At 32.5% G+C, this 72,089-nt stretch overlaps 1 long non-coding RNA gene across 1 annotated transcript; it reads right to left on the minus strand.

Annotated features, from left to right (window-relative positions):
* Positions 1-35,062: 35,062 nt before the first annotated feature.
* On the minus strand, positions 35,063-51,103 carry LOC127540380 (uncharacterized). The gene is made up of 2 exons (XR_007948125.1): positions 50,919-51,103; positions 35,063-35,297 (listed from the first exon to the last, which is right to left on the minus strand). It is a non-coding gene; the product is annotated as an uncharacterized LOC127540380 (long non-coding RNA).
* Between the last annotated feature and the right edge of the window lie 20,986 nt (positions 51,104-72,089).

Raw genomic sequence — 72,089 nt, forward strand, 5'->3', positions numbered from 1 at the left:
CTATTATACATTGTTCTTTATACTCCTGATTTCTTTCATTATATATTGGCCCCAAGTCAATATAGATAGATGAATGGACAGATGAGAGACAGAGACAGAGAAAGAGAGCATATTTATAAATTATTGTCATCTTTTGCTAATTGGAAGGAGATTTTTGAAGGAATATCCCAGAAATTTGTTCAGGATTATGCTATTCAACATTTCTTCTTTTTCTTTAGTGGGACTTACAACATATTTTTATTGGCTTTTCCTATATTATAGTAACATGTTGCATAAAAATATTTATGTATACCACTATAAACTTTATTTTAAAGAAATATTTTACAAATCTCTTGGCTCACAAATCTTTAATAATTCTAGATCCCCTTCAATACTCATAGATGTAAAAGCTATAAGATGACTTTGAATACTACACATAAATATTCAGAGGGGATAAAAGGTAATTTATGACAGCAGTTGAGGATCATCAGATCTTTAAAGTGGTTTCTTTATGAAAAGTACAATGAAAAGGGCCCTGTTTAACATTTTTTATCAATTAACTGGATCAAGAATTCAGAAGATTCAAAGCTGGGAGGGATAGTTAATATTGTATGAAAGAATCAGGCTCCCAAATGGTCTACAATATTTTCTGTAAGCTATGATGTAAGTTTATGCCTTATAAGATGAAATTTAAAAGGAATAAGTGTAAATTCTTACATTTAGATTCAAAAAATACATTACTATATGTTCAATGACATAGAGGGTTACCTGAAAAAATTGTGAATTTTTATTGAGCTACAAGTGGCATATGAGTTGACAATAATATATGGCAACCAAAAAAAATGCTAATGAAATCTTAGAGTGTGTAGAAAGTCCTTGTTTCTAGAACTAGAGAAGTGATAAAAAAGGAGACTTGACCTTTGCCCTGATCTTACCACATCTGAATTACTTTAATCATTTCTGAATGTCAAATTTCAAATTGTGCATTAATAGACAATGTTAGTCAAAGAAGTGCAGTCATCATAATGAAAGGTTTCTAAATCATGACATAGGAACAGTAATTGAAGAAATCAAGGATATTTTGCTTGTAGGAAAAAAAGACTTAGAAAAGGAGGAGAATATGATAATTCAAAGTCATTGATAATATAAGAGGGATTAATGTTGTTCTTTTTGCATAAAGTTGTTAAATATAGGATTTCTTTGTAAAAGTTACAGAGATACAAACTTTCATTTTCCTGAAGGAAAATAACAATCTAAGCTATGTAAGAGTGAATGATAGTTTGATTCATCCCTGATTGAAGATTTTCAAGATAATGTTTGGCAACTTCTTGTCATCTAAAGTCCAAAAGAATCAATATGTCCTCGGGAGTAAATACAAGTTATCTACTAATTAAATATTAAGTAATTTACAGGGAGTCTGCAAAGATCCTTCTCACTGGGAATATGACAAAAGACTTCATGTAGGAAATGGAGTGAGATTCAGAGGAAGATGGAGATTCTCAGAAGTAAAAAATCACATGGTATTTGTAGATGAAACTGGAAAAAGGAAAATGAGGAAGTGAAATATCTTTGGTCATCTTTCTGATGATCTTTTTTTTTTTTTTTTTAAATCAACAGTGATTGGAGAGCTGCCAAACATGTAGAATTTATCACGATTCCTGATATATTTCTTATATGAAAAAAAAAAATGCTAATGGCACCTGGATGATAATATTGAGGGAAATAACTACTTCTTTTTAATATGCACAGAAGAAATGTGCTTAGGAAGAAAAATAATTTTAAAAGAACAAAGAGAATAGTTGTGAATTTCAAAGAAGTCATTTTTAACATAATTGAGAATAATAAATTTTTTTGTTCTTTACTCCCTTCCAAAAAAAACCCACTAGAGCCTATCAATATACATACACACACACACACACACACACACACACACACACACACACACACATATGTGTGTGTGTGTGTGTGTGTGTGTTGTAGCAATAACTTAAAGAATGAAGCAAATTATTTTCATGAAAACCACAATAAGAAATAAGATATCCAATTTTCATTGTATTTTTATAAGCTCAAATAAATATTTTAATTTATTATTTATATTTAAATATATATATACATGTGTATGGTTATCTATATCTATATGGATATATATGTGTGTGTACATATACATATTATATGTGTGTATGTATATGTGTGTTTTTCTGCATTTATAACCATCACTTCCTCCAATCAACCTGTTGGTCAGTAAAGAAATATGGCATGTTGAGTGCCAGAAACTATCTTCATGTTCATAGAGTTAAAAGTCATATGATTCTTACTACAATTAGAGCTAATGGAAAAGGAATTGGCTGCTTTGTGAGGTAATGAGTTTCTTTTTAAAAGAGCTTTTCAAGCACAATCTAGATATTCATTTGGGAATTTTATAGACTAGACCTCTGTATTTGGTAGAAAAATGAACTAAATGATATTGTAGACCTATAATAAGTTTAAGAATCAGAGGAAATGACAAAAGAGTGAGAAATGCTTGACTAAGTTCATGCAGATATAAAGCAACAAAGCTGACATATGAACCCAAGTCTTTTGACTCTGAATCCCAAGTATTTTACTCTGAAGAAACCTTCTCCATTTTTATCAGACTCTGAAATTGTATGAGTCAGTGATTCTATTATATATTTTTTTAAAAAGGAGAAAAGTTGAATTTGAGTTGGCAACCTGTAGATTCAATCATCATTGTATCCTCTCAAAGAACAAATTGGGCTCCATGGAATTGTGCAATAAAAGAAATGGGAGTAAAAATCATAGACAGTTAGCAATATTCTTGACAATAATAGTTAAGGGGGGATGCATTATGATCTTTGTGCATAGGAAGCTGATATTCTAACTGTAAAAGAAAAGTTAAAATAATTAGAAAAGGAGGCAGAATATAACAGATTGTGAAAAGGTAGGGTACAAATAAAAATGGAAAAGACATTGGAAGAGACAAGATATATGTAATCTAAAGCTATCACATAAGGCATCACAGAGAAAAAATATGATCTGTACTTGGGTTTGAATGATGGAAGGAGCAGACAGAAAATGGGAAGTAGACTTCCCACCAAGCAGCACAGCAAGAACAAAAATAGAGAGATAAGAAAATAATATACATATTCAGATATACTATGCTTATTAATTATCGGATGTTGGCAAAAATCGGAGGATGCAATTTGAGAAACAAATGGAATCCTCTTTCTAAACTTCAACATCCTAATCTGAGAAAAATCCTCCCAGCAAACCTTCTCTGTTTGTTCAGAAAATAATTTAAAAGAGTATTATCTGCCATGTAAGATTCTTGTAAATTAACAAATAAAAGTGGGTGAGGGGTAGGAGTGGATCATAGTTTTTTGGGTAATGGAATAAGATGATGAAATCAAGATAATGAAGAATCTACTCATATTTTGCATTAAATCCACTTATACATCCCAGCTGTTTTGACCAAGGTGGAAAATAGTATGGACATTTTACATCCTGATCTGTAAACACACACACACACACACACACACACACACACACACACACACACACACACACACTCAAAGAGAGAGAGGGAGGAAAGGAGGGAGAGAGAGAGACAGACAGAAAGAGAGAGACAGAGAGAGAGATTTGAATAAGTTAAAATATGTATTTGATCTTATAAAATACAATGAAAATTGGATATCTGTCATTTCATGCTGTGGTTTTCATGAAAATAATTTGCTTCCTTCTTTAAGTTATTGTTACAACACAATGTGCATTTAGTATTGGTACAACTGGTAAATGTCTCTTCTCTCTCTTTATTTCTGTCTCTGTGTCTCTGTCAATCTGTCTCTATGTCTCTGTCTTTCTGTCCTTCTTACTAGTGTTTTTTTTTTTTACCTACCCCATTCACTGCCTTATCTCTTATCACTCCTCTCACCTTTCCTTATCTTCTCTCTCTGTTTCCATCTCTGTCTGTGTCTGTCTCTGTCTGTCTGTCTCTCTGTGTGTGTGTGTGTGTGTGTGTCTGTGTCTCTCTGTCTCTCTCTCTCTCATCTGAGTATGGACAAAGCAACAGAACCCTGCCTCAGTACTAGCAAAAAGACCCTTTTTGACAAGTTATTTGACCCTATTCTTATCTGTGAGTTGGTTTGGAAGCTATTGCTGCTGACCCTAATTCAGTCACTCTGAAGGCTCCTCCTGTTCGCTAGGGCCTTCCTTGCATCCTTTCTCAATTTATTTTTTTCTGGGGTTTTCTGGTTAACTTTTACGTAAACACTGATTAAACAAATTGACTATTCATTTCGAAATCATGTTGAATGTAATGTAAAGAAACAGAGATGCCTTTTGTGAAACTGCATTTAATTCATTTCAAATGACTTTAATATTTTGCCTACATTTGGGAACCTTGTGAAATGCAATGTTTATTCTTCTGTATCTCATAATCTGGTCTATAGCATTTGAGCACCAAAATAAGCTAGTAGTTGTGTTATACTTACAATAGAATAATTATGAATATTACCACTCTCCCCGATACCAAGGATGAAATAATACAGGAGGAAATAGATAACATTTGACTCAAATTCCAGTTTGGGACTTTAGATAAAATACAGGAAAAAATCTTACAGTTTTAATTTAATTTGGGGGTTCACTTTTTGATGAATATTTTACCTTATCCTAGAAGGAGATAATATGGCAGTCCTTTAAATGAACCCTTAGAAGAACTCATTGGACTTCAGTATAATGGGAGCCATTCCTTGGGTCACAGGATAGCCAAATCATTTTTGACAAGCAGAGCCATAACTGGAGTGGAACAATATGGTTTTGCCCAAGGTGCTCATATATAGAGTTCAGAAAATCTTTAATAACTGTTTTAAAAGCTTGTGTAGTTAACAGATTTGTCAGATTTATGCTTTTTAAGTCAATTTACCCCTTCATTGTTTCATAAATTAGTTAGCAAGAAGAATTAATTAACCTAATTAAACTGCTTCTACCCATAGCCTCATACCATGCAAGTTTTTAAGCCAATCTAATCCAGTTACTTTCTAGATAGGAATCCTCCCATTAATGGCACCTCATTTTTTTTTTCCTTAGGGAATATTATCCGGAAGTCTGTTTCCTCCTCCATAACAAGGATCTCAAGTGCACAGTGATATAGAAATTCAACAGGACTAGTGTTATGATCACTGATATTACACTTGATTTTTGCATTCTTGGGGTATGTGATCATCAAGTACCACAGCACTAACACAGCATTATTAGTAGAATGACCAAAAAAAACAATAAAAACTAATCAATAAAGCTCTACTTGAAAGTGTATGGGACCATGCTAATATAAAACAATACATTATAATGAAAAGCAACAGTTGTAGAGATGAGAAATTCCTACTAATGTCTGAGTTATATTGAAAGAGAGACCAAGAAATGCTTGAGTGTTGTGTGAAGATTGGAGGAAAATGGAATATATTTTTCTAAATATCAGTTCATGTAATCCTAGGATAATAAAAAATTTTAGGTTTATTCTACATCAAACTTACTCTTCAGAGTGACTAGGTATGTGGACATAAACTATTTAAAAAATTCAATTTTAATCTGCATTGCTCACAACCAGAAAGGACCAAGGGATGGCCCTTGTATTCTTTAATTATACATTAGGTACCACTGAGGGAAAGTCACATTGTAATAAAGTCACTGGAGGGAGTGGTCTATATATCAATTTTCTCCCCTTGTTTAGTAGTATTGCCTCAGCAGGAAACAATTTTCTCAAGAATTCATAAAGCCTATCTATCTAGAAATAAATGAATTTGGGAAATAATGTTCAACATTAAATCTCTAAAATCATCTTTCTATCTGGTCTTTTTTATATACATATTATATCTGTCCTTTTTTACAGAAGTTTCCTTTTTTTCCTCAGTAGAATTCTGTAATATGCTGCCCTACATAGAAAGCAGTGATAAAAAAATTGTTTGTATTACATATATAATTCTACCATTCATCAAGGTTATATAATTATCTTTGCTGTCAAAATTGCTATCATTATCATCATCAATAACTTTTTTCATTGAATAAATTTTATTTTTATGAATATAGATCATTTAACAATAAAATGTGACCAAGATTAAACAGGGTTTTCTTATGAGTTTATTCATATAATTAATATTAATTTAAATATATTATAATTCTGTGATTTTTATCATTTTAATTTTTAAAAAGTCCAATTGTATGAGTATGCAAATTTTGAGAAGCTTGGGCTTTATATTCACAGCACCTAAGTTGTTCCCAGGTATATAATAGATACTTAATAAATACTTGGAAAGTGAAAGAAGATGAAGGGTTGCCTACTATTCTACCTTCAGATCACATCTATGGGGAACACTGGGACAAATATCCCATCTTTACAGAGAAAGAATATTTGTCATTTGAGTGTCTTGTCAAAGATCATACAGCTAGTATATTAGAGGCACCATTTGAACCCAGTTGTTTTGACTGCAAATAAAGAGCTATTTTTTTCTTACCTTGAAGCTCCAGGGAAATAAAACAGTATTTCTTTCCCTTAAAAGTTAAAAAAAGAAGTGAAGTAGCTCCAGTGTAAAATGAGATTTGCAGTCCCTGCTATATAAGTTATTCCTTAAGAATAAATTTAATGCTTTGAGAAACTTTGTTGTGCTAAATAGTTACCTTGTAGTAGAGAATCAGGGTCCGTACATAAGTAAGAAAAAGTATGTTGTCAGAAAAGCTGACAAGATATTCATATGACCCTTTCATGGTTTATGAAGAGAAAAGTCCAGAATTGTGCAAAGCACAATTGCTCTATTAGGCTCCGAGCCCCAGGAATGGTTGGGGTGCTCAGAAAGCATCTGTCCAGCTGCCAATGTCACTGAAATGTACTGATGAGCACTTTTTTTTTTTTTTACTTCAGGCACTCTTACATTCATTGCTTTGCTTTCTTAAAAATACACCTGGAGCACATCCCAGGGTATTGATTAGCTTTCAGATTTAAAATGAAGAATCAGGTTGAGTAAGAAGGCAATAAACAAAGTTAGTGGGCTGTCCTCTCTATCACTTTTTGGATGACTAATACTAAACTTCTTTCAGAGAAAAAGGGATGTGGGGAATATATTTTCAGAAAAGAAACAAGAAGCTGCCTTTTATCTATCTCACAGAGAGGAAACGAGCCATTGGTTTAAAGGTCACTCAAGACATCCGGAGCATACTTCAGTGGTGAGGGAGTAGAAGAGTCAATCACCATGATCCACAAAACCAGCCCCATTTGTACATTGCCAAGAATACCAGCAATACTTAAGGTGGGTTTGATTATTCGAGGCACACTGACAACCTTGTTATATCTAGTAGGGGGAGCCAAGAAGGAGTCTGTATACCTACCTTAGAGTTCTCCCAAGTATTTCTTCATGTTTCTCTTTTCCCCCTTTTTACTACTTTCTATTTTACCCCTCTTCCTTCTGATTCTTCCCTTCTCTCTCTCTTTCATTTCTTTTCTATCTAAGAACTGTATACTGAACTAAGCATCAGAGGTCCTGGATTCCATTTTTACATCTAGAACTTACTGTAAAGTGAAGAAGTTCTACTCAATTAACTTTACGGTTACAGTTTTAAATTCCAAAATTCAGAATTTAGATTCCAAACCATTGAACCTCAGTCTTGTTATCCATAAGATGGAGGTACCTATTTTTGAGGACTCTGGGAAATAATGTATATGAAGGAAATCAAGTCATTATGCACATAGCACAGGATTGGAATCAGATACCTTGAAGCTCTTCTATTTATGACCTATATTCCTATTCCCTCTGGAATATAAAATAAATTCCTTGATTTGAGATCTAAACCCTTTTGTGCATTTATCTATATTGTGTTTGTTAATGGACACATGTGCCTATGGTTTTCTGGAATAGAATTTGAGGAGAGGGTGAGACAATTTCATTCTCCTCTTCCTTGTATCCTGACACTCTACCTGGCGTAATGAGGACTGATTGTAAAATGAATGAACAAATGAAGTGTTAGATAGATGAGTGATTATGTGATCCATGACACTTAATCACTTAAATCCTCCAGTTTTTTTTTTCAAATATAAAATTAAGGTGTTGGAACAAATGACCTCAAGATCCCTTTCATTTCTAAATTTGTCATCCTTTGAACTGTTCAGAACTATGCAGTTGAAGTGTCATCATTTTGTATTACATTATGAGAAATAATATATAGATGTATTATATAAAATGTATGTAATAGATTTTAAAATATGGCTTAGGATCTGTTATTTTTAAAGAGTAAAAGATTTATATTATCACAATAAATATGTTTGTGTGTTTATGTAGATAGTGCAGTGGATAAAGGGCCAGACCTGGAATCAGCAAAATTAATCTTCCTAAATTCAAATCTGGCCTCTAACTCTAACTAGCTATGTGACCCTAGGCAAGTCACTTAATGCTGTTTGCCTCCGTTTCCTTATCTGCAAACTGAGATGGAAAGGAGAATGCCAAGCCATTCCACTAAGTGGCTTACCAAGGAAATCCCAAATGAGCCTATAAAACATCAAATGTGACTAAAATGACTTAATAAAACAATATTAATTATAATAACAATAATCATGGCACTTTCCAGTGTTTAGTTCCTAAACAATCCTGATCATGACTGTGTGGGTCCGCTTTTGTTCCATTTGGCAGTGCTCATTAGATCGGCACTAATATATAAGATTTCTATTGCTAAAGAGACTATAAACCCTAGCCCTGTCCCTTTCACTACCACTACCATCAGCACTGCTCCTCCTTTTCCTTCTCTTCCTCTTCCTCTTTCTGCAACTACTATGACTAATAGCATTTATATGAAACTTTAATGTTTACAGAGATTATGAAAAATGCTATCCCATTTCCATAGAGAGAACAGATAAAATCTAAATACAGATTGAATTATACTTTTGCTTTTTTTTTAATTTGTGTGTGCTTTCTTGCAACCTAACTAATATGGAAATGTGTTTTGCATGATTACACATGTATAATTGATATCATACTGCTTGCCTTCTCAAGGAATGAGAAAAGGGAGGGAGAACGATAATTTGAAACTCAAAGATTTTTAATTAACATTAAAAAATTACATCTAATTGGGAAATATTTAACAAAATAAAAATAAATGTAAAAACACTTTCTAATAATTAGATTAATGATATTTTGGATGTGTGGTTACTACAAATACAAGAAAATTCAAATAATTTTCTTAAACATGTATTTCACTTACCCAGCTTAATAATGTGGCAAAGTTATCACTCACAAAATTAATCAAACTTGCCTAGGACATATAGATACTTCAGAACCAAATGTTGTTCTAAGAGGATGATAACATTGCCATTAGCAGCAGAGATCAGAAGTTATAGGATTAGAGATTTAACTTTGGAAGAGATCTACTTTAAGAACCATCTATTCCAGTTCTATTATTTTGTGGATGAGGAAATAAGGCTCAGCCAAGTTAAGCCACTTGCCCAAGGTCACATGTGTGATAAGTAGCAGGGCTGTGATTAGAACCAAGATTCTCTACAAATCCTGTGCACTTCCCTTCTGCAGCACATTGCCTTCTGATGGTAGGTTAGCCAGTAATAAGCTTGACTGGACCTGAGAATCGAGGGGAAAAAGACCAAGTTCATTTACCCTTTCCTCCCTAACCCAAAATAAATGCTATAACATCATGCTTCTCAAAGTGTGTACCACACTCAATTGTGTGGTATAAATTTCACTATGTGTATAATACAATAAATTTGGTTACTTCAGCTAAAAGAAAATACAAATAAGAGTGCTGAATATCTTTTACTTATTCAGAATTCATAGTATGATATGTGTATCACATGCAAATAAGATGAATGTATTTACTTCAAAATCTTTCAGATTATGAATTAACAGAGAATTCAGATATTGAATTCTTATTGAAAGAAAACTTAAATTTGCTTTACTCTACAAGTAGGTTTCAGGATGTTCCATGAACGTGGACAGAAAAAAAAAATAACATTTCTAATTCATTGCTGTCTAATTGAAATTGAGAATGTCCTTCAGTTATTTAAAAATGTTATTCTGAAAAAAGGTCCCTCACAATCTTCTTTGTCAGAAGATTCCCACTGATGAGATCATATATCCATCATGTAAGGAGAAGTAAGAATAGAAGAAAAATGGACAGGAGACACTATTTGGGCTGCTTAATTCTGGCTTTTTTATTTATTATTTATTTATTTTTATTTTTAGCTACTTAGTATTTACATAAAAATATGTATGATTATCTTAAGAACCAACACCAATACTATCTTAAGCATATAAGGATGTATATGTATATGAATGCATTATTTAGCTGTTTATATGTATACATGTATAGATTTGCGTACATAAATATCAGTATAGTATACATCTACGTAGGTAGAACACATGTACATATCATATAAATAATATGTATATATAAAGCAAAATAAAAGAGACCTAGTAACTGGAAATGTATTATTTTAATTTAATAAATGAATACAATGAACTCCCACTTAACTGAAAAGCTCTTTAATTAAAGAGTTCAAATAACAAGAATGCTTGTGTGTGTTTGTGGTGGTGGTGGTGGGGTTGTTATGTGTAACATTTCCTTTTACTAAGGCATGTTATGAGTAAATGAAATATTAAAGATTTACTCATAATATTAACTTCCAATGTGAGGGACTCAGCGATGTGAGAGATGTTCATGAGTGGATACAGAGTGATTTAAACACACTTAAAAGGAAGCAATATACAGTATGACCAAAAGAGTGAAAAAGTAAACAAAACTACATGAATTCAGATAAACACATTGGCCAATCTGAACTCCTTCAAGTTCATAAAACAACCTTACTTTCTCTCATCGGTAGAGTGTTGTTCTTTTATTCAACCAGTTAGTAAATATTTATTAGCTGCCTACGATGTGCCAAGCTCTGTGCTAAGAGGATAGAATGAAGTTTATGTCGTTAAACAATATCAACTTGTCAATTTGTTTTTTTTCAATTCTATTTTTTTATGGCAAGTGAGGATTTTATTCATGGAAAAGAGGGATGAGGCAAAACCAATTCAACAAAGATAGACAGATGGATACATACATACATGTGTATGTATAGATATAAACATATTTCTGCATACCCTGTTATACTAAGCAATAAGAATACTACAAAAAATAAGAAAAAAGAATACCCCCATTGTCAAGGAGCTTACATTCTAATAATGGAAGACAGAGCATTCAAAAAGAAGTAGAAGCATGGAGGAATTCACTACATGCATAGGATACTGAGGTAGAGAAATCACAGAGTCAGGAATGTAACTTAGAGATATGAATGTGAGGTTGATCTGGGTATAGTCTTTAAATAAAAGCAGTGGAAGGAACTAGCTAATCAGAGAACAAGACCACACAGCAGAGGAAACTTCAAGTGTGCAGAGTCCAAGTAGGGAGTGAACTCACAGGAAGAAGAGATTTCTGTAGAATGCTAAATTTCAGAGTCAATAATGTGGCCAAGAGAGAAATAAAGTGATAAAAATATTGGGAATTTACATTTAATAGTGTATACCTATCTTCAAGATTGCATTCAACAATGGCAAAGTTGCCAAGAATAAACACCATTGAGCACTCGATAAAATGAAAATCACAATGAGGAAATAGCAGCAGCAGCAGATAGTAACTGTTAAAAAAAAAAAACATAATGTACAAAATTTTAGAGAATATCTAATGATGTTCATGTGACACAAGTGAAAAATATTTCATACTTCATGGTTAATCAAATTATGCATGGAGAGAGATAAAGACACACAGAAAGAGACAGAGATATACAGAGAGAAACAGAAAGAGAAAAAGAGAGGGAGAGAAGAAGGAAAGGAGAAAGAGAAAAGCAGCTCTTTCCAAACTTTCTAATGCTATATAGATATTGTTATTGCAAATTGTGGTGAGGTGATACCATCAAGGAAAATACTTTAAGAAATATTTCGTTAAGGTATCTCTTTTATTATGAATAATTTCATCCTGGAATGGAAAAATAATTACATGAAGATTGCATAAATAGAACTGTTTGTAAGAAACAGATGCCATCAAGACAGATTAATCCAAATCTTAAATTAATTTCCAAACCACAGTCCTATGGAACAAAATATTCATCATGACAATTCTAGGGAGCAAGATCTCCCTTATAATTGATGGTTAAATTCTGATCAATGTAATTTGTGATGTGTATTTTATTGGATTATTATTTAGCAATTAATAATTCCTATAGGATTTAAGTTATAATGTCACTTAATGGAATATCTAACTAACTATTGGATTTCATTCCTTGACAGTTTTGCATAAAATACAAATTGTTATATAGACTTTACTTTGACATTAGTGATTTCTGACCAGTTTTTATATTTATAATTTTAATATGTATATATATATATGTATTATCACATATTCAACAAAATCTAAAAACTAGAACAAGCAGCTATTAATTGTGTAATCATAAAAGTAACTATTGAGAAATATATAAGTAAAGAAAGACTCTATTATAATTTCATAACGTCTATCTTCATCACACTGAAATTACATATCCTCTGCAAGATTATCTTGGTCTGCCTTAATAGTACCATATATTACAACCCTTGACTTCATTGCTTTCAACCAGTTTAGAGGAGAGACTTTAAATAAATAATTTCAATTGCAAGTCATAAAATCGTAATTTGTGTTGGTCTCCATACTACTACTTAGCCTTTCTAGTGCAATTTTTTCATTAGTTCAAACAACTTTACAAATCTTAATTTATTAAGCTTTTTATGTGATCCAAGAGCAAGGATAGAGGCATAATGCAATTGATATTCAGTATCATCCTGCTACCCAGCACTCAGATTCTATAGCTTACTATGTTTTCAGAAAAAGAACCATGAATAGTAATATCTTGAGCTCTGATTTTCCCCATATTCATTTTACAAAAGTATCTCACTATAAAGCAACATGATAATGAAAAATCTGGATTTAAAAGAAAAACAAATTATGGGAAGAATCGGATTTGTATAGGGATTCACGATAGGATTCTTTTAAGTAGCAAGATTCTTTAATGCATTAAAGATATATTTTAGTTTGACTAGAAAAAAATAAAAAGGATTCATCCATGAAGGTGGCACAGTGTTTGAGAAACAAAACTGCTGCAGAAAATAAGGCATTCTTGTAATTAAATTGGCTTAGTTATGGTCAAGATATTTTTTTTTTCTGTTGTCAGTTCTTCAATCACTTGGATTATCATCATCTTTCCTTTCTTCTTCTGTCAAACATTTAGCTCTCCAATAAAGTAACCATGATTTCAACTTTTTTATTTACAATTTAATATAAAAATTGGTAAACAATAGATACTCTCTAAATGTGTTATTGATTGAATGACATGCTCCTCTTCAAAGCACGTATACATATATATAATATATATGTATACATATATACACTTACATATATATACATATATGTATGCATGTATAGAGACAGGCACAGGTAGAAATAGAAACAGAGATGGAGACAGAAACACAAAGAGAATAGACATATATATACACATATACACATAGAGAGATGTGTCCATTCTTATATGTGCATATGTATATATATTTGTATGTGTAATATACATATATACACATATATAAACAAGAATGTACTAGTTCATTCTTTATTTTTTTTATTATTTACTTAATGTAAATAAACCTAATAGAATTAATGCCACATAGTGAAGTTACTGTTAAGAAGTTGATCAAATTACTCATTATCATTGAATTACAATTTTCTCATCCATATGGAGGCAATGATATTTGTGGCATTTTGTGGTGAAGGTATTTTGGAAATTGTAAAATAGTATGTGTGTCAGTTGAAGTGACCCCCAATTCTTGAATATTCCATACCAATGCTTTAAATTCAAATCATCTCATTTTCTTGAAATTTCTGCCAATGGAATAATTTCTCAGCATGTTCTGCCAAGAAGAAACCAACCATAGTCAACTATTGCATGTTTTTGGGGGATATGAGACATTTCACATGATAGGGAACATGATCTTCAACTTGCTAGGGTCCCTTCATGTATGACACATTATTAGTTAACCTCTAATCAATCAGAGGGTCTTTGGTCAGGAACACAGAGGCATTTTAATATTGACTGACGAAAATCCTGATGGTCCAGGTTAGAGGTTAGAGTCTGGATCATTAAAATAAAACTTCTAAGGGAAAAAAGCTTTCCAGTGATGCATATTAGCATCTTTTATGCAATTTAAAGTCTCATAAAGGTTCCTAGATTCTAGAGTTCTATGAGACTAAATGTTTTCCCTAAATTTCTATAACTAGTTGATGCTAGATTTGTAACTTGAACACAGATCTTCCTAATTCCAAAATCAGTTTTCTACCCACTGCACTACCCTGCTCTCAAATCAAGATTTCTGTGCAACAAAATGATTGAAGGAAGGAAGGAAAAGGGCTGTCTTTACAAATTCCACGTATTATGTCAAGCATTAGTAATACAAAAATGAAAAGCAAAATTGTCTATGTCCTTAACGTGCTTACCTTCGTATAGGGGGAGATGTATAAGGATGTTGTGGCCAAAAGGGAGTGCTTGGGAATAGGAAGTGACATAGAAAGGAACTGGAGTCATAGGACAATTGACTGATATATCTTCTCAAAAGAGATAATATTAATTTGATTATAGTTCCCAGATTAAATCACATTGCATCCAGAACCCAAACAAAAAGAGATTATCTAGAAATTAGTTAGCTTGCATTTAGCACTCTCTATCCCATTTCCTTATTCTAGCATCACTTGTGTGAAAAAATAATGCACTGAAGTTAGAAGCCTAAAGGGTTGAATTTGAATTTTCTTCTTGGACTCAGTCTGAGAGTGATGATACTCCATGGCCTATAAAATACAAAAGAATTCATAATTCAATCATTTTTTTAAAAAAAGATTTTAAAAAATAGCCGAGGTTTCATATTTTATGTGCAGTTGTTGTTCATAGACAATTACTATTTTATCAAAATAAAAATAAATAAAATTTTCTTTAAATGTAATAGGTTTTTTTTAGTGTTCCTTTTTTTAAACTAACTATTTCTTGGCACTTTGATGTAACACATTGAAATTGATTTTTTAATAAATCACTACCTTTTTTAACAGGTAGAAAATCACCTTGGGTTATTTCTGAAGAATTCTGTGTGTACTGTCTTCTTCAATGAAAATTCTGCCATCTTCTTCATAAAGAAACAATATGTATGTTCAAAGCAAGAAATGGATACACTGGTAAGATGCTTAAATTCATTCATCTGCCCAAAATGTTGTCACGTATTGTACTGATGCCTGGGCAACTGTTGCAAAAGACAATAAAGTGTAATTCTAGAACAAGATAACATTAGCGTTAGTACCCCAGTTTATTGGCAGCATACTAGCAGAATTTCAAGGCTGGCAGGAAAGAAAATTCTCTAACTCTGAACTTCTCTGCCGGTCGTTTGGGAGCACGCACACAAAAAAAGCTCCTTTTTGAATAGCATATTTGGAAACCAAGAGGAGGCTAGAATGTAAATATTTTACATAAAAGCTATTTCCTTACAGGATACAATTAAGATGATTTCATCTTAAAGTGTATAGAACATTCATAGAAGCAAAGTACTTTAAATTGGAGGCACTACAGAAGGCAAATTCCACTTACTGCAGTGTCTTGTTGAATTTGTAATCTGGACATGAACCAAATATGCTTTAAGAATGTACTGTGCTACAAACTGAACTGATTTTCCCTTTAAAATAGATACAAGTTAATCAGATGTAAATGAGTAATAGTAGCTAATCAAATGCTCAGTTTGTCCCAAGGATAGACGGTGCTTTTTGCTTTATTGTCAAGGGAAAGATCACGTCGGAAAGATTTGGATGAAATTAATGGAGAAAAGATCAAAAATCACAGAACAGGATAATAATTATGAAAGAAAAAATTAAATGGGTTGAGAACTAAGATACACATGCTGAACATAAACAGTGTAAGACTTCTTTTTACAATAAGTTTTATTTCTAGTACCTAGAAGAGGGCCTTACTAGTAATAGGTGCATAATGATCATTTAATGAATTGTAGTTCTACAAGTGTGGGGTACACCCTAAAACTTTTGGGTACCATTTATGAGGACATATGTAGAGATTTCAGAAATATATTTCGTTCAACAAGAAAATAGGAGGAAAAGGGAAAAAGGAAGAAGAGGGAAAGCAAGAATTAGTTCTAAGTAAACAAACTCCAAAGATACACAAAAATATAGATTAGCATCTTTTTGAGGTGGCAAATAATGGGAATCTGGGATAATGTCTATACTTTAGAGAATGGGAGAACAAGTCTTGTGATAGAAACAATGAAGATATGGTTTTAGGTAATTTTGGAGGGTGTTGTATAAACTGATGCAGAATGAAATGGGTGAACAATCTATACCATGACAAAAAAAAGCAAAACTTTTGAAAGAATTAGGAACTCTGATCTGTCAAACATTTATTAAATGTTTACTATGTGCCAGACACTATGCTAAATACAGGAGACACAAATGCAAATAAAAATAAAGATAATTCTTATCCTCAAGGTGATCCTAATCTAATTTTATTGTTATGCTGTTGTTAAGGTCATATCCAACTCTTTGTGATGACATTTGGAATTTTCTTAAATAAAAGTTTTGCAGCACATGGCTTCACTTTCCTAGCAGAGAATAATCATTTGGGCAGGGGGTATTGATGGTATGAATGCAAATGTTGATTCTATTTGAAGGATGATGAGATCTCTAAATAATAAAGTTTCTGGATCACAAGGTAATTCAAGGTAGTCCCAAAGATTTGAAGCTTAAGAGGAATGTTCACCATATTGACCAGCCATAATTCCAGTGAAAAATCTCCTAGACTACTGATGCAGAGGTGAAGGACTCAGCATATATAGGGAAGTAGGTTGGGTTGTATGAAGAGAAAGCAGATTTTTGCTGATGGAAAAATATATATAATTAAAGTGAGTTTCTCTCAGTCTCAGGGAGTAAGCAAAACATTGGGATAATCTAGTTCATTATCTTACTCTATATTATTAAGCAAAGGCCTAATTTTGCATCTTAGAGATAGATAGTAACAATTTCTTGGCATAAGGCCAAAGAAAGATTAGAATCAATGAAGAATAAACAAAATAAGTGGTGGATATTTGAATTTAGTTATCCTTCTGACTCTAGCACTAAATTGTGCTTCTATTTTACTATATTTCTTAAAGATCAAGTTTGACACAGTATATTGTATGCCTTTGAATTCCCTGGTGCTATTATCTGAGTTAACAGCCCATTCTTATTTCCATGATGGATGATTTATAAGAGGTTTCAGGTCTTTTCATTTGTTTTCTGAGTTTCAGTATTCAGAAGGGTTAGTATAATAATCCTACTGTAGGGGAAAAAATAAAGGAAGGCTTGATAGTGTTCCAAAATTTCAATTCGGATACTCCAAGATCCTAAGATTCTCATACAAAAGATCTTATATAGTCAACTCAATTATTTACACTAATAAATAATATTAGGCTCTGAGGATATATTACTTGAAAGAAAACTTGGCAGAGAAGGACATTCTTGCTCATAATCATTAGTTATTTTCTTATACTCCTGGGTTTATTTAACAACATCAAAGCATTCCTTTGAAACTGACAATCTTTACAAACTCACACATGATCTGAAACTCAATCACTGCTTATTTTAGAGATAGACTTTTTTTCCACTTTTTTTTCTTTTATCTATTTTTCAGTTGAATGAATGTTTTGTTTTCCCATTCCAAAAATTTACAGACTATTCCCACTCTGCGAGGATTCTCTTAATGAAGTAAAACTGTTAAGTAAAATTAATAACATAGTTGCAGCTATAATTTCATGCAAAATTTCATATCTATAGAAATTCTGTCTCTCCATTTTAAAAAGATATAAGAAATCTGCATACATTTTCTTTTTTCCTATACTATTTTATTCTATTAGAAAAGAAAAAAAATATTGTAACAAATATGTTTAGTCAAGCAAAGCAAATTCCCTCAGTGACTATACTCAAAAGGCTACACACACATACACATGCACACACATATGTGTATGTGGGAGGAGGCTTACATGTATATGTGTGTGCATTCTTATTATGTGTATGTTGTGTATATATGTGGTATGTATACATACAATCACATATATATAATTTCACATTCTGGAGCCATTATATCTTTCTTTTAAATATTTTGATAGGTCTTCTAAAATCACCAATGTTAATTGCATTAATCATAGCATATATCTTTCAAAGTGTTTGTTGATTTTATGATACTTTTTTATCAATTGTTCTCCTGGTCTTGCTTATTAATTATTATTCCATTGATATGTCTTTTAATGTATTCGTTTTTATAATATTGAATTTATAATATGTTTTTATTGTTACCTTTCACTTTATATTCATCAGTTAATATAAGTTTTTCATGTCTTTTTGAAATCATCTATTTCCTCTTTCCTTGAAGTGCAATGCATTCTACCACATTCTTTTATCATAAATTATTCAGCCATTCCTCAATCCCCTTATTTGTATATTTACAAATAAGAGCTGCTATCAATATTTTTGCAGAGATAAATATTTTCCCCGAGTGGGACCTAGGAAGTAGAATTATTTTCATCAAATATTTAGATATCCTAGAGCATTATTACTCGAGATACTCAATCAAGCCATATAACAGCATCAGAATCCCCGAACTTCAATTGTACTGGAAGGTATTGAGTTTAGAAGCCCCATATACTGCCTAATTTTGTTTTTACCTTTTCTTATAAATTTTTATTTTTTTTTATTTCTTAGATTTTAATTTATGGAATAAAACAAGATATATATACGTGTACATATGCATGTATATATACATGTGGATATATATGTGTGCATATATATATACATACATACATGTATATATGCTATATACATATACACACGTGTGTGTGTATCATTTTTTTTTTCCTGGCTGCAAATACCATCTCTTCATAATCCCTTTGTAGTTCGTTTGGGTATTTATGATAATCAAAATGATGTATTCACTCAAAATTATTCTAAACAATATTGCTGTTATTATTTCCAGTGTTGTCTTAGTTCTGTTCATTTCATTCTTCATTATTTTATGCAACTTTATCTGTTATTTTTTAAGATCATTGAAATCATTATTTCTTATAGCACAGTAATATTCCATCACTTGTTTAGCAATTCCCCAATTGACAGAAGTCCTCTCAATTTCTAGTATTTTGCCAACACAAAGAAAGACACTATAAATATTTTAGAACATATTTTTCCCCCAATCATCTTTGGAAACAGACCAACTAGTGGTATTGATTGGTCAAAAAGTATAAGCAGTTTAATAACTTTTTATGCATAAATTCAGATTTCCCCCAAAATGGTGAGTCAGTTCAAAATTCCACCAAGAGTGAATCAATATCCCAATTTTTTCACATCTCATACAATATTTGGCACTTTCCCCTTCAATCATTTTAACTATATTTAATCCAATAAATAGGAAATAGGAAAAGCCTATTTATTATATAGGTTGTTTTACTTTGCATTTCTCCAATCAATAAAGATATAGAGCATTTTTCATGGAACTATAAATTATTTTGCTATTTTCATTGGAACATTGCTTGCTTATATCCATGATCATTTATCAATTGAAGAAAGACTCATATTCATATAGAGTTGACAAAGTTCTTTATGTATTTGAGATATGAGACCTATATGTGAAAAAAATATCTATAATCCACCTCCCCCAATTTTCCCTCTGATCTAGGCTACAATTGTTTTATATATATATATATATATATAAATTTAATGTAATCAAACTCATCCATTTTATATTTCATATTGCTATCTCTTCTTTATATACCACTTGTTCACATATTCATAAGTCTAAATAAGCAATAATGTTCCATGTTCTTCAAATTTTCTTGAAATCTCTTTATATCAAGGTCATGGATTGATTTTGACCTTATCTTAGTAAATGGTACAAGATATTTATCTATGCCAAATTTCTGACACACTGATTTTTACCTTCCCAAATATTTTTCACCAGATTATGAATTTTCATCCCTAAATCTTGTCTTTACAATTCTCAGATGCAAGGTGACTATATTTTTTGACTGCTTTAAATTGTATTGTTTTCTCTTCTCTAAAGAACAATCTTTCTGTTTCTTAGGTAATACCAAATAGTTTTGATATTTACTGCCTTATAGTGTCATTTAAGATCTAGTACCTCTAACCCTTCCTTTACATTTTTTTAAAGTTTCATATTTTTGACTTTTCTTTTAAATGAATTTTTCTTACTATTTTGTTTCTAGTTGGCATTGTATTGCAATTTAATTGGGATAGCATTAAGTATATAAAAAGAACAAATATATAATTTTATCATATTGGCCCTTCTTACCTATGAACAATTAATATTTCTCAAATTACTTAAATCTGACTTCATTTATATAAAATATTTTTATAATTTTCATATAGTTCCAGAGTTTATTTTTGCAGTATATTGCCAAATATTTATATATAAATATATTCTCTAGAGTTATTTTAAACAGGGTGTGAATTATCTCTTTTTCCAGGGTTTTTTGTGACATATATTGTTGATTTCTGCAGATTTACTTTATATTTTGCAACTTTGTTAAAATTATCATGTTTTAACTAACTTTTTCACTGAGTCTTTGTTATTTTTCAAGTATATTATATCATCTGCAAAACAGTAGTTTCATTAGCTTCCTGATTCACCTCTTTTTTAAAAATAAATTTTATTTTCCCCAAATTATACATTAAAATAATTTAAATTTTTGAGAAGTTTTTGAGTTTCAAATTCTATTCCTTATTGAGATGATGAGCACTACAATATGGATTATATATGAGCAATCATGTAAAATATTTCTATATTCATTTTATGCAAGAAGACTCAAACAAAAAAAAAAGTAAAATAGTATGCTTGTCTCTATTCAGACAATATCATTAATTTTTCCTCTGGGGGTGAATATCATGTATCCTCATGAGTCTTTTGCGATGATCTTGCAACATTATATTGTTGAGAATAGCTAAGTCATTTACAATTTTTCATTTTACAATATTACTGTTGCTAGGAATGTTTTCACTTCAATTTGCCTGAATTCATGTAAGTCTTTCCAGGTTTTTCTGAAATCATCCTGCTTCACAATAATATTCCATTACAATCAATGTTTGGCCATTCCACAGTTGATATGCAACTCCATCAGTTTCTTAAATCCAAACAATCAACAAAACAATAAACCAATCCCTAATGAATAGCATCATCAACTTCTGAGATGTAAATGTTCACTCTGAAAATTTAGTGATACTGCCTCAATTCTTTTTTTTCTCTCTTCTTCCCCACTGATTTTATTTATTTATTCATTTATTACTATTTTTTAATTTCCCCAGTTACATTCAAAACAAAAAAATAAATTTTTACATTTGTTTATAAAATGATTGTTTTAGGTTCTCACCCAATCCCCACCAACAATTAAGAAATGAATGTGAAAATATACAAAAGATTTTCATAAAAATCAAGTTGTGAAAGAAAATGTAGATCTCCCACCCCAATGAAAAAAAAACCTTCAAAAAATAAGTTAAAAAAAAAGATAAAGGACAAATACCTCATTCTGTACTCAAACATAACTATTTTCTTCTCTGTATACAGATAGAATTCTTCATCATAAAGAGTAGTCATCAATAATTGTACTGCTAAGAATAGCAAAGTCATTTACAGCTCATCATCACAGAATAATATTATTACTCTGTATACAGTGTATTTTATTTTGCTTGAGTTCATGGAGCACTTTGCAGGGTTATTTTTTTCCCCTGAGAGCACACTGCTATAGAATAATAATATTCCATCATAAACCTCATACACCAGTTTATTGAGACATTCTCCAATTTGATGGGCATCCTCTCAATTTCCAACTTTTTTCCCTGAGAAGAGAGCTACTATGAATATTTTTGTACATATAGATTTTTTCTTTTTCTTTTTAAATTTTCCTCTTAAAAAAATTGATATTTATGCCAAGTAATTGTGTAGTTAGGTCAAAAGATATGTAGGAATTTATACCTCTTTGGGCACAAATCATGTCTTTTTAGCATTTACCAATTAGAGCATTACTGCCTCAAATCTTGATTAAACCAATAGCTCTAAAAAACAATGTTACCAAAAGAAGCAGTATAGGATCACTAAGAAAATTACAACGGATTCCCTTAAAATGCATCCCTTAAGGGAATCCATTAAAATGCACCCTCAAATTGTTCAAATATAATCAAATAGCATGCCTTGTGATAACCAAGATTCTAGACTCTATCTTGAAAGTGTCTCATTGCCATGTAAATACACTCCTAGAGTTTCCTTGGTTTTGAATTATTTTGAGAAAACTGCCTTTTCATGTATTATTCACTCAAATTGAATCCTTTGTTCTGGTTGATAAATATCTTGATGTTTACTAATGTTACAAATCTTCATTGGACCATTCTTTTAATATTGTCATCATCATGCTACTTATTATATTTTATACTACACACACACACACACACACACACACACGTACAATATTCACAATAATGCAATATTTATATAGGTTTGACATTTTTCAAGCCACCCTATTCTCCAATGTCTACTGTGCCTCTGACTTTCTTTGATATTAGGAATAATTGAAATCACAAACAATTCCCTGGCAAGTTCCTAATTGTATCCTTTGCCCAATAAATAGCCAATATAAGCTGAGTTTGAGATTTCGTCCTTCCTTCAGGTATAAGAACAAATGTCCTGACTTACAGAGATGACATAGACAGGTAGCTAAAACTTCACTTGTTCTGTTATATCTCAAAGAACTAATACTGACAGTTTTGCTTTGACCATAGTTGCATTTAATAATCAGTCTTTGTGAACTTCCACATACTCTGTCATCTGCCTTCTCCAGCCTCTCTTATAAGACATTTCATTACAACAATCCAGAAGTCAAATTCTTATTGGACCTACTCTATTGATTATCAGTATCAGGAGAATGTCCAGACATTTCTTTATAGTCAATTAGGATGCTATCAATTACCGGAACTTAAAAATTTCTTTTATCTTCCCTATTCATCTTTTAAGTTGGACATCCCCAAAGCCTATGAGAATGAAAATAATTCTACACACACACACACACACACACACACACACACGCACACACACATACACAATCAATAATTGATATTCAACTTTATACAAGTCTCTGCTTTCTTACATATCTTTCTCATGCATCATTTAAATTAAAATTTCTTCTTAGTTAAATTAATATTTGTTTTCCTTCTTTATTCCATTCTTCTGAGAAGAAAAGAGAAAATCAAAACTTTATACTAAATATCCATAGTCAAGCAAACTGCCTTTCTACATTGACTATATCTAAAATTTGTATATCTTATTCTACATCTTAAATTAATCATTTATATGTCATCACTCCTCTGGTAACATGATTGGTTATTTTATTGATCAGAGTTATTAAATATGTCAAAATTGCTCCATTTTACATCGTCATTGTTATTGTATTAATGATTGTCCTTGGTTCTACTTACTCTACTATGCATCAATTCATATATTTCTTCCCAGGTATCAGTGAGATTGTCTTTTGTATTTTTTTTTCTTACGGCAGAGTAATATTCTATCCATTTACCATGATATTTTCAACTATTTCTCAAATTATGGGTAGACCATTATTTTACAGTTACTTATCACTACAAAAATATTGCTACATATATTTTTATATATGAGTTTCTTTTTCTTTGATATCTTTGGTATATAGAACTAGTGGTGTTGATGCTAGGTCAAAGAATATGTATAGTTAATGATTTTTATTTGGGAGGGAAGCAATAGTTACAAAAAACTTTTTATAATGGAAGAAAAAATTCACAGCTACCCAAGTCCATTAAAGATTTTGTTTTCTTTTGTCATCTTCAGAGCCTCTCCGAAATTCATCTTACTCCTTCCTATTCGTCAACTTTGTTAAGTTGATTTATATGCCAGAATGTCAGAGATGTTTTAATTTTTTTATTTTAAATGTTATTAGTGAGATAGAGTATTTATTATAAAGCTATTAAAAGCTTAAATTTCACCCGGGGGGGGGGAGAGACATCCATTCATATCTTTTCACCATTTAGCAATTTGGGAATACTAAACTATATAGTCACATATCTTGTTCATGAGCGTCATTTCATCATACATACCTTTCCAATGCAGTCAAAAGTAAAATAATGTATACTTATTTTACTTCAAATATCTTACTCTATTACTTCTTGAATTTCTCTAAATCTTTAAGCTGCATTGCTTTTAGGGCAGTTTTTATCGTAAATATTTATCATTTGAAAATACTGAAAAATATAATATGCAAATGTTTAATAGAATAATATTTCTTGTAGTCCCTGATTGATTGATAAAAACACACTTCAACAACCCTTCTCTTTGCTTCTCTCCAAGGAATGTCTGTGAGCCAGCCTTCCATTTAGCTGCAATGTCTTTGTTTCTTCTGGTTTTGTTTGTAGTAAAAATGTCAAAATTGATATTTCCCTTCTTTCAGTGGTAAGCCAATTTTGTCATTATTCCAGAAGAATTTTGCATTTAAAGTACAACAATCAAAATGAAGTTTATGATAGTTTGAAAACTAATTTTTAGTCTCTGAGCCCCCTTTTCTCCCACTTTGCAATTGTAGATGTATTTAATCATTGCTTCATGAATTGTTCTTGACAAAACAAAACAAAACAAAGGAAAATAAAGAGTGGAGGAGGAAGAAGAGAAGAAAATAAGGGGAAGGAGAACACAAAGGGGAAGAGAAAAAGGAAGAGAAAAGCAAAATATTCCTGAGTAAACAGCCTAGAGGATATGTGTTCCTAGAATGAGTAAGACTAATGCTCAGAAAACAAAATTGGTCTCAAAGCCTTTCCAACATGGTTAGAACCTGTCATAGTTTTTGCTTTGCTGATATAGTTTTGAAAACTCTAGGTTTTCCCTTTGCTACATTGTGGTATTGAAATAGGACTTTGTGGAGGAAAAATGCTACAAATGAAAAAGAATATGACTTTTTTATTTACAGTACATTAAGCAAATATTGTTGTTATTATAAAACTGGAAATAGAAATCTACATTTATTTGGAAATGAATAAATATGAACTATTGTGAATGAAAAACAGTCTGTAATATTTACTTCATATAAAAGCATAGTAGAAGCAAATATACTAAAGCCAAAGTCACATCTTGAAAGAATTCTTTAACTATTTTTCATTTATTAAAAATGTATTTATTAATTGAAAATAACAAAACTAAAAAATAGCATTTTAAGTTCATTAATATCATAGGAAGGAATTAAATTTCTAATAACTATGGTCTTCCTCTGTTAACCAAGATCACTTTATAATAATGAGATATAATTTTATATTATATATTATCCTAGGCACATATATAGAAAGAGAAAATGAAAATACTTTATCATATTTTTAGTAGGAATATGCATTTAAATGTGGGCATTTCTTCAATAGTTCAGAAACCCATGATTACTTGAGGGGATAGTTTTTTTGTGAGACAGTGGTTTTTATTAATTTCTTTGGACAAAAATGCCACATTTCTTCAGTCAGACTTAATGAACTTATCTAGATTGATCTTTAGACAGTAGTCACATATCCTATCAATGAACACATTGTTAGTTGAATAAAACTTTCCAGAATGTCTGCCTTCCTGTGGAGGTCTTCTCTGTGGCAAAATATCAAAATAGTACATTCAAAGATTGGATTTTACAATGTTTTTTGAAGAATTTACTTACATAACTTCATTATCTATGCATAGACATGTGTGTGTGTGTGTGTGTGTGTGTGTGTGTGTGTGTGTGTGTGTAAGTAAAGATACATTTCCAACCAAGCTGAGGTATAATATGTTCTGCTGCTTCTGAGAATAAAAATGATGATGGTGATGATTTTTACAAATGGAGAAGAGATAATCTCTTTAATTTTTGCTCTGGGATGTACCCTGGTAAAAATAGGATATAAAATAGAAAAGATTCTAGAAATATGTTATTGAAATTTAAAAAAAAAGTAGCCTAGCAAAAGAGACATTAACTTGGGATTTGGGAGTTGTGAATTTTAATTCCAACTCTTCCACAAAACAAGTATGGTTCAATAATTGTGCTGAAATTACTTTACTTTCTGGATTTTCACTTCCCAATGTGTTAAATCTACAGAAAATCTAAAGTACATTTCATTTTTAAGACTCTGAGGATTATAAGATTATCCTCCAGGATATAGAATGTAACAGGGTCAGACTTTCCTGTTTATAATTACCAAAGTAAAAGAAATGAAAAATCATCTAAATATTATTTTAAACATAGTATAATAAGAAATAGACACATATGGATAAATGATAGATTTTATCTACACTAAATACAATACAAAGACTCATTGCTATTAATATTATAATTAAATGTCTCATATTTTGCACCAGAAATTTTTTTTTTTGAAATTTGTTCTTTATACAAACCACTTTGAGGTTATAAATAATTGCTAATTGATATGAAGGCTGAATGATGTAAGACAGCAAAGTAAAAAAAAAGATAAAAAGGTGATGATAACTGGATAACAAAAAATGGAATATTATATATATTTATATATATACATATAGGTATATAGATATATACATATATTTGTGCATTATCCTTATACATTTCTGTATATACAGATTTGTATACCCACACCCATGTAAATATGTGTGTGTATATGTATGTATAAACACACACACACACACACACACACACACACATATATTTGGACCTGAAATTTCATTGGTAAAGGGTAATGAAATTACATTTACCAATATCAACATATATACATATACACATATATACATATATTCATTGTGAATATATATTTATGTATGTATAGATACATATATTTGTGTGTGTATATGTGTGTGTTGATATATATATATATATATATATATATATATATGTGTGTGTGTGTGTATATACATGTATATGTGTATACACAATATGTATTTGTAGGTGTGCATTGCATATGAATATATACATTCATATACACACAAATATTTTAAGATACATGTACATATGTGTTGTTATGTGCATTGCTGATATGGATATCAATATGTACATACATGTACATATCTGCTGCTGTATTCACTATGTTGTTAGGTATGTGTACATATATGTTCACATGTATACATATAGATAGATATAGATACATATAAACATGGTGTGTATGTAGTTGAATTAGAATTAGAAGATACTATAAGGTCATATAATCCAATCTTTCATTGTGAACAATAGCCTGCATTTCTTTGAGGTTAAGTGAGTTACCCAAAGCTTCCCCTGTGGCAGGTGTTAGTGATGGCATTGTATCCTGATCTTCTAGCTGCAAGAGCTCTCCACTGTAGCTGAATAAACAAGGGCAGAGATGGATTAAAAGCAATCTCCTGAGATTTTCAATGACTGATCTCCTTTCAGTTCTTCTGGTTTCATTCCTTCTCCACCCCTGTGTTTTCCTTTGCGGGTCCAGAATTAAGACCCCAGTCCCCATGTGCCACAAGGGCTGGGTGATCAGTAGAGTACTGGAGAAGGTCTTGGCTTAGTCTTTTTCACCAGTAATTTGTGCCTTTTTTCTGTTCATGGGATTCAAAGATGTCTGTCATTAGGGATATAGCTTGAAATTTTTAGAAAAGGTAAGAAAGGATGAAAAAGGAATATGTTAATGTCCACATGACATAGTGTTTTTCCTCTGGGAGTACTCCTTCCTTGTCTTCCCTTGGAAAGACTCAGACATGGAGCCACAAAGGAAACCACTTGCCAAAGGCATTAACCAAAGAACTGGGTCTTTCTGTGTCCTGACTACCTGGAGGGCAGACAGGTTGAAAGCACCAGCAGTAGACAGAAGCCTCAGGGCCTTTCCCACACACATACAGGTAACCCTCACTTATAACCATGTGCATGATTTGAAAGAAAGGCTGATGATGTGAGAGGAAAGTAAAAAAAAAAAGTTTAAAATGTGATGATAAATAGAACTTTTGTAGTTATTAATTTTTTTTGTTCTTATGTGAAGTATTGAATACAGAACAAACTGAACTGTGACCTAGTGATATTTGAAAGGGTAAAGGGTAAAAGGTAAAAGAATGCTCTGTTCAGTGACCAGTGGGACCCAGAAAGGCAACAACAAATCAATCAAAAGCTGACTTGTCATTTTCTGGAACAACTTCATCCATCAATTACATTGTGTTCAGAAGTGAACTAGATGGAGTAACTCCTTTTAGTTTGATTTGCCTTAAGTTTGAACCCATTCCCCCTAAAAAAACAAAATGGAAAAGAGAAACAACCCTTGGATATTGTGAAGTGAAGTTTTCTACTTCTTGTCTTATATTTTCACAAAAAAAAATAGCCCTCTGAAAAGTCAATTGATGTTAATTGTTTAAATGATGCTGGAATATTGGTCTGCTATAATAGAGAAAACTCAAGAGAGTAGGGGCTTAAACCAGTGGGATTATAGAAACCCTAAGGCCTTTTCAGGGCCAGTTCTAGAGCACCAAGGTGAAGATGCAGCCAGCTTTGCTCTGGGGGGCCCAACTTCTGGGTGTGAGTGGAAGTTAAATAGAAAGTCCCAGATATTATAAAGACATTTATTTGTGCCCATTTTTGCGCACGTGCGCACACACACGCTATTTTTTTAACATGCATATCAGCATAATATCACACCCTCAATATAATACTAATTAATATCTTTGATTTTTAGATAGTCATCTATCATATGTTTTATAATTATTTGCTATTACTCTTGTTCTCTTCCTAAAATATTCAATTTACCTCTTTTCAATTATCTTGGTCCCATAGCTACCATTAGACAAGTCCTTTCTGTTGAACAATTTTTACCATCAAAGTTATATGTATACTACTTGGACCATCTCCAGTCATCTTGATTTATGTCTGGCCAATAGACCCAGATGGCTCTGGAGAGGAAAGTGAGGCAGGTGATTTAGCACAACTCTCCCTTACCTCCCTGATGTCATGGTTCTCCTCAAGAACGAAGGATAAACAACAACAGCAATAAAAACAACAACATATGTACTCAAAAGTTATTTTAAACAATCGCATATTAAGTGTTAGTTATTATTTTTATCTAAATATTTGTCTTGGATTAAGTAGTTATTCAATGCTACATTGCTAAAGAAGACAATACTATGGGTCCTAACCTCCTCCTCTGAAATATTTAATATAGAAACAAGAAAAAAATCTTTTATTTTATGGCAATAAATTATTCCAAACAATCTCTTAAAAGTACGTGCCCTTGATATCCTAAGAATCTAGATTTGAAAGAATACACATATTCTATTTTCACTCAATAATAATGACACATGCTTTGTTTTTCTAAATTGTTAAATAAATTTTTATTAAATAGATATTATAGACAAGATATTGTTACTTAGTGTTCAGATACATTTTTTCCTATAGCAATGAATACAAGTAAAATACACTATCTTTCTACAAGGTTTTGTTTGTTTTGTTTTTAATTTCCAGATCAAGGAAATTCTTCTAGAAGGCAGGACGTAATATGAATCTGTTTTTATGCATTCCTATTGATTCATTTTAAGACAATTCATAATAGGGATTCTGGGAAAATGGGGAATTAAGTCAGAAGATTCCAAGCTCTCCAGATTACCCCTGCAAACTAGACAAAATAATGTCTCAGGGCAAAAAGAGATAGGTAAAAATAAACAAGAGTGGGGCAAAACAGTGGTACTCCTTGGACAATCAGAGAAGTTTGGAAGAAAGATACCAGGATTGAGCTCCAGCCACTATGAAGTATAAATAACTCCAGGCTGTTTCCACTGAAATAGCAAGCCAAGGTGGTTTGGGGCTAGCTGGAGTGGGAGGTAGCCTTAACCCAAGAAACAAGAACTTTCACCTCCCAGTGTGGAGAGCCTCCAAGATTGTGCAAACCTTTGCTGATAAAGAACAGCCCAGCTGTGCTGATGAGAAGTAGCCTTGGGCAAGAAGGGACCAACACAGCTGGTGATTGCAGAAACTGTGGGGAAGCCCTTGTTTTTGGGTTCCAAGCCAGAGGTGAGAACTGAAGGAGATCTGAGGCCAGAGGCACCTTGCCCCATAATGGAGGACTAGAGGTGACTACAATAAAAGAGACAGGAGGGGAGGAGAGAGAGAGGGAGATTGAGATACAGACAAACCGACCAATAGACAGAGAGACACAGAGATAGAGTCAGAGAAAGATAGAGACAGAGAAAGGAGAAAGGGAGAGAGAGAGAAACAGAAAGACACAAAGAAAGAGCTGTGAGGAGGGAAGAGGAACAGCAGCAGCAGCAGGAGGAGGAGGAGGAGGAGGAGAAAAGAGGAGGAAGAGCAACAACAACAGCAGCAGGAGGAGGAGGAAGAAGAGGAAGGAAGAGGAGGAAGAGGAGGAGGAGCAGCAGCAGCAGCAGCATCAGGAGGAGAAAATCTAACCATAGGAAGTTACTAAGTTACTATGACAATAGAGAAAAACTGAGTTTATCTTCAGGGGAAGATACAGAAGGAAGGAAGGAAGGAAGGAAGGAAGGAAGGAAGGAAGGAAGGAAGGAAGGAAGGAAGGAAGAAGGAAGGAAGGAAGGAAGGAAGGAAGGAAGGAAGGAAGGAAGGAAGGAAGAAGGAAGGAAGGAAGAAGGAAGGAAGGGAGGGAGGGAGGGAGGAAGGGAGGAAGGAAGGGAGGGAGGGAGGAAGGGAGGGAGGAAGGGAGGAAGGAAGGGAGGGAGGAAGAGAAGAAGGAAGGAAGGAAGGAAGGAAGGAAGGAAAAAAGCCTCTCCTACCCTAAGGAATAATTTCAAATGGTAACCTGCCCAAAAAAAGAATTCATAGAAGAATTCAAAAAAGACTTTAAAAATCAAATGAAAGAGACTGAGAAAAATCTTTTTTAGAAATCCAAGAAATTAATGGAAGGAAAGCCAATTAACCAGAAAAGGAGATACAGAATTTTAAGAAAGAAAATGACTCCTTGAAAACTAGAAAAAGACAAGAGGAAGCCAGTGAAGTTATAAAAGATTTAAAAATAATAAAAGAAAATAAAAAGAATGAAAAAAACAGAAAAGAATGTGAGACATCTCATAAGAAAAATAACTGATCTGGAGAACAGATCAAGAAAAAAAAACATAAGAATAATTATATTATCTGAAAGTTACAATGAATTAGATTAAGTAACATCAAGGCAAAGTGGCAGGTAGAAGTAAAGCAGAGGAGTCAGCAGGAATAGGAAATAAGAGACGCATGCAAACATAAAATAAAGATTGGGAATAGAATTTATTATGTAAAAAAGAAGGGTAGTAATAATCATAATCTCAAAAAACAGTTAATGCAAAAATAAATTCAATTAAAGGAGAAAAAGAGGAAAACTATGTCAACCATCATTTTAGACTTTTAGAAATAATTAAAGAGTATATCATTGCAATATTGCTGTGGTGTAGAAAATGATGAGTTGGTGTTATTAGAAAAATATGGAAAGATTTAGAAAGGATGATGTTATTTTCCTTCAGAGAGAAGATAAACAAGCATAGTGTGGTCTTACATAGATATGTATGAATATTTGCATGTATATATTTATATGATTATACATACCTATATATATATAGATAGATAGATATATGTGTCAATGTATAAAATATATGTGTATGTGTGTATATTGTATGTATATGCAAATGTATATGTATGCATATGTATTGTAATTATCCATACTTAATTTTAGTTTTTGGGGGAAGTAAAAAAAAGAATAAATTAAAAAGTATATAGCAAAAAAAGGAAAACTACAAGGAGGCAAAGATAGACAGTTATGAACACAATGTATTGTATTTATTATTTAGGCTTTCTTGAAATGGAAATCAATTTTGAATCCTCTCTTATATTCCGCTGTACATATGGCATTTTTCCTTTTTCTATTTCCTATTCAAATTTATCATAGATAGGTAGGTAGATAGATAGATAGATAGATAGATAGATAGATAGATGCATGGATGGATGGATGGATGGATAGGTAGGTAGGTAGGTAGATTTTTTAAAATTTGCAATGACCAAAATCTCAGTAGCTATATTTTGATCTACAATAATTCTTATTTACAAACATTTTTAAAAACAAATTAGGTCTTATCAAGTCATGCATGAATTTTATATTTAATTTGTATATAATTCTTATCTTGTTTTCCATTTGTTTATTTTCTGCTTTAAAAAAAATATGATGAAAGATTTTAAGAAATCACACTGAAGATATTCTAGTAAATTAATATAAACTCTTACAAGAGTGAAGCTAATTAGATAAATATTAAAAAGTCTTAACTAGACACTTAAACTGGTGTTAACTAACAATTTAGTGATAATCCTGTTACATAGCTTTTAAAATCTATTATTGAACATTAGTATGTTGATTAGAACCTTTATTATAAACTTTAGCTATATCATTATTCTTTAACAATATGTGTTGAATATAGAACCATTGCATAATGCATATGCATACATGTACACCTGCATAATACATACATACATATGTATGAAACACTTCTTGAAAAATACATCTAGGTAGTTTTAAGCTATAGGATTAATCATTTGAATGCTTTGGGCTTTGTCTATTGATAGAATTAACTAAAATATATTAATACAATTTTATTAGAATTTTAAAAGGAGTATATAAGGGTAAAAATTAGACATGGACATATTTTCTCCCTTAATATTCTGTCATGTATCAAAGTGCTAAAGAAAATACATTGCTCACAAAATAACAAGGTTGACATTGAATATATGAAAAATAGATGGGAAAAATAAATGCTGAAAATACTAGGTAATACACAAATTGTTTGCTGTCATGGCAACCCAGAATTTCCAGAGATGCTTGAATCTCTTTCAGAATGGCAAACATGACTTTAGTTATTTCAGCTTTGTGATTTTTATTTCATGTGGTGATATTTTATGCATCAAAATAAAAAAAATAATTTTCTTTCACTCATTTCATTAGTAATATACATGTCCAATATTTAACTGAAATGTTTCCTCAGAAAATATATTTTAAGACATATAGAATCAAGATGAGTGCCATATGAATACCATGAATGCTGTTACTTTTGCCATTGCTATATTAGATCATCATTATAATTAATCTACCAATCAAATAGAGCTAGGCAGTAGGGGTCAGTACCTGAATTGTATCTCATATCATCCTCAACTCTGACAATTACCACCCATGTGACTGTGGAGAAGTCATTTAATCTCTTGTATCTCAGTTCCTTCATTTATAAAATGGTGGTGGTAAACCAAACAGTAGCATCTTCTAGTTCTACATCTATAATTGCCATGCCAGGAAACTTAATCACTTCCATTTGAATTGTCTTAGGAAGTTTCTGAAGATCATCTGGCAGGATGCAACCCCTTCTCTTGAAGGAAAATAATATCATCCTTTATGTCTTTCCATATTTTTTCTAAGAACACCAACTCAATCATTTTCTATACCACAGTTTAGTTTTTGAAACTAAAGTGCCAAGCACTCCAGTTCTTCTATAGAGAGCACAATTCCATTGGGCCAACCCCCTTGTTCAAATATTCAAATGTACGTTTGATATATATATATATCTCTTTGAGATATGAAGGACAACAATCATCCAAGTTGAAGTAAAAATAAACTCAATTCAACAATCAAGACTGAGCTTGATGTATTCTGTGTTTACATTTTAATGTCATAGAATTTTCAATTAACTTTTTCTATTCTGTATGATAAAAATGGGACTATTTTAAAATATTGAATTCCAAAGTAGACGTTAAGAATAAAAGTAGGTGTATAATATTTAAAAACACTTTCTGACTTACACGTATACATTTCTCTTATTTTATCCTTACTGTAACACTATGAGGTGGGAAACATAATTTTCTCCATTTTCTATATGAGGAAACCAAGACTGAGAGATGTTCATGTTTATACTGAGAATGAATTGCGAATGCAAACTATAAACTGAGATTTTCCTGGCTCCAAATCCAAGACTCTATTCATTGGACCACTTAGGTACCTAAAAATAATAGCAAAGGTTTTATCTTGTACTTTAAGGTTTCTAAACTGCTTTACAATCATTATCTCTTTTTAACCCCACAATAACCATGGGGAGTAAGTATTATCATTATTTTCACTTTACAGATAAGGAAATCGAGACATACATACAGGGGTTACATGGACAGATTCACACAATTAGAAAATGTTTCTAGCAGGATTTGAATTTAGGATTTCCTAATTCCAAGTTTAGCACTGTGGGTAATATGTCAACTATCTAGTTCCTCAAGTAAATAGTCCTGTAAAATGAAGAATGAGTGTATTGGAAGAAATATAACTAAGAATTGTGCCTGTGGTAAATATGAAAAACCACTATCTAGAAAAAAATGATGAGAAGCACCCAAAATTTAGGGAAAACCAGTGAGATCATGCTGGGGAGAGGCAATGTAAACTCCAAGTTACTGCCTCTGCCCACTATGTTGTGAGCAATGAAAGAGAGCATCAAGGCAGGTTCAAAGAGAACTGAACCCCATTACACCATCAAGTACCTTCCTACTTTGAACTAACGCTTACACAAAGCTCCTTTTTTCCTCTGCTGCTGATGGACTTCAAATGCTATGAGCATCCATTAGACTAAATGACCTCCTAAATCAACTAGAGAAATGCAAATTAAAACAACTCTGAGGTACCAACTCACAACTTTCAGGCTGACTAAGATGATAGGAAAAGATAATGATAAATGTTGGAGGGGATATGGGAAAACTGAGACACTAATGCATTGTTGGTGGAGTTGTGAATTGATCCAATGATTCTGGAGAACAATCTGGAACTATGCACAAAGGGCTATTAAACTGTACATACCTTTGACCCAGCAGTGCCACTACAGGGCTTGTATCCCAAGGAAATCATAAGGAAGGGAAAAGGACCCACATGTGCAAAAATGTTTGTAGCAGTCCTTTTTGTGGTAGCAAAGAACTAGAAAAAGAGTGGATACCCATCAGTTGGGGAATGGCTGAACAAGTTGTGGTATGTGAAAATAACGGTTTATTATTTCTATAAAAATGATCAACAAGATGATTTTAGAAAGTCCTGGAAATGTTACACAAATTGATGCTGAGTGAAACAGGCAGAACCAGGAAGGCGTTGTACACTTAATATCAAGAACGTGTGATATGTTCAGTTATGAACGACTTGGTTCTTCTCGGGGGTTCAATGGTCCAAGGCAATCCCAATAGACTTTGGACAGAAAATGCCATCTGCATCAAAAAAAAAAAAAAACTAAGGAGACTGAATGTAAATCAACACATGCTATGCTTACCTCTTTTTTCTGTTTTTCTAAATTTTGGACGCTTGAACAAATCCCCATTAATGAAAGCCTAAGAAAAATCCCTATACCTGGATTATATGGCATAAATTCCAACATGATGGAGAAATTATATGACAATCAGATTCTTTTAATGGATCAATAATCACTAAAATATATTTATTAAGCATCTATTACATGCCAAGAATTTTACTAGGTACTGAAGATATAAAGAAACAAATGAGCAATGCAGCTTATATTCTTTTTAAAAATAAATTTCTTTTTCGGTTAATAAGCATTTTTCTCTTCCACCCACCTCCCAACATAAAAACACAAAAACTTAGAAACAAATATTCATTACCATGCAAAACAAATTCCCATATTGGCCATGCCTAAAAATGTGTTTCTCATTCTGGTAATTTAGTAGGACAATTTAATTTAAAAGATCATTTAAAAATGATTTCACTTCCTCCAGACTGCAATAGTGATTTTGCAGGGAACTATCTGAATTTCCTGAGAAAGTCATTTTACCTCTGTGCATCTTAATTAAGAGAAAAGTAATAATATTGAATATTTTTTTTTCCTTCCATATACACACGTTCCTCCTTTCGGTGTGAAAGAAAAGAAAATATTTGTGGCCTGTTCATATTTTAAAAGAATAATAGCAACTAAATATGTCATATTATTTGCATTAACTTATTGTTGCTTCCATATTTTAATTTATTTCGTAATTCTTTTGCATCATCCAACTTCCTTTGCATCATCAACATTATATTGATGAGAATAAATTTCTTAAAGATAACTTTTGTTAGGCTCAAAATAGCACCATTCTGCCTGATACAAAATTTCCCCCTGGATTTTGAGATAGATGTTGGCCCTTACACTGATGACTACAAGCAAAGTTTGGACACTGCCCAGCTCCCATGTCTCTTTTGCATCAAGGTTTTTACTAATTAATGATCTTTTTCTTTCCACATGGTTTTGGATAACATAATTTAAAGAGTCTTCCATGTGAAAACATGAGTGTGTGTGTGTGTGTGTGTGTGTGTGTTTTCATAATCTAAACAGTCAGAGGAATGAGTAAATCAGTGCTTATGAACAGAGCCCAAGATGAGTTATAGATGCACTTCAACAACGTATGTTGTCTGCTAATTATCACAGTGATTTCTCTCCTTTAAAACTCTCTATCTTTGGTACCAATCTGACATAAAATGAGTACTTGGTGAAATCAAAAATCTTTGGGATCTATGAATAGATGACACTTTGCTACTAAGACTCATTCCACTAAACTGATTTTTGACTGTTTTAAAAATGTATCATTTTTAGATATTCTTCATTATGTAGTTTTCTATGGCCACAATGCAGTTTGCTCTTTCCAGGGGAAATGATGTTGTTTATCTCTTATAAGCTTACTTTTTCAAAGATAATATTTGTAAAAACTATGGAAATCTTGAGTAATTATGGTCCTAGAGTTGTTTAACGCAAAAATGCCAAGTTCGACTAAAAAGGGATACCCGTGGGCCCCATAATGACTTAGAAAACAACAAATTATTTATTTTGTATTATATCTATATTTATTTTGTTAAGCATTACCTAATTGCATTTTAATCTGGTTCCCACCACAGGTGAGTTTTATGGGCCATAAGCATGAAGCAATATCTGACATTTGTAGAAACTTTAAGGAATCCTCTCAATAACGTGACTTAAACTGGACTGAAGCTAATAGTTGAACCTCTGGAAATATCTGTGAGTTCCTTTAATATATCTTTTCTTTCTTCCTCAAAGAATATTGTCATTGATGATACTGTAATCAATATTATTGCTGTTTTTATTGAACCTCCCAATAAATTTCAGGAACTTATATCTAGCTCTAAATTACCAAGGTGAAAGTACTTCTTCCTCAAAGGTGGTTGAGAGACAGAAAACATAACTTATAGCCCAAGGACACACAAATACTTTTCATTTTCTGGAAGAATTTAAATTTGACTATTGATAATGGGTATGGATTTTCTGTCTAAGACATGGATGATATACATGACTCCATCTCAGACACCATTTAATGTAATGTGTTGGCCTGAAGAGCTTTGCCAAATAAAAGCAATGACCCTAGAAAAATGGTGTTGAGCAGAACATGTGTGCTGAATTAAATTCTTTCATCAGATTGGCCTTCTCTGAGTTATAGCAATGAATTGCTCAGTGAATTATATGTGTGTGTATACATATATATATATACACACATATATACTTATGTGTATACATATATATTGTGTATACTATGTATATATAGAGAAGAAAAAGAAATAGAGGGAGAGAGAGACAGGGAAGGAAGGAAGGAAGGAAGGAAAGAAGGCAGGCAGGCAGGCAGGCTAGATACCATCCTGAAAGAGGGATTGTCAATTAAGCAACAAAGTTAATCCTGACATTCTAATGGGCAAGATGGAAAAATCATAAGCTTTAAAACAGTAGAGGCACAAATTTTTGAAGCAGCAATGACAAGTCCTTTGGCATGGGTTTTTGACCTGGGGTATGTGAACATTTTTAAACCTTGATAAAAGTATTTTTAGATAATAAGTTCTCATTGCAATATATTGTATTTTGTGCATTTTAAACATAGACTTTACTATAGAGCCAAAGGGAACCACCACCTTCGCGCACGCGCACATACACACAGACATACACACACCTCAGAGTTATACAATGTTTTAATACCAACAAAGTCTTGTGGGTTAGTTGTCACAAATATGATTTTCCTTCTCTGTGTTAGATAAATGAGGCTTAAACTCTTTAGGTGACTTGTCTGTGAGTGACAAACTGAGTAAATATAATAAGAATTCAAACAAGGTCTTGTAGACATCAAACTATTGTCCTTTCTGCTTGGGAAGACATGATACACACTTTCAAATATTTGAGGGACAACAATATAGAATAGACAGTATAATTATTAAAAGATGTGGCTAAGACCAGCTATGGCAAAATCTATGTGATATAATCAAAATCTGAATAATAGAAACTCCTTGAAAAATAGGAATAATATATGGTTTCAAGATACAAATCAAAGACCATGGAGAATTATAATGGTGATGGAAAAATTATGCTCCAAATAAATTAACTAAACAATATATTGCTTCCCTTGAGGATAATTTGACCTTTCAAGAAACAGGGTAATCTAGAAAGATTTTCACTTAATAGGATAAAAAGTGGCTGTGGTAGAAATAATAGGAATCTAGTAGATAAATGGAAACTCTATAAAAGAATGTCTTTTAGAAGAGAAGAAATACAGACTCTAAAATGTGCCTTGATTTAAACTGAGAAAGATTTCAAAGGGTTAAAAGTATGGATATGTGTATATGTATGGTTATGTGTGTATGTATACACACACAGACATATATTTTTTTTTCATTGTCTTTAAGCATGTTATGTGAGTTCACAGTTTGAATAAGGGGGTAGCCCTGGGAGGTTTTTTTTATTTTACAGAAAATCTACATTATTCCTGCATGGAAGGTTAAAGATTGCCCTGGAGACTATCAATTCTCAATTAAGTTTTATGAATCATCCTATAACTCTAAACCTGAGGCTCACTTAAATTTCCCCTGGAAGAATGAGCTATTTGAAAATAATGTGACTTAGGATATGAATGTAGGTCTCTAAAACTAAACTCTCCTCCTGTAATCCAAGGGGAAGAAAAGAAAGAGGAGCACAGACACCAATGGGCCCCAGAGACACTTGTTGATTAGGTAGGAATATACAAAATAGATACAGGATAAAGTTGGTGGGTAGACACTCCAAGAAAGAGTGTTGGGAAATAGCAAACACCTCATTTAGAATGTGACCCTGAAAGGAGACAAAAATTGAAGGGTTCATGAGTAATTCAGAAAGTTCTGGAATTTCTGCCACTAAAAAAAGGGAAGTCATAAAGATAAGAACTATTTATATTGTGCTTTAAGGCTTACCAAATGCATATACTTATTTTTTTCTTTTCAGTCTTGTAAAAATCATGGGAAAATACTGACACGTTCTTCTTACTATCTGTTAACCCACAAGATTTCATGATAATATAATATGTTAAGCACTTTGTAAACCTTAAATTTATACATAATTGCTAGAATTCTTATTTTACTCTGCCAGTCTACATGTGCTCTTTCTAAACATAACTTGGGGTAGCAGCCAATACCCATGATCCTTCACAGATGTCCACCATCACAATGCAGAGGAAGACTATATCACATTTATGGTAACATAGAAGCACATTTCCCTTCAGGAACAAAATGATAAAGAAGGTAGGGCAATTCTGACACTAAAGGGCTATATAAACCTGAGATCCTTTTATCTATATATTGGACTTAGTTTCCATTCCTGTAAAATGAGTGTTGGACTGGAATAGAGGTTACCAAAGTGTGATCCAGAGATATCAGAGGTGTTTTTAGTGTGTCTGATAGATCAAATTTATTTTCATAATTATTCTGAGATAATTTAATTTCTAATTTTGGTAAATATTAATGGACACAATCTATCCCTAAAATCTCTGTGGAGTGTTGTCAGTAATTTTTAAGAGTATAAAGGTGTCTTGAAGCTAAAAGTTTTAAGAACTGCTAGGTTAAATGACCATAAAGGTTGCTTAAAGTTTGAAATTTCAATGATTTAATCTTCAAAGCTGGCTTTGAATCCCACAAATATATTTTTGGTATATTTGTTCTCTTAACAATATCAAGAAATCGCTACTTCAAGTTTATCCCTAGATCTGTTTCCAGCCCAATCCACATATATCACTGAGGGGAGAAAACATTGTGGAAATCTTCATCACCAACAACAACAATTCCCAAACAAATGCCACCTGGTAGTAGTAGCATCCCTCAGATGGTCTGGCTTCTGTTCCTGACCTTACAATAATCCTTGAAAGAAATTCATTTGGAAAATGGGCTAACTCTTCCCATCAATAAGCACCTAATTGCCATTTACAGATCACTCTAAGTGAAGCAGTGGGGCAAAAAAAAAAGGGGGGTGGAGGGAGATAGAAAGCAACATGCACCTGACAAGTGCAATCATCACTATTACATTGACCACCATCACAGCCTATAGGGTAATTCCAGCCCAGAGTACAGAGCCATTATTACTACAAGCAGCTCTTGCAAAGATGTAGCCTGGTACTTGCTCCTTCAGCTGCTATAGCCACATATAGTGAAGTTCAAAAGAGAAAGTTTTTGTCACCAATGTCCTTGATATTATCAAATAAGATTTTATCAATGGGAATGACATTTAAAAAAAGAAGCATTACCATCTGCTTTGCCTGTGTACCCTAAGGACTATGGAATCTGTCCATCTGATTTCCAGGTGAAAGTTTCATTATATAGTTTCTCCTCCAGTAGAACATAGTCTCCTTGAAAACCTGGAGTCTCTCATCTTTGTATCTCCCAAAATTAATACAATACTTTTGTACATAGCAAATGATTATTTTTATTATTTTTCTTATATTAATTCAATGATGTATTTATTTATTCAATAAATAACATCTGGACAAAGCTATGTGAAGAGCCAAGGTTTAGGTCGAAGTGTAAAGTGAATTATAGTTAGAAAAAGATAAATAGTAAAACTATGTTCTGGTCTTTTAGATAATCCTCCGCTACAGCATTTATCTAGGGGAGCACCTGACACATTATATGTCCAAGAAAGTTTATTGACCGAGTGCTCGAAGAGGACTTATGTGATTCTATAGCTTACCATAAGAAAGCTCTTACCTCATAATACTAAGGAAGCTTTGGACATTATGTCCTATGTAACTGATTTATCATCCCCTGTAGACTTTATCCCACTAGTAATTAGAATCTTTTATGGTCCCATTTTTAATTTTCACTTTCTTTCTATCCCTTCATTTGTTTGCTTTACTATGTCATCCCCTATTTGGGAGGCTTGATGTGTAATTATATGTAGGTTTTCTTGTTCTGATTGAAAATCAGAGTGTGGAGTGATGGCCAAGTTTGACTTCAATACTTAATGCAGGGATAAACTCAATTGATCCTTTTGTTCTCCATCTACCCTTTCTCTTTTTCTATTTATTCTTTACTCTCAATAACAGGTCCTAATAATAATACATGTATAATATGTTCCTGCTCTCAAATATATTAACTTTTTAAAAAAGACTTTCTGAAAAGTCTGATGCTCAAGCACAAAAAATTCAAAAGAAATTTTAAAAGTTCAGACACCAAAATACGGTTTGAGTAGACATCTAAGGGTAGGGAAATTTTCATAGTTTCTCAAACATGTCTGTGACATAGGTTGATGTATGCTTCTTTGAGCTTTGCTTTTGTCAGAGACAGAAATCAGTGCCAGAACATATCCATCTCCATTTAGATTTGTCTCTCTCTTATTCATTCTGATTTAATTATATCTACCAACTTATCTATGCCTTTTTATGGCACATATTACCATAGCACCCAGACATTGGAACAAAAATTACATTAGAACAGAAAAAAAAAAAATAGCAGTAGTCAATGTAGTAAAAGAAGATTTTTTTAAACCTTAGATGGTTTCTTAGATAATTATTCGGAATAAAAGAAAAATAATCTCTTATAAATGTTATTATGTGTGAGTGACAAGCTCCACACCCATTAATTTCCTTCTTTTTTATATAATTTTTTAAAAATCTTATACTCATATTTCATTTCTTCCATTCATCCCTATTTCCAGCAAGGTCCCTCACCATTTTTTTTCAGTGAATGTCAATTAATTTAGATAAATCATTTTCATAAAAGATAATTAGCTTTCTTCCATAGATATAAATATATTTTTTCCATGGATTCTGTGACAAATAATAAATAATTGAACATTGATCTATGACCATACTTCAGTTATTAGATTACTAAAATCTGTTAGTTTTTCCCACTCTTTCAAATATGCTTTTTTCCCCCAATCTTTCTGCCACAGACACTAGTTCAGCCCCATATTATTGCTCTAATCTATAGCAATATCTTCTGAATGACCTTCCTTTCTGGAATTCTTCCACTTCCAATGGATCTAAGACAATCACACTAGAGTAGTCATTCTAAAATATAGCTATGCTCAAAAATCATCAATAGTTCCTACTATTGGCAGCCCTCAGACCTGAAATCTAATATGTTCATGAGGGAATTTGTTAATATTTCATTGAATTAAGCTTTTGGATCAGGTGATTTGGGGATAAAATATAAATTTCAAGTAACAAATAAATTACTTTTTTAAATCACTTCAAATCAATTCACCCTATTCCCTAAGAGGTAGAATATAGTGAGGGTATGATGTATATATATGTATATGTATGTGTATGTCTGTATTTATTCATGTTTACTTGACTAAACTATTTAAGTCCAAAATGTGAGGAGAAAGCATAAGTTTATGAAATCTCATTAATGAAAAGCTAGACAGCAACAAGGATGAACAAAAAAAGTAGATCACATATTTAAGGAGCACAGTGGTAAGAATGGGCAAAGAAAGGAACAGGAGTCTAGACTAGCATCCTCTCTCTTTTTTTTTTCCTCCTAGCCTTTTCAAGTTAAACAGATAAGTAGTGCCATGAATAGAGTGCTATTTTATAGTCAGGAAGACCTGAGTTTAACTCTCAGACATTTATTAGTGGTATGTCCATGGGCAGATTACTTAACCTTTACCCTCAGTTTTGTCATCTATAAAATAAACTTATTCTAAGGTTTATTGTGAGAATCAAAAGAGATATTTGTAAAATGCTTAGTAGCATTTTCCATAGTACATAATAGGTACTTGATTCCTTCCTGTTCCACATCACCCACCTATAGTCATATAGTATTGTGAATAATTATTTTTGGTTGAATTTACTTATGAATCCATCTGGCCGTTAGGATTTTTTTTTTTTTAGGAAGTTCAATGATGATTTGTTTAATTTCTTTTTTCTAAGATTTTTTTTTAAATATCCTATTTCCTCTTCTGTTAACCCAAGCAATTTATATTTTTATAAAGATTCATTAATTCCCCCTAGATTATCAGCTTACCTGGTATATAATGGGGCAAATTAATTCCTAATAATTTGTCAATTTAATCATCATTGATTAATGGTTTTTTAATTTTTTAAAATTTTTGATGATTAATTTTGTTTTCTTCCTTTAAATCAAATTAACTATTGATTTATTTTTATTTTTGTTGAGTTTTTTTTTTTTTAATTTTGGCAGGATTTTTAGTTTGTTCTTTTTCTAGTTTTATTTTTTTTTTAATTACATGCCCGGTGTTTGTTTTTTTTTTTTAATTTTATTGTACATTTTGAGGACTATAACTGTTCCTCTAAATTCTGCTTTGAGGTACATCCCACAATTGTCATTCTCTTAAAATAATTTTTAGTTTCTATGATTTGTTCTATCTCCTTTTCATTCTTTAGATTAGATTAGTTTTCACTTAACTTGTTCTTTGATCCACTCATTTTTTTGGTTTAAATTATTTAGTTTACAATTAATTTTTAATCAATGCTTCCATGAGCTTTTACTAAACGTGATTTTTAGTGCATTATGCTCTGCAAAAGATGCATTTAATTTTTCTGTTTTCATTTGTTTGTGTGATTTATATGCCTTAATACATGATCAATTTACTTGTGAAGGCGCCTTAAACACCTGAGAAAAAAGTATACTTTTTTCTATCTCCATTTAGTTTTCTCCAAAGGTCTATTTTATCTGACTTTTCTAAGATTCTATTCATCTCAGTGACTTCTTTATTACTTTTTTGTGGTCAGATTATCTAGTAATGAGAAGGGAAAGTTCATGTCTTTCACCAATATAGTTTTACTATTTTCTGTTGTACTTCATTCAACTTAAAAAAAATAATTTGAAGGTTACATCATATGTTGAAAATAATTTTATTGATACTACTTCTTTGTCTATTGTCCCTTTTAGCAAGATGTAGTTTTACTAATTGTCCATTTTAATTAGGACTATTTTTGCTTTTCTTTGTCTGAGATGATGATTACTAACCCTAACTTTTAAAGTTTGAACTATAATAATATAGGCCCTTATTTTAACTCTGTGTTTGTCTCTCGGTTAAAAGTATGTTTCTTGTAAACAAAGTATTGTTGGATTCTGGTTCCTAATCTATACTACTTCTGTTTCTGTATTATGGTTGAGTTCATTCCATTCATATTCACAGTTATCAAAAACTGTGCATTTCTTTCCATCCAATTGTCTTCTCTTCATTCTTCTCTTTGTCTCTATCTCTGTTTCTCTGTGTGTCTCTCTGTCTCTGTGTCACTGTCTGTCTCTGTGTCTCTCTCTGTGTCTCTTTCTGTCTCTCTCTGTTCTCTCCTCTCTCTCTCTCTCTCTCTCTCTCTCTCTCTCTCTCTCTCTCTCTCTCTTTCTCTCTCTCTGTTTTTCTCTCTCTCTGCATTTCTTCCTCTCTCTACCTTTTCTCTCCTTTGAAAGAAGTCCTTTTTGCTTCTGACCATGCCTTCTTTTGCCAACATCCCTAGTATCAAACACATACACTTATCTTATTACCTTCCTTTCTTAATTTTCCATTAGATAAGATATCTATCATCAATTGAGAGTAAATGTGTATACGGCTTTTCTTTCAACCAATTTAAATATGTGTGAGGTTTAATTGTTATCTCTCTTTCCCATTTTCTCTTCCACAGTAAAAGTTCTTCCTTGTGCTCCTCTATAATGTGTTACCTTAACCCATTCCTCCTCTATCTTACTCCTAGAAGATCCCACTTTCTTGTTGTTGTTTTTTTAATACTATCTTAACATAATTGACTTATTCTTGCATTCTCCATTTAGAATTCTTATAACTGCTATACTAACGGGCAAAGCTCTTACATGACAAATGTATCGTTTCCCAGTATAGAAAAAGAAAACAATTTAACATTGTGTCTTTTAGGGTTTCTCTTTTATGTTCATCTTTTTATGTTTCCCTTGAGTCTTCAGTTTGAAAATTAAATTTTCTACTCAGCACTGGTCTTTTCACGAGGAATACTTGAAAGTCTTCTTTCTTTAAATATTCATTTTTTTCATTTTAAAAGATTGCATTAATTTTGTTGACTATGTTATTCTTAGTTTTAATTCCATCTCTTTTGCCTTCTAGATTATCATATTCCAAACCTTCCACTCTTTTAATGTGATAGCTGCTAAACCTCATGTTATTCTGTCAATGCCAGAGAAACTGAGCAAGAGATTAGAGAACAATTTAATAGTTTATTAAATGGAGAGATTTACTGGGACCAAATGGATCCATGTTTGGTCCCAGAGCTTAATGAGACCATCCTCTTAAAGAATCCAGCCCCAAATATCGGATACAAGATTATTTTAAAGGGTAACAAGAATAATGACATAATGGGGGAGGTACCTGGATGGGGCTGACCTAATGGGGGGAGGAACCTAGGATGAGGATGACATAATGGAGGCAGGCATCTAGTATGACGTAATGGAACAGGGTACTATGGAAAGGCTACTGATATTCTAATGAAGTCTAAAATGGATAAAGACCTTTATCCCATCAACATTAAGAGGAAATGAGTATAGCCTAAAGTCTAAGATATAAGACCTTTATCCTATCAAACATTAAGAGGGAAGGTTATAACCTGAAGCAGAGTAACTGAAAAGAACAATTAGGGAAACTGGGTCAGGACATTAAAAGAGAACTGTGGCACAACATTTGGAATTCTTTCCTGCTGATCAGAATATTTTCTCTTTAATGATACCTTTGGAATTTGCCTATAATATTCCTGGGAATTTTCATTTTAATATCTCTTTCAGTTAATGATCAATGAATTTTTTCAATTTCAATTTTGTCCTGTGGGTTCTAAGTTTTCTGGGCAGTTTTCCTTGATAATTTCTAAAAATATAATGCCTAGCCTCTTTCTTTGATAATGATGTTTAAGTACTCCAAAAATTCTTAAATAATATCTTCTCAATCAACTTTCCAAATAAATTCATTTTTCCCAGGAGATATTTCCCATTTTCTTTGATTTTTTTTTAATTTCTCTTTGTTTTATTATGGAGTCATTACTTTCCACTTGCTCAATTCAAATATTTAGGTAGTTGTTTGTTTTAGTGAGCTTTTGTACTCCACTTTTTTTTCCCAATTTGGCCTGTTCCATTTCTAAAATATATTTTATTTATTTTTTGTGCCTCTTTTACCAGACTGTTAATTATGTTTTCATAATTTTATTCCTTTTCTTTTATTTCTTTATCTAATTTGTCCTCTGCCATTTCTATTGCTTTTAAATATAATTTTTTTAACTTCCAGAAATTATTTGGTTTTTGTCCAATTCACATTTTTATTTGAGACTTTCCTTATAGCAGTTTTGACATCATTATCTTCTTCTGAGTTTGTTTTGATCTTCTCTGTCATGACAGTAGTTTTAAAAAATGTGATTCTGAACTTAATAAATAAAAAGCATTTCCATAACATAGCAGAATTTTTAAAAATGATTGTATATGAAAATGCAAATCACTAATATACAAATTGCTATTCCTTTTAAATACATAATAAAGTTATATAACTTTTTTTCTTCCCTCCTTCCTTCCCCCTGCCCAAGAAAGAGCTATCATACACGCACACACACACACACACACACACACAAACACACACACACTAACACTTATGTATATATCTATATGAAAGATGCTATTTGCACCTGTAATTCCTTTGCTATAAATGTATTTATAATATTCAATATTATTTGTTTATTTGTTCAAGCTTGTTTTAAAACAATATTACTGTTGGGCAGCTAGGTGGTGCAGTGGAGTCAGGAGGACCTGAATTCAAATTTGGTCTCCCAGACCCTTAACATGTCCTAGTTGTGTGACCCTGGTCAAGTCACTTAACCCCAATTATCTCAGCAAAATAAAACAAAACAAACAAACAAAAAACCCACAATATTACTATTACTGAATACAATGTTCTTTGTTTCTTCATTATTTCATGCAAGTAAATCCATGATTTTTTTTTAATTTCACTAAACTCATTATTTCTTTTAGTATAGTAATATTCTATCACAACTGTATACTGTAATTTATTCAGTCATTCCCGAATTGTTGCACAATATTGCAATTTCATTTATTTTCTGCCAGAAATAGATTGCTATAAATATTTTAGAATATACAGGTTATTTTCCCTTTTCCTTAATCATCTTTGGAAACAGATGTAGAAGAAGTATTGCTAGGTCAATAGATACAGTCATTTTAATAACTCTTTGGTCTTAATTCCACATTGTTATCCAAAATAGTTGATTAATTTACTATTCCACCAATATTGAATTAATCTCCCATTTCTTCCATATAGCTTCCAACATTGTTGCTTTCCCCTTTAGCCATTTTAGCCATTCTAATAGATATAAAATGATATCTCAAGACTTTTACTTGCATTTCTCTAATCAATAATAATTTAGAACATTTTTATATGACTATAAATTGTTTTGATTTCTTCATGGGAAAACTGCCTGTTCATATCCTTTGACAATTTATCAATTGTAGAATGACCCACAGTCTTAAAGATTTGACAAAGTTCTTTATGTATTTAAAATATGAAACTTATTTTGTCCATACATTTATTTCCAATTTTCTTCTTTCTTTTTGATAGTGGTTTTATTTGCTTTATTGGAATATTTTTTAATTTATCATAATCAAAATTATCTATTTTATACTTTATATTCCTCTTTATTTTTTATTCATAAATTGTTCACCTATTTATTTAGACTGATAAGTAATATGTTCCATATTCTTCAAATTTTCTTGTAGTATCTTTATATCTAGGTCTTGGATCCATTTTGACTTTGGATCAAGGTTACTGTAGTCTTTTGTGACTCTAAAATGTATGTTGACTCTGATCCAATGGTCAACTTCTCTATTTCTTATTCAGTACCGGATATTTTTGGTAATTAGTGTCTTATGATAAAGTTTCAGGTCTGGTACTACTAAAACTTTCTTTACTTTTTTTTTCTCCTTAGTTCCTTTTTTCTTCCAAATGAATTTTGTTAATTTTTTTTCCTAATTCACTAAAAAACAAAACAAAGTGGTAAATTAATTGGGTTAGAATTAAATATAAAAAAAAAACTATTAATCTGGGAGAGAAAGATTCTCAGGGTTCTAATTGAAACAGAAACTTTTATTTATATTCCCTCTGAGGTAATCAAGACCCAAAAAGTGTTCAAGTAGGAATTAACCTGGGACCTATTGTTGGTCAATCAATGAGAGCCAGATTAGATTAGGATTTAAAATATCTTCCTAGCCTATAAATTCTAGTGAGATTTCAGTGATCAAAAAATCCTCTTTGCCTCAGTTTTCTAATCTGTAAAATGAGCTGGAGAAGGAAATGTCAACCCACTCTCATATCTTTTCCATGAAAACCCCAAATGAAGTCAGAGATTTCCCCCTCCCTAATAGAAGAACACGTATTTCATGCAGCATCAAGAGAGAAATTGAATCTAATGTCATTCTGAATATTGACTATTATCTCCCCCCCCCCAAGTTTTTCACCAAAACCAGTATACAACTTAAAAAAAAAAAAAAGAAATCCCATAAATCCCATATTATTGTTTGAAAGACACGGCTAAAGAAATTGTTTTTAAACTACCAGTCAATACTTTACAGAGCATTATGGATGTACATGATAACAATGATTGACAAGGAACCATTTCTATAAATTTATGGGAGTTTTGTATTTTTTTTAAAAATGTGATTAGTTATTTGGATTATTTTTTTTAAATAATGGAACTATTCTACATAGTGGCTCACTCATCACTTCTAAGGATTTTTCTTTATTTAGGGGTGTGGGTGTGTGTTTGCATACATAGAATAGATACCATTTGATGTGAAATTCAGTTTGTTCTCCTGAAATTATGAAGAGAAATTATGGAAGCCAAATTCTATTCCTGTAAAGACTTTCATATATGTGCAAAAACATAAATGTTGACTTAGGATTCTGGTATTACTCTCAATAACCATTCTATCAAGTTCATTTCCTGGTATGACAACTGTCATAGCAACTGTGTAGTGGGTCTGATGGTTTACATGTTTTATCCCTCCAAGAAGTAAAGTGGAAAGCCATGGTTCTTCATCTCTAGTCAAAAAAAAAAAAAAAAAAAAAAAAAAGAATTGCACCACTAGGGAGCCCACATCTCTAATTCATATTTCTCTATTGCAGATCCCATTCCCCATTAATGTCCTTGTCCCAAAGCTATCCCTGTAGTAGGGGGAAAAAGCCTAGAGTCCAATATTATGTACCATCAATAAAATCAACATATTCAGTGCAAAACAAACAAATACATAAATAAATAGAAAATAAAATTAACGGTGGCTTAAAGACCTGAAGGTACAATGGTTTAAATATTAAAATACTTAAGTGTAGATTCAGCACAATGATGCACACACACTAAAAGGTGCCACCTGATTGCTTACCATATTTGTCAGATTAGAAGGAGCTGGGAGTCAGGAATCGGGGCATGGCTTCCTTTTATCATTGGTGTAGGAGAGTGGTATAAAATTTAAATAGAAATGTGAGGCACTAAACCCTACATAAGGATCTATGCAGCAGCTTGTTGACTTAGAAATCCATAAATTAACATTATGTTCTATTGGACTTTTATTTATTTTGTTAAATACTTCCCAATTACACTTTAAATTTATACCATAACACTCAGAAATGTTGGGTCAATAGTACCAAATAAATAGCTGTTACTTCTGTTGCAAGGAAAACTAGAAGATCTCAATAGAAGAATTGGTACCTGTCCCAATACAGCTTACACATATTTTCAGCATGGGTAGCCTAAAACACTGGGTATAGTTGATCTGCATAGGTTCACACTGCCAGTAGGTGTCAGAGTCAGTACTTTAAATTTAATAGTGGACTAAAGACAATGTTGTACACACAATAGAAGACATTAACTGACCTTTGCTTCTTAAGCAGATAGGAAGGAACCAAGACACTCATCCCTCTCTATTTCTCTCTCAACATGGTGTGGAGAATTCAGAGACATACTAAGTTAAAAACCTAGGTGCACAAATCATAGTGAGTAAAAACTTTAGAATATGTAATATTTATCATTGATCCTGCTTATTTATTTCTTCTGCTTTCCCATTTAGTATTCTTCTGTCCTGAAATTGGCCAACCAAATCTTGATCCTGCCTAAGCAATAGGATGCAGTAGACCAGTTTTGTGTAAAACTATTCCTTGTCTGATCCCTATCCCTTGTCAAAAATTAGGCAATCAAAAGAACGATGAGGAAACAAGAGAGGGAAAAGTAATTCACTATATTTAATGTATTCCCTGTAGCCAGTGGTACATGGATCATTATGGGACATGAGGATAGAAGAGCAAAGAAATCAAGCAATAGTCACTAGTGAGAATAATCATATACATTAGCACCAGTCCCAGTACCTGTAGGAAGGAAATTATACATAATAGTCTCAAATGTGATGACTTTTTGAAACTTAATTTGAATAGGCCTTTATGAAACACCTACAGTATTCTAATCACTGGAGGTAAAAGGATAAAAATGAAAGCAATATATTATGTTCTATACACTGTGATACTTAAGAGGCCCTAAATGAATGAAAAATTCCTAGAGGAAAAACATTTTGGAAATACTTACCTACTGTTATTTTCTTGACTTTAAATTCCTTCTTCTACTCTTTTAAACCTTTTTCCTTTTCAAGAATTCATCAAAACATCTGCTCCAGAAAACCTTCCATTATTTTCACTTTGGGTTCCCCAAGCACAAAAGTACCATACATAGTTCTATATTCTGTGTTATTTTGAATATAATGTCTTGCTTGAGGATTGCTTTCACATTATTCCACATATGTATTTTGGATTTTCTGCCAAATCTTACAGGAGGCTGAAATGTGAGAGATTAACAAAAGAAGCAAGTTACTGTCCAATGAAAGTCAGAGAAGTGAAACCCAGTAAAGAGATGAGGAGTTCCAAAAGGAGAGGCCTTTACTGGTCTAACTAGGACCTTTTACCTGTGCCTTATTCTCAATTTTGACAAGAAAGAGAACAGGAGGCTGGCAGATGGAGACAGAGAGCAAGCAGTCAGGGAAAACAAATCAGGAAGATTTGCTCATGACAGGAGAGGACAAAGTCCATGAAGGCTCAGAGAAATGTTGGAACAAGGGAAGTCTGGGTAAAGAGTCAAGGTCATTATCAGCTGGACTATAGAACTGAATTATAGAGCAGATGATGCTTTCTAAAATGACACACATTGATCTTTCCTCTTTTCTAATTACTTATGACAACTACTCTGTGACTATCTTCACGGGGCAATGTCTTTTAAAAAATATATATTGTATTTCTCCTTCCCCCCATTTTTTTCATGAGCATGTCTAGTCTCTCAATTGGATTGTAATCTCTTGAAGGTATGGGATACATCTTATATATTTTTAATCTTGTGGGACAGTGCTTATCACATAAAAAACAGTGACTACTATTTGATTGGCTAAATGATTTTTTGTAGCATTTATCATGATCATTTCAGATTCACTCATTTTGCTTAGAAAGTTGTCCAGTTGGGGACTATTCTATTGTACATATACCTGATATGTGTGAATGTTAATTGGATGTATAATTTAATGTATTGAATTCTTTAAAAAAAAAAAAAAAACTTTTTTTGATTCTTATTACATTGTTTCCTTAAGAAAATGTTCCTCTCCCCAACCTTTTGAAATGTGGATTTAGAAAAATAACACTATATGCCAGAACAAATATATATGTATATACTAGTAAAAGGTCAACACATATTATATTAGCAGTCATTTCCTAAGAGTCAAAAAAAAAACAAAAAACAATATAGTAAATGTAGGGAAAAACACATAAGGCTATGATTAATCAAATGTGTACATATTTTTGAAAAGCACCAGGCTCCCTTTCTCTATTTAACAATGCAATGTTATTTATAAGATAATGCAAATATTCCCAAATTAATTCACCACAATACACTTTAAAAATATGAGAAATTGTTAAATGAGGTGAAAAATGCAAGACATTTTAAAATTAAGCTATTATACCAGGTTTATGCAAATATGAAGATTGCTAACTAAAATAATAATTTTTAGAATGTAGTCTTTGAAATGTTTGTTTCATTAGCATGAGGTTTTCTACTAAAATCCACATTCAGTGTGGTTATTTTGAGACAAACAAAGAAGAAAATATAGAAAATGCACTGCTCTGGATTTTAGCTTTGCTCTAAAAGATAGATAAGATCTATCATCAGATTTGGTATTTTGCTTTTTTTGTCCTTTTGATTTTGGTTGTTGTCACCAGAATAAACCCTAATATTGTGTTTTTTTTCATATTAGGGATTTTCAATCTAGTTGATGAACAGTTCACTTGCTGAAAGAAACATAAATTAATTCTTTTTTGTTTTGTTTTGTTTTGTTATGCTATTTAATTTTACTATACCTCTGGTCGTTTGTTCCTTGTTTTTAAGAGGGAAAATGACCATGGGGTGCTCTTAACTCATACATGAATTGGATTTAAGTAATATTAATAATAATTAAGAAATAATTTGAATAAGTTTTACAAAGTCACCAACCTCACACTCCCTCCCACAATTATTGAAATCCAGTGACAAGACAAAAGTTAGGATAACTGGGGATGGCCTGGGATGCAGTGGATGGCAGGTTCTTCAATTTCTGGCCAAACTCTAAAGCCTTCACAACACCTGCTTCCTCTACCTTCATGGTCAATGAAACAAAATATTTTCATCCACCCATTCTGCTGGAGGAAGTATTCACATGCTTAGTGTAGATAGCTCTGTAACTCACCAACAGGTTAAGGCCAGTCAGTTACTATCAACCCGGTTTAGCCCATTTGCTATGATAGTTTACTAGGGTGGGATCTTTGCTCATGGCCTAGCTTCTTGAAGTCACAAGTGAGTGACAAATAGACAACAAAGGTAGATGAGCAGTCTTAAAGATGAGCAAATCCTCACACCAGAGGAACTATGTGAACTTCTCTGGACCTCTTGTTATTGCAAGGATAAGAGTAGATCAAAGAGATTAGGTATCAATTATCCTGTGATTAAGCCATCTTTTTATTATTCTTACTGAATTTTTCTTCACTGCATTTCCCATGCAATCTTTTGTAATGAAAAGGCTGCAGCTTGTTTATGTATTCTATGTTCTAATTTTCCTTCTGATGACTCAGTTCCAGTTCTTTGTAACTTACAGTTTTCCAGGCAGTATAGTCAGGCAATATCACTAGTAGGATATTAATGTTTAAAATATAGGCTTTTGTCGTGAGGAAACTCTTGGAATCATTAAAAACACAGCCAAATTTTCCAAAGACAATACAGACTAATTCCATAAACCCATTCAACTGTGGAGATATTTTATTATTCATTTGCTACAACTGTCATATATATATATATATGTACTAGTGAATATAATCTATGTGCTGTCCATTTAAAAAATGATCACAATCTGAACAATAGACATTCCTCAACCATTTTGTTTTTTCTGGGTGGACATTTAGGCCCAAATCCCATCACTCTCCTTTAGGAGTCTCTGTAGTATCCCCAGGCTTTTTGTTCTCAGAACAATGTCATACACAATTCAGACCATCTGGAAAACATAAGTTTTGCCACCAAAGTCCTAAAAAGCAGAACTCATATGACCTTCCTAGACTGTATATTGAACCTCACTTTTCTCACTGACAAAGGCAGAGAAATGGATGCTAGGAAAAAACATAAAGTCTAAGGTGCTTGAAAACTGTAACTTTATTTTATACTTTTTATCTACCTCTGGCATACAATGAAGAGCTATGCTCATAATAGATGGTCAATGAATATTAGTGACAAATAACTGGCGAGGTGAATCAGCCAGTAGGTCTGCTAAAAGGAATGGGAATAACACTAGATGTCAAGAAGGAATTCCATCATCTCAGAAGATCTGGTAATAAATTTTTTTTCCAGGTAATAACCTGGAAAAATGTTTCTAGACTTATTTAGTCCCTATGAACATTTGGGGTAAATTCTCTAATTTTTTTAGTATCCTAAAAGACTTAGCCATGACAAGGAAAAAAATACCATGGGGTGGGGGGGGGGGGGGAAGTACTCCATGGCAGGCTAGTCCTAAAATTGAATTAGCAAAGATCTACACCATAAATAGTTCTTTCATAGAGGAAATATAACCTGGGGATAGAGTAGAATGGGTGTGAACAGCATAATTTGATTTTTTGATTGGATAAGTAAAGGTGGGGGTTTTTAGAGACTCCCACCTATGGTGAGATTGTAATCTTAAATCCACTAAAACAAAATGCCTACCTAAGAACAAAAGGCTCATTTAAGGCTAAAATTGTCCCATCAGTGTTTATCACTGCTTGTCTCAGAGAGTATTATAATTCTATAAGTACTTCTCTCTCTGATAAAGCCAGGAGGATATCCACTTCCTCAACTACATTATCTTTATTTTTTTCATTTCATATTCCACTTAAAAGATCATACAATCTTCTGAGATCACTATAAGGGAGAGGATGGTGAATCTTTTCTTTGCTACTGAGTGGAAATACCAGTTTTAATTGATTCTATCAAATCATTTTTCTTCCTTGTCATGCTCTAATTTTTCCTGGGGTGTTTGGGATCTAGACTTTAACTTTCATGCATTTCTTTCTATTTAGTAGGACCTGTATTATATCACATACTTTTGAAGTGCTCTGAGTACAAAGCTAGCTGAAATAAAGGGAAACTTTCCTCATTTTCCACCTTCAAACTACTCCTCCATTTTAGTCACACTGATGAATGGCTTTCTAAAAGCTCCACTTGGATGATATCTACTCAAAATGGATGTCTTACTAAAATCTGGAAACAAAAATTAATTTACAGGTGACCAAATGAGGTATATGAATATCCAGTAAATAAGATACCAACAATTTTGATTGGAAGTGCTATAAATTAAACTAGTAGTCAATTAAGTAAGTCAGAAAGAATGCTTTCTTATGAACAATACATATAAATAATCACAATTCATTCATTTTTTCATTTATTTAAAAAAATTACCTTGAATATCTAATTATTTAGGGAACACTTGACTTGGTACCTGAGGAGATATTGTGATCAAAGCTTTTATCACACAATCATCAAATCCCATTGTCTACTAAGCCTGATTCCTTCTCTGCCAGTGGAAGCAAGAAAGCTATTATAGAAAAGTGTAACTGTCATTCTCAGTTTTCCCAATATTCCCCCATTTCCCTAAAAGCTTATTGAGATAATGTCATTCAAAATTAATCTCCTTTTTAATATATACTATTTTTTAGATTATTTTTGGCAAGGCATGGCATGCCCTATCAGAGAAAGCACTGTGCTAAATGAACAAAGCAGAATTGAATTAGCTCAGAAGGAACATGAGATATACAAAGTTAGAGAATCCATCACAAATACTCATAAGAGTTATTTGTATACAAAGTGTGGCAGGCTTATGTTGGTCTGATCAGCCACATTCGGACATATTAACAACTCTTAACACATTGATATCATTTTGGTCTTCTTTGAGAACAATAGACAACTGACCAGCCAACCAATCTAATTAATGAGATTGAAAATAATAATTAAAAACATGTCAAATTCATTTCCATAAGAAAACATGAAACTCTCTCAAAAGAGCATTTTTTCATATTAATATTATACACTGACTGTCAAGAGTTGAACATTACAATATCCTGATTATCTCAAGTGTAATATAACTTTCAATAGCAAAATCACATTTTTCAGAAAAAAAAACTGTGAATGATTAATCTGTACAAGCAAATATAAATAAACTAGCAACAGTTTTTAATACTTCACTTACTTCCTTACTTCCCCCATCCAAAAGAACTTATATGGATATTTATGAGAATATGATGGTCCAGAACTATGAAATATAAGCACTACTTAAGAATTATTTAAATCTAATTAAATGAGAATGTAAGTTCATTCACCAGCCAATATTTCTCTTTTTGGCTTTCAGAAGGTGATTTTTGTTTATAAAAAATGATTAATAAAGAATAGAGAATAATAGTGCAATGTATCATTTTCAAAGTCAGTATAGGCTAGAGCTTTGCCTGATTGGATGCAAAAAGGAGATGTTTGAATGTGAATAAAGCAGAAACAACCATAACTGCTGAAAAGTTTTGTGATGGAGTTGGTAGAGAGCTGGTCTCAGAACTATTAATATTTGGGTTCTAGTCTGACCTGTAAAGCATGCTGTTTCTGAGACCCTAAGCAATTACTGAATCTTTCAGTGAGCTCTCAGCAATATTCAAATACTATATGTTGCAGAAGACAATTTACTGCTTTAGAAATTATTGCTATCAGTGAATTTACAGGTCTAGTCCTTATCCCTGATAATAGTTGATTCATTTACAAATAAAACCATGGAATATCCATTATTTTTATATGAGACCATATATTTAATTTGCTCAAGAGAAAAACTTTTAACAATAACATAATTAATGGCCATGCCATTGATCGGTTATATGTACTCATAAGAGAATCAGATAATTTAAAACTTACTATTTTTCTTTTAAATGTACCTTGACTTATATTGCTGTTTAAGAAAACACAGTGCTTTAGTAATAATTTAAAAAAAGGAAACTGAAAAGTTCTAATTCCTAAAGAACCAGAAAGCTATATAGAATTGATCTTGCCTTCTTATAGAAATCTTCACTTTTCATATTTACATATGCACTGACCATGAAGAGCTGTTACCTAAACTGAATGGCTGAAAGCTTCATCATCTTTTCTCTGAATTTTGTGAGTTAACAAAATATTTTATTTTAAAAGTCTTCTTCTTGGTTAGAGATTATATGAAAGGGCAAAAAGAAATGATTAATAATTAATAGGACATTATGGTTCCTAAATTTTTATATATTCTAATTTGAATCTGGAAGCACAAGGTTATCTATATTGCTATAATTGTTCTTGTTCTTGTTATCATTGTCATTCAAAATCTCGCACCATAAATGACAACTGATCTATTAATTATAGCCTTTAGACAGCTGCCTCAACACTGAATGGCCTGCCTTTGTCATACACATCACATATGGTAATCTTCATTCACTCTTTGTTTTTAAAGAGGACAATAAGATGATGTCTTAATTGTATGTGACTTATGTTTGTGACACAGCATTGCACAAAGTCGTCAGTCTCACTCTTTTCCAGAGTCATGGAAGTCTAGTGACAAGACAAAAGTGATTTTCTGGTGATGATCTTGGATGCTATATAAGACCTTAGCATCTTAAATGTCTGAACAGGCTACCACATGTGCTTTTAGCAGCTTTCATGACCACTGGAATAAATTATTCTCATGTGCCCCTTCCACCGAAAGTCTTTACATGCTGAGGGAGACATCTCCCTAACTCACAAATGGGTTTGAGGTCTATCAGCTGTTCTCAATCTGGTTTAGCCCATCTACCTAGGTAAATTTTATCAGGCTGTGATCCCTGTACAAGTTACAGCTTTTTAAGAGTCATGGATGAGAGATGGACACCGGAGATAGATGAGCATCCTTAAAAAGAGCTCAGAAAATCCTCACACCTCACATGCATGAATACTCAATATACTTTAAATACATTACTTCCTTAATACAAGATCTTCTATATATCCATATACCTGTATGCTCAATTTGCAGATGGTCTACCTTCAGATAATTTAGAGTTACCTCTCCATTATGTAATTGTGCAGTACATTTCAGGTAACTTTTGGACTTATGTTATATAACTTTCTCAAAAGAACAGAACTGCAGGAACAGAAAGAATCAAGTTTCTCACACACTTAATTAGTAGTGGATGTAGCAAAGGAAAATCAATGTGACATCATTTCTGGCCAACTAAAGCATTTACCTTCCTAGCAAAAGGCAAAAGACCCCAGAGCAGTGATGTGGAAAAATCAACTTGTTAAAACCAAAGTAAACATGAAATGGTCTTCAAGAAGAAAATGTATTAGCATAATCATCATTTCCCACATTCTATCCATTATCTCCATGTTAGTGTACTGATTGCATTTTTCATTCAATTTTTACTGAATTGAAAAATTAACTAAGTCCAGAATTTATTGTAAATGCTTTTAACAAGCTGTGGGAAGACAATAACAGTTCAGTAAACAATTTTTACTAAAATTTCCACTAAGTAGAAAACCATTAATTTCTCCTAATTACTAATTTCAACTTTGACAGTAAGCAGTACTGAAATAATTTATAAATCATTAAAAATCCCCCTGTTTGTGAAGAATGATAAAGTTAATCAATGTAACACATGGAAGAAACAGATTTAATAACAAATAATTAGGAAATCATTTATAATTTAATTCGATGTGAGACAGGCTTATAGAACATTTCTTATAAATAGAAACAATAATGTAAAGAAATGAAATTCCTAATGGTTTGTAAAAATCAGATGATGCAATATTTGTGTTAAATAGTTTGGATCATATTCTGAATTGTTTTATACTTTTAAAATAGGCTGCCAAGTCCTAAAACTTTTGTATATGGAATATTATTAGGTAGGAATTGTCATCATAGAATTCCCTAATATATTAGGCATTCATTGATATTAGAGATGTGTTGCACTGCATTTACTGAATAACTGCTATTTTGCAATGTGACAAATATAAGCAAACAAATCTATGATGAATATTGTGTTCTACTACCTGTGGAATAACAATTAGCAGAATTAATTTCTCTGTTTTTTTTAATATCTACATAAAAAAATGGATTTTGTGGGAAATTACTGAGCATTTTGTTTTTATCCATACCCTGCTGTATTTTGTTCTTGATGCTGTCTCAGGAGAACTCTAAGAGCCTCAGAAATTGCCTTCTGAATTATTAAAAAAATCTTTAGTTATATTTGTCTTGCATATTCAACAAACATTTATTACACCCCTACCTATGTGGTGGACATTAAGCATTTGTGATACAAAGACAAATTTATTATTTTAAAAAATTGTTGAGGGTAGAGCCAAGATGGAAGAATAAAAACAGGGACTCACCTGAGCTCTCCTTCAAACCCCTCCAAATACCTTTAAATAATAACTTTTTAACAAATTTTAGATTTGCAGAACCCAGAGAATTACAAAACAAAATAATAATCTATCCCAGGCAACTTGGAAGATCAACAAGAAAGATTTGTCAGACTAGGGTGAGAGTAGAGCACAGTCCAGTGCAAGTCATGCCAAAACAGCTCCAGCCAGGAAAATAGGGTCAAGACTTGGAAGCCACTAAATCAGGAGCATCAGCAGTGGCTTTTGGAGCCCACAAAATTAAGGGGGTTTAAGAGGTGGTGAATAACTGATTACTTTTGCTAGCACTCTCTTTGCTAGCACTGAGGTAGGATTCTGTTACTTTGCCCATACTCAGATCTGGGTTGCGGTCCCAGTTGGCATTCCCAGGACATTAACACACTAAAAGATGGTACAAAAACTCACTAAAGAAAATGGTTCTTTAAAAATTAGAATTGAGCAAGTGGAAGCTAATGACTTTACAAGAAATCAAGAGACATAAAACAAATGTTTAGGGAACAAATGAAAGGGGAAAAAAGAAGACAATGTAGAATATATTACTGGAAAAAAAAAGACTGACCTGTAAAATAGATTCAGGAGAGATAATTTTAAAAAATATTAAACTACCCCCCCCAAAAAAAGAAAAGAAATTAGAGACCTTACACATCATTTTCAAAAAATTACCAAGGAAAACTACCCTGATATTCTAGAACAAAAGGGTAAAATAGAAAAGGAAAAATTCACTGATCAAATTCTGAAAGAGATCTCAAAATGAAAATTCACTAGAATATTATAGCCAAATTCTAGAATTTGCTGGTCAAAGAGAAAAGCAAGAAGCCAGAAATAAATAACTCTAGTATCTTACAATTACAATCAGGATAATACAAGTATTTTTGCAGATTCTATATTAAAGAACTGAAGGGCTTAGAATATGATATTCTAAAGGGCAAAGGAGCTAGGATTACACCAAGAATCAAGTACCCAACAAACCTGAATATAATCCTTCAGAGGGAAAGTGGATATTCATTGAAATAAAGGACTTTTAAGCATTCTTGCTGAAAAAAATCAGAGGTGAAAAGAAAATATTACTATAAGATTCAAGAGACGTACAAAAGGTAAACAGGGAAGGGAAATAATAGGCACTTAATGAGGTTAAACTGTTTACATTTTCACATGGGAAGATTGTTAGAGTAGTTAGGAGTATATATAAACAGACAGCACAGATGTGAGTTAAATATCTAAAAAAAATAAAATTAAGGGGTTAAAGAAGAATGTATTGGGGAAAAGGAAAGGGAGAAATAGAATGAAGTAAATTATCTTGCATAAAAAAGTATGAAGAAGTTTTTACAATGGAGGATAAAAGGGAGAAAGTGCAGGGAAATGAGTGAACCTTACTCTGATCAGAATAGGCTCAAAGAAGAGCTTACATACTCAATTGGACATAGACATCAATGGGAAATTCCTTATAGTAGGAGTATCAGGGGACAAGAGAAGAGAGGTGGTTATAGAAAGACAGAATGGCAGACTGGGGGAAAGAGTAGTCATACAGCAACACTTTTGAGAAGGACAAGTTGAAAGGAATAATAAGAATAAGAAGAAAGTAAGGAGAATAGAATAAATTGGAGAAAGAAATTAGAGGGAAATTCAGTTACCAATAGTAACCTTAGAGAAAAAAAAATAAAGGGAGATTCCCTGATAAAAGTTCTATTCTTAAATATTTGGAGAACTGGGTCAAATTTATAAAAATAAGAACTCCTCCTAGTTGATAAATGATCAAATGATATAAACAGTTTATAGATGAAGTGATTAAAACTATAGCTATATGAAAAAATGCTTTTACTCACTACTGATTGGAGATATTCAAATTAAATCAATTCTGAGCTACTGGCTCATACCTATTGATTGGTTACTAGGACAGAAAGAGGAGGAGATGTTGGGAAAATGACACATTAATACATTGTTGGTGGAGTTGTGACCTGATTCAACTATGCTATTTTTTTTTCATGTTTTGGTTTCATTTTATTGATTCTTCATTTCTCATAAAGTCATTAGTGTACATTTGCTCAATTTTAATTTTTAAGAAATTATTTTCCTCTGTGAGTTTTTGTACCTCCTTTCCCATGTGGTAAATTTTGCTTTTTTAAGGAATTCTTCTCCTCATTAGCTTTTTGTATTTCCTGTTTTACTAGTCTCAGTTTTCTTCCCAGTTTTTCTTCTACCTCTCTTACTTGATTTTAAAAATCCCATTTGTTCTCTTCCATGGCCTAAGAACAATTGATATTTTTCTTGGAGGTTTTGAATGTAGAGGTTTTGACTTGGTTATCTTCTGATTGTGGGTCTTGATATTCCTTTGTCATCATAGAAACTTTTTAAAGTCAGAATTATTTTCCAGTCGATTACGCAATGTTTAAGTCTTTGTTAAAGTAGGTCATGTAACTGGGAACAAATAAAATACTAAATAAATTTGGAAAGAAATAACATTCCCCTCAAGAAACTTGCTTTCTATTTAGGGAAGGGATGGAAAACAAAAAATAAAGCTTTGTCTTGGGGAGACCCAGGGACTGGAAAGGTAACGTTGAGAAGGCAAAGCCTTCCAAGCTTGGAAGAGAACCTCTGCAAAGTCAAAGAAGGGGAAGATAGTAAGTGGTGTAATCTCAATAGCATTTAGGTAATTTTAATTTAGTGGAAGAAGGAAAAGGAGACAGTATTGTGAAATAGATCTATAAAGATAATCTGGATTTATTACCCAAATTCATTAGTTACATTTGTTTTCTTTACTCATAAGATGCCAATGACATTTTGGGAGTTATCTCTCCCTTTAGTCAGATCGTAAAGAAAAACATTAGGGACTGAATGGCAGCCAGTTGTTTCCATCACCAAGATTCAAATGGAAGAAATGAATAAAATGGAAAATATAAAATACATATTAAAAGTTAGAGATACTTTTCATCTTAAAAACCTAAAATTAGAGTTCTTAAAGAAGACATAGTCTGAATTTTTCATTTTATGTATGAAGTGGAAAGAATTTGTGATAAGCTATTTATGTGAGTGTTACCATTAGCAAAAGACTATAGGGTATTTTTTCCATTTTGTTGCTTTTATTTTTCACTATTCAAAGAAGTATGCGCCTTTTTTTCTGCCCAAAACAGAGTCTCCCAAGTGAGTGAGAAAATCCCAAAGATTTTCATTGGTTTTCCTTATGTTCAAGCTTCCTTTCTCAAAAGTAGATAATAAAACCAGAGAGATTTTATTTGCTTGACATCTTCTATAATTCTTTAATTCCTAATCTGGTATCTGTATGTCAACACTTTTAAAAATTAAATAAAGAACTCTGCCTAACATGATAAATGTAAACACAGCATAACAAGGCAAAAGAAAAATGTCAATGAGAGGACAACTAGAAATTCTTAAGGAATGGCTCTTTTTCATTAGCAGGCAAACAGCCAAGCTTAATAACGTGTTCATTTCAAAGCCTTTCAATTGTCTCAATTAAACAAATCAAAAAAGTAGTCATTGATGGGATATTTTCCTTGATTCTGAATTTTACTGCCCATCAAGAAAACTTTATTGTTTGTCAATTGTTTAAGTTATCTCCAACACTTTGTGGCATCTGTTGGGGTTCTTGGCAAAGGTACTGAGGCAGTTTGCCATTTTCTTCTCCAAATCGTTTTGTATATAAAGGAAACTGAAACATATAGGTTTAAGTGATGTATAAGAGTCTGAAGACATTCTCCTTGCATGCTCAAGGTCTTCCTGGTACTCTATATACTATGGTACCTACTGCCCAAAGAAAAATTTAACTGAACCTTTAAAATATTACTTTCTTTTGTGCTTTCTCCTTTTGTAGTTTTCTCTTTATTTGCTTAAATTGTGGGTATGACTTGAATCTGAAAAATATGTTTCATATTTGGAATTTCTGATAAGGCTTGGATTATTATTAGTGAATAATGAATTGAATTTTAATAGTTTTAGGGCTTAAACCCTAATTTTAATTCCTTTTCAAATTATTATTACAATTATATGTTTGCTTCTCAGCATTTTTGAAGTCTAATTATCTTTATTAAATAAAGCATCCATTAAGGCGGGATAGAATGAAGAATGGGAAGTTATTAAGGGCCTATTCTATGTTAATACATACTGTGCTAAATGTAATACAATGTAATATAAATGTTATTTCAAATTAATCTCATAATAGCTGTGGGAAGTGGGTGTTATTGTTATTTATAATATAATTATATAATCATTATATTATTATTATTATTATTATTATTATTATTATGAGTGATTATTATTATGAACTGAAGAAACAGAGAGGTTATGTGATTTCACCTATATAACACAGTTAATATGTCTTTGGAGCTGAAGTTGAAACTTGGAATAAGGAACTGGATTCAGTCCAGTTTGTGTTATGTAAGAGATTTATATCAGAAGCAATCCGTTGCCCTTGTTGATGATGAAATCATGAAAAGAAAGAAAGGGATTTTAAAAAGGAGAGGATTCTGGGAAGATGGAGAAGTCAGAACATTCCAAGCTCTTCAGATATCCATCACAAACAAGACAAAATACATGTAAAGTGATTGAAACAAATGAGTTGGGGCAGAATAGTAGTCTTCCTAGGGCAATTCAAAGAAAGATACCAGGACAGACTTGGCCCCTGCAAAGTATAAACACTTTCAGGCTAGTTCTCTTTTAACTATAGGTAATAAGCCTTGACTAGCTGGGTTAAGAGATAGTCACAGGAACTTTCACCTCCCAGACAGAGTAGGAAGTTGAGCATCTAAATTGAGGAAGATTGAAGGAACTTCTACTAATAAGGAACCTGAGACCTACCTGTGCTGCCCAAAGGTGGTCCTGAGCAAGAAGAAACTAGAACGTGAAAGGTGAGTGCCAAAAAGGAGAGCCAGGGACACTGATGGCTGTGGGCACTTAGAGGACGGGGACATCTTGATTTGGAATTAAAGATTAGAGGGGAGAACTAAAGGAGGACCTGATACAAGAGGCACTGTGCCCCATAGCCCAGAACTATAGTTGATTACACCAACAAATTGTTGTAAATATATTTTTTTAATGAGCAGGCAAAAGAGAAAGAACCCAACCTTAGAAAATCATTATGCACATAGAAAAGACTAGGATTCATCTTCAGAGGAGGATATTGAAGAATAAAAAGCTTTATTAAAAGGCTTATAAAACCTGTCTAAAGAGAATTCATAGAATTTTAAAAAGTAATAATTTAAAGATTTTTAAATCAAAAGAGACAAATTAGGGGAAAAGTACAAAAAGAACAAGGAAAAAAGGAAAGGAGAGAGGGAGGGAGAAAGAAAGAAAATAAGGAAGGGAGGTAGGAAGGGAAGGAAGGAAGAAAAGTGTTATGGGTCAAAACTCTGTACTTAAAACAAGGATTCATACAAGGTGCTAAGTGGAATTGATAATACAGTGATTATCTAGTTTAGCATGGTGATTAATAGTTCAGTATGATTGATTTAATCTTAAAACAAATAATGGTTCCCTAGTGATATAATGATTGATTTATACTCAGTATACTGTAAATGATCCAATTATAATAGAGCAGATAAGCTGGGACAAACAGCCAGAGTGTGACTCAGAACCAGATTCATTCACTTCATCTCACACCACCATGGTGGTTGACCTCCTGCACTTTCCCCACTGAGACCAAAGCTGGCCTGAAAGGCTCTCCAGAAAGCTGCCCAGCCCCAGGCAAGGAAACTAGACTGTGAAGGAGACAATAAAGGATTTGGACTTTAACATCTGGCTATTCTTGTGGTGATTAATCAACTGAAAAGAAGGCTGCCCCAGAGACCTCCAGAAACCCAATTGAGAACATTACAGGAGGGAAGGAGGGAGGGAGGAAGAAAAGTTTTCTCCCCATCAAAGAAGTCCAGGTATGGAGCATAAAAGAAAAGTGTTAGCCAGCTCTCTAACATTTCAAGTGACAAACAGCACTGTCATCTGCATCAATAAAGGGATTTTTCCCTTGTACACAAACACACATGCACACATACTGTATATACAATCTACATACACAAAGTACATATACTGTATACACACAATATATATACTCGACACACAGTATATACATTATATACACACAGCACATATACACTATACATAATACATACACTGTATATATACTATACACATACAAAGTACATATATTGTACATACATACAGTACATGCACTATATACATAATACATGCACTGTACACACAATATATATATATTCTATACACAGACCACATACATACTACACATACATATGTGCATTGTACACACACACAATTTACATTGTACACACGTAGCATATACATTCTACACCCACAGAGTATACACACAATATACATACACAATACAAATAATATACACACAATTTACACTGTACACACATGGTACACATACTCAGTGTACACACACACACACACACACACACACACACACACTTTTTTTTTTGGCTGAGTTCTTTCTCTGAGGCACAACACACCCCAATTCTGCCACACACTCTGTCCCACACTGAATATGAGCCATTTCTTGAGAGCTCATGACAGAATGCACTGTGAGGATTCGCTCAGGTTTCCCTAATCTCTCACCCCCTAATAGAATAACCCTTTTCATTATTTTTAGTTATATTCTTTTTTCCAATATCTAATACACATTCAGAATCCAGTAAACAATAGTTTAAAGAGATGTGGTGGCTAAAACATTTATCATTTTATTAGCAATTACTTAGTTACAAACCTAGTTTAAGTCGGAACCTAGAAGACAAAACACATAGTTCGGCAGATCCCTGACTCAACACCTTTTCAGCCTGGCCCAGCCTGGCCCAGCTGGGGCTCTGTTGGCAGAAGTTCCAAGGAGCCAGGATCTTCTCCAAGCCTCGACGAGATATCAGGGTAAGACTTTAACAGACGCTATTTCAAAGTATAAAGCTATCTTTATATTCTTAAATACAAGCATTAGTAATAAAAAAATATACATAATGGTTGCATTATAAATATGTCTTCCAAGAAATTCTAACAAAGCAAAGTTAACGTTCCAGAATGGAACCCAAGTCGTATATATGGTCATCCCCAAGAGAAGAACACTGCAAAATGAGCTCCAGGCAAGCTGGCCCAGCTTTTACAAATACAGCAAGGGATTTTCAATGACTTCAGCGGGATGTGGATGTGCACTTTCAGAGGAAGTTAATTTTGCATCATCTTCCCATTTCACCTCTGGGGTCTAGTTGTCAATAGTCTAAAATCCATGTTTATAGGATTACAAAGGAATTAGGATGCACTCGGTTTATAAATTATGATTGCATATTGACTCATATTTTTAGTTTCCATTTTATTCTGTTTTCCTTCAGCACATTTTGCAACAACACAAAATATAATGTGGAGAGGAAATTTCAAATTAAAACGATCACACTAAAAGCCATGTATTAGCTGCCAAAACAAAAAACTGCAATGAGCTTTATGGATTCCTTATATTCTAGCTCTGAATTATCTTTGTTGAAATAGAATTTGCCAAACTGACCTTGTGACTCACTGACTATCCCTGTTGTCTTTCTCCCTTCAAGTTGATGCCTCTACCAAGAGTCAGGTACAGGTAGCCTTCACTTCCACACATTTAAAAGCAATATAGATTTTGCAAAATTGAATGTCAGCTCTGCAATACTGGGCTAAGTTGGGAACAGTTGGCACTACAGGGTAAATGGTCTCTGGCTCTGAGCAGAGGCTCTGAAATAAGATGAGTGAGTTGTCTGCTGTGTCCTAAAATAGAACTTTCAAAATGCACACAGGTACACTTAGAACGTCATCCCATTTCTGTGAATGGTGCGGAAGAAATTGCTAAAAGTACTTTTAATGTTTATGGAGGAAGAAAAACTCTCCTTTATGTAGCAGGAGAATCAATATTCTCATTGAAAATAACTCCAGGTAAGTCTTGGTCTTGGTCATTTAGAATTAACGAAGGAGAGCCTTTAGATTTTTTTCAATGTGATTTGTTTTTGTGAAAAAATAGATATCATTCAATTTTATTTGCTTAAAATTTAATCAATTTGTAATACTCTACTTTTTAAAAGGCACTATATCAGTGTCCCAAGAAAGCACAGCAAAAAATATCGTCGTATAATAATACCCATTTTTCCAGTTGTTTTTTTTTTTACCTCATTTAAAATATATATATATTATATATATATATATATATATATATATATATATATATATATATATATATATATATATATATATATAGTGCTTCCTCTTTGTCTCCTGCCTTAGGATCTGGGTTTTTATTTCCTTGATATTTTCTGCTGTTCATACTTGCTAAAGTGCTCTTGTCAACAGTTCAGCAATTGAATGAGGGAGGCAAAGTGTTAGTTAATAGTGTGAAAGTCTGGTGTGCTGTCAAAAAAGGGCAGGCCATTAGCTTGTGAATTTCTTCTTCCAGAGTTCTCTAGCTCAAAAACTGGCAGAACAAATCATACTGACAAGTTACTATTAATGTTACAAATGGCATATGAATTTATGCAGCTTTGTAATTAAGCTCTACACAGGGGGAAAAAAAATCCACGTATAGGAATGAGTACTAGTGTTTGAGAGGATAGAGATTCGAGTAAAATCAAAGACCCTGCCGGAGACAGCATGAATATTGTTTGCTGAAGCTTACTTTAGGGGGAAAAAAAACACACTTCAAGAAATAAAATCCAAAATCCCAGGTCAATCGATGTCAATTTTAATCATCGCGATTGTTTTAAAAAACTGGGAACAATCAGAGTAAATTATGGTACAGCTATAATACATCTAAGTCATAGCTTCAAGGCAAACAGTGTGTGAGAGAATGTGGGGGTTCATGACCTTTGCATCACAACTGAGCTATGCTAGAATTGCATGATAAGTAATCATGGAAAATGGAAAATATTATGTAATGACAGGGTAATTACATGCTATTGTTCTATCTTTCAAACCACAACATTATCATTAGCCTTCATGGGTATATGGAAATTATTCCAAGTGTTGTTAGGAACTTTTAGCCATCTGTGGCGTATGTAATTTTGATGTCATTGTATAGCACTTAGGTACCAAATACTAAGTCGTTGGAGGATAATTCTGACTCCTGTTTATATAGTGTGAGAAAGATGTTTTCAGATGGAATGAGATGTTCCATACAATCTCTAACACTGTCATAATAAAGTTGTGTTCTACCATTTAAACATTGAGGTAAAAATATTGGGGGAGACGGTGTACCATTATGATCAATATTTCCTTTAGTTTTTATATTTTTGGTTTTGTTTATAACTTTCTAGATATTGTGGATAATTAGTTTGTGAACACTGAAAATGTTCAATCTTGACCTTTCATCCCTTTAACTCTATTTCTTATATACTCCTACCTAATGGATGAGAGACTCAGCTGATCATGAGAGAGTAGGAAATTTCTGCGTTTTTTTTTTTTTTTTCCCAAGTGGCATTTAAAGGATACTACGGGCTTTTGGCCAGATTTATTCAGATTTTAATTGCTGCAAAATGCCAAGAGATGAGTAGTGGGAGGTGACATGGTAAACTGGACTAGAATCAATCCCATTTTAGTTCCAGTCCTGGTGTTACCATTAATGATCTGTATGATGTTGGACAAATCCCTTTATCTAACTGGGACCTCCCCTCTGGGCAATAAAAGCATTCAAATGCATAATCTCTCTATTATTTCATAGAGCTAAAGACAGTTCAGTTCATGGTATAATTGTTATGCACATATATGCAAGGCATTGTGCCAAGTGCTAGAAAAAGGTTATTCTTATATCCTAAAGCAGAGCAGCTTTGGAGCTGGACTTGAAACTAGGAAGACCTCTATCACATCCATTCTTTGACACACACTACTTATGGAAAACTGGACAGGTCAGCCTCTCCGTACTCTCTGAAATTCTCTAAGAGTACATACAGTGAAGTTGCTGACTGCATTTTTAGAGAGAAGTTCTTGAACTGAGAGTTCCTTTTCCAGTGAAATCACAGGTTTAGTTCCTCTTGCCTATTCTAACTTTAGACATTTTAGCAGCCATAGTTGTCAGTCTAGTGACTAATCAAATGAATCATTCAGACCCCGTCACTTTTTATGTGGGCTATTATAATTGCCGGTTTACCTTCCTCCAGTCTTCCTTCCTCTGCTTTTCATAGTTGCCAAGATAACATCTGTAATTCAAAAGCAAGAACAGTTAACTCCCCTTCTCAAAAACCTTCATTGAGCTGAAGTTTTGTATTTAGATTAAAATGCAAACCGGTGTTAGATTTTATATTCTTAGGCTCAAAGATTACTGCAGACAGAGACTTCAGCCATGAAATTAAAAAACATTGGTGAGTTGGAAGGAAAGCTATGACAAATTTGGAAAACATGTTAAAAAAAAAAAAGAGAGACTTTATTAACAAAAGTCTGTGAGGTCAAAGCCATGGTTTTTCCAGTAGCAGTGTATGACCGTGAAACTTGGACTATAGGAAAACTGAACAGGGCAGAATCAACAGTTGGGAACTGTGGTGCTAGAGATTTTTGAGAGAAACTAGGACAGCAAGATCAACTGAGTCAATATTTAAAGAAAGTAATTCAGATTATGCACTGGAAGATCAACTGATGAAACTGAAACTTAAATAATTTGGTCACATAAAGAGAAGAGAAGAGTCATTGGGAAAGACCGTAGTGTTAGGAATGATTGAAGCCAAAAGGAAAAGGGGATGGCAGAAGATAAGATGGATACAGTGTCATGGAAGTAACAAACACAAACTTGAACAGATTTGAGAGATGGTGGAAGCTAAAAGGACTTGCCATACTATGTTCCATGGAGTCACAAAGAGTTGGACTGAACTGAATGACTGAACAGTAGCTGGACTAAAATTTAAGAACCTTCAAAAGTCTTTCTCCATCATCTCTTTCCAATTCCTCTTCGTATCATTCCTATTCGTAGTGTCAATTTTCAGCCAAACTGACAAAATCAGCAAAGAAAAATTTTGCTCACATCCTGACCTCCCCAGTTTCCAAAAATAATAGGATATAAGATGTTTGCAGTGTTTAAAATATATTACTTCATATCCATAAATTAAAATTCTCTTTTTTAAAGACCCTGTTCAAATGTCTCTTCATTCATAAAAATTTCTTTAGTCCCCACAAGTACAAACAAGTATTTTCTCTTGGTAAAAGCATCACATTAGATCTCTTTTTGATCCTTAGTACATACTGGCTTGTATCATAGTAATTTGTGTGCATATGTTATCCCCCAATAAACTCTAAGATTCACAATAACAGGAAGCTATGGAATTTCTGTTTTTATACCTGATAGCACCAAATATAGTCCCTTACATATACAACATGTGGTTTGGGATTTGTTTTTTAGAATTAAAAAGAATTATCATTGTCAAGTTCTGAATTAAATCAAAGATATGAGTTAAGAAATAAAGCTTCTTTAATGAAGATAACAGGGTGGCAAACCTGAGGATATTTAGTGGATTTCCCAACCAGAGATGCATGAAAATTTTTTATAGTTTTAGGAAGGGTGGGGAGGGATAGGTGAGGTAGCAAGGCCAGGTCTTGAGACCTCAGTGGCCCTTAGCTATCCAGACAAGGAAAACTGCTTCATTCTGCCTATTTTGCCTTTCATATCTGAATCCCAACGGAAGGGGGCAGGTACACTAGGAGCTGAAACCCAGCTTGAGCTGGGTTTTCCAGAAGGCAACATCCTTGGATGGCAGGATACCTAAAGTTTGGTTCACCTCAACCTAATCAAGAGTAAATATCCTAAGAGTAAAAATATAAGGACATTACTGAAATTTAAGGAAGTGACAATCTATGTTGCATTTGGTCTTGAGCATTTATGTCATTATGTTAACAACTACATTAACAATTTTGTCATTATGTAAAGAACCTATTTGTTATGTGGGTATAAATTATTAGCTCTGCTAGTACCTATTTAGCAGTTAAGTAGTTAATAACTTTACATTTTCTTGGAGAAAAAAAAATCTCAGTTTTTTTTTTTTTATGTGTAAAATGAGAGACTTGAAAATAATGATTTTGAGGATCTCTTCTAACTCTAAATTTAGTATCCCATAAATTCTTAAAATAATGCACATGTGTCTTTAATACCACAGACATTGTATTGGCTATGAACTCTGGTTCTCTTTCAGCTTTGGAACATCTCTTGATGGTTACTGAAATAAATAAATCATTATTTAAAAAGAGATTGATAAAAAAGAGTACAGAAAATAGAGAATTGTTTCTCAGTGGGTGTCTTAGCTTGTAAGGATCAAAAACTGACCTTTTCTTTCATTTCTTTATGCCAAGAAAAATAGCCAAGACCTCACCTTGAAATACCCCTACGAATATGAATAGATCGAGGCTGTGTGGGTATGGTTTGTTATGAATGGGTTGTTTTTGTTTTGTTTTGTTTTGTTTTCATAAGTCATTTAAGGGAAGATGAGAAGAAGATCTCAATGATTCTGCATAAAATTCCTTTTGTCCCAATAGCTGGTTTATTTGAAGAATACTTTGGCCCTTTCTGTAAAAGATACATTAGCGAAAAATTAGGGGAAAACAAAAGTACCATATGCATGAATTTAAAATTAAATTTATTTATTAAATATTAATTAAGTAATTTATTGACCACTTGGTTCTGACCTCCTTATTTACTGCCCAGAGTCATACAGCTAGCAAGTAGCAAAGCCATTTAAAATCTAACTCCAAATACAACACATTTGTTTGTTTGTTTTACCTGACTGCTGCCTACCTACAGTGTCCCAAAACTTTTTAGTGTAGTTTTAAGTT

The sequence above is a fragment of the Antechinus flavipes genome, chromosome 6 (assembly GCF_016432865.1).
Source record: "Antechinus flavipes isolate AdamAnt ecotype Samford, QLD, Australia chromosome 6, AdamAnt_v2, whole genome shotgun sequence".
In the NCBI taxonomy this organism is placed as follows: Eukaryota; Metazoa; Chordata; class Mammalia; order Dasyuromorphia; family Dasyuridae; genus Antechinus; species Antechinus flavipes.